We start from the raw sequence: 72,089 nt of genomic DNA, 5'->3' as shown, positions 1-72,089 counted from the left end.
CTGTTCAGGTTGCCTAGCAGCCACGATACTAACCGCGAGACACGTTACATACAGCTTTGTTTGACAGAAATGAAGGAGAAAATTGTTTTGTTGGTCAATCATTTTTGTCATGACATCACTTTGATTAGTTGAGTATCTGAGGCTGAAACCACAGGACTGTAAAACATGATTCAAGGGCTTCATTTCTGTACTGAACAGTCATTTAAGATTAGCTAGTAAATAATAATTAGTTAATGTTGTTCATGAGACTAAAGTCATCTCACTATGGTAATGTAAATATAATATGGCCAATATTATAGTATTGTCAGATTATTATGATATATATATATATATATATATATATATATATATATATATATATATATATATATACACACAAATTTATATAATCTATATATATATATATATATATAATCTATAATCTATATCACTGACTTTCAGCTTGTTGTGTTTGTGGATATATGACTGACTTTAATTATCCATAAAATCATCAGATTCTCTGTAAGATTAAGGTCGACTATATATATATTTAGAAGTAGAGGCTTTAAAACCAAGTTAACGCTGAAAGTACAAACTTCACTAGTGTCACATAACTTTGCCGACATGTGGCCAACAGCAATGTTTTAATGTTCTTCATTATTAAACATTCGCACATAAATAAGTGACGTCATATTCAGTACTTACTTTTGACAGTTCACTCTTCGGCCGCTCCCTTCTGCCGTATTTTGCGGCAAAATTATCCACACCCACCGCCGCGCTATGAATTGTGGGATATATGGGACCACGAAGCGTGCACCGGACCACGCTTGATATTTGGGGAAATCAACGGCGCATTTGGAGTATGCATTTGAAGTACACTTCGAATTGGGACAGCCGTCGTCGCGTGGCGGTGACGTAACCGCACTTAAAATGCGTACTTCAAGCGTGCAGACCCTGAAATGAGACACAGTGTATGCAGTCCTTCTCTCTGCCCCCCACAGTCACAGAGACAGCCCTGTTCTCTCTTGCCTGCAGATGTCATTACTGAGGCATTTAGACAGAAAACCCATTGACACTGATATGTACAGACAATTACAGATATATACTTTATTAATTCGACACTAGGGAAATTTACTTGTTACAACAGCACAAGGGTCAGAAAAAAAAGTGGAGTAGAAATTTATTAGAAAACAATAAAATAGAAAAACATGGAAAGATAAGGTAAAAGAAAAAATATATATACATACTGTATATATATAATTTTTAAAAAAGTCAAAGAGAAATTGCCTCTGTGGGCCAGCCTCATCTGCCGAGTGTAGATTGTATGTTATAGAGGAGAACTGTACAAACTGATCACTTTACTTTTGTCTTCTCTTTTCTCTGTAGAATTTTGCAGATGTCTAGCTTTTTATTGCTAAACTATTGTCACTGAGCTGGAATGAATGACACAGAGCTCCTTCAAAACTGGCACAGCTATATAAAATGGTGCCATTTGCATTTGATGTGCTTGTCAGAGCGACACGTCAGAAACACTGACGTTTGAAAAGAATGTAGACTCAAAATATCACCACACTTTCCCAACAAATGTTGTTACTGCTAAGGCAGGTGCATCACTGATTGACACTACTACTTATTTCTTTTTCTTGTCTCCAAGAAAATTAGTAAACATGAAACATGTTTGTAAGGTATCTGCTCCTATTTACATCTTGTCAGAGTATATGTTTGTCAAGGCTAAAAAGAATTATAGCTATCATAAGTGTGTTCATGGGAAATATATATGTTTCTTTTCTAGACATTTGCAGTCTTCTGTATACAGAATATCTGTACTTTTTCAGTGTGGACACTAAGCCACCAATCAGGCAAGAAGCACATACTAAAAACTAAAGTTCTTTGCCAGAGACTAAAGGCTGCCCATATATATTTAAACTATGGTGCTTTATGTGTCCTCTCTACGATGCTGAGAATGTTTGATATGTTGCTTTTTCTGTTATGATTAACTATGTTTCATATTTATGTCATTGTTTGTAAGTAGTCCGCAGGTGCGCATTTGCTGTCAAAATAAAAAACGAGCACCAGATAAGAAGTTGCAACGCACGTTTGCGTACATAAGATTTCCTGGAGGAGGACAGACATTTGTTTAGAACTCTTAAAGATGTCGAAAGAATTAAGCTCCTTTAAGCAATTACTTTGGTGTTCCTCCACCTCCAAAGAAATGTCAGGAGTCCGAACCACAAAAGAAACGCACATTCTCGGAAAAGTGGTTGCAGGAGGTGAGCTGGCTTCAAACAAATGATGAACGCACAGAGATGTGGTGCAGAATATGCCGTGAAAATCCCACTCTAGCTGACAAAAACAGTGCCTTTTATATGTATACAAACACGCGTTGCAACTTCTTATCTGGTGCGCGTCTTTGATTTTGACAGCGAATGTGCACCTGCGGACCACTTATGTGCACCCCTGACCATAGACCTGCAACAGCCCTTTAAATAATAAATTTTTTTATGACTTTTTTTTTTCAGGCAGAAAAACTAGAGAGACACAGGTTCCATGTGTCATGACATTGTGCTTGGGATTTTTGCACACATTTAATGATGATTGCATTTCTCACAAAATTTAGTCAGCTCCCTGTTTATCTACTAAATCTTTTACACCAACACTGATTTTTGTGGTCTCTTCACTGAAGTTCCTGTATGTCACCTTACCTATGTTACAAAACCAACCCATTTTCCCCCTAAACTTGAAGTGCTTTTGTTACCTCCACCTAACCACAAAGTGGACTCTTTATGTGAACCTTTGGTGTCACAGTTGTAGGATTTCTACACCCAACATGCACATGCTTCCTGATACAGCAAAGAACAATCATACAAGCATTTGAGAGGTTTAAAAGGCTTCTGCTGGAATTAATAATGGAAATGGCATGTGATTATTGTTAAAATAAGTTCTCAGGTAGTTTTAAAGTAAATTAAAATAATTTTAAAAAGAGGAAAAAAATGGAACGTTAAAGAAAAGTTCAAATAATGCAGTTTTTGAAGTGAATGGGACTTTTTGAATTCCATTTGAATTTCTTTCTGTGGCACACCTCAGCGGATCACCTGGTCAAAATAAAAGACTTCTGTAGGGTGCTGGTTCAGCTCACTTGGAAGAACAGGCAACCATATGCCACATGGCTGAGAGTGGTTGTCCCAGGTTCAAGTCTGATCTGCTGCCCTTTGTTGCATGTCTTCCTCTGCCTTCCTGTCAGTCTTCACTGTCCCTGTTCATTGAAGGCCAAAAAAGAAGACTTTCTATGATTATAGAACTGATTAACTTCTATCTATGAATCTAACAGATAAACAGTATACTGAAATTTAATTAATGGTAACAATGGATTTTGTAAAGCAACAAAACAAAATTAAAAAAAATCATCTTCACGGGATATCTTTGTTGATTTTTATGCTCACTGTGTCAGTGTTTTCATGAATGCTATTTTTTAGAAGTCAACACTGACAATATCAGTTAATCAAACTTATGCAAATAAAAAATGGAAGTGCTGTCTTTGTGTCATGGTAATTTCCCAACTAAAGCTAAATAAGTCAGAAAGTTGGGGAGGGGAATTTCTTATGTGTAGGGATGCAAAAATGTTAAATAACTCTGAAGTAGTGATACATTCCTAATTATAACTCATTATTACACACCAAAACAAATGCTGGTAACATTATAAGAAATTAATGACTCGAGTCATTCAATAATTGTAAAAAAAAGTTTATGAGTCAATCATAATATGTAGATCTTTCATTTTTCAAAACTTACTCATCGTACTGTCATAAATACTAGATACCTATTAGCTAATGAATCATCAGGAATCAGAAATGATGATGGCTGTGAAAAAAATGCAGTATGTCGATTCAGTAATTACAAGTGCAAAAATTAAAAAGTTCTGATATTATAACTGTAACAAGCAAAACATCCCTAATTTAAATTTATCATTCGGTCTTTAAGTTCTTCTCATTCTGGAGAGCAGTGAGCTGTCAGTTTAGTTTTATCCACATCATCTTAAGGAGCTTAAACAGGACTGCTGTTTACTGTCTTTTGTTGTGGATGGAAACAATGCAATACAGTGAAGAATCAGCTTGTTCCATTATCCAACTTGTACTGTGAGAACTGAACAAGAGTGGTGCAAACAGGGTCAGTTTGCCTTCAAAATAAACGCTTCACCTTTTGAAAAGTTTTGATGTGCGCGGTCAAATTTAGATAAGAAAAGCTAAACGAAATACATAAGAAAAAACTATTTAAAAAAATCCATAACCATCAGCCTACATACTCAATAAAATTCCTAACTGTTATAGAGACTTGTTTCTGCCACTTTTACAGTATTATGTTAATAATACACTATAATACGCTAGTGTAATACTAGTGTAGTGTAATAGTGTATAGTGACACTAGTGACATATTGTCACTATATTTTACTCTATTTTACTCTAAATATTTATTCTAGGTATTTTCTACTGTTTACCAATTGTTCAGTAGCATGCTGCATATACCAAGACCTACGAAACTGTTTCACTCGCATTGTGTCAAATGGTTGCAATAACAATAAAGTCTGAGTCAGAATCACATTATCAACTTATTTACTGGACACTATTTAAAAACAATTACACACTTATAAACAATATTACTAACCAAATGTCATAATTTATTGTATCAAGTTGATCAATTATTTGATAAAAGGTTATCTATTACATTTGGTTATCATTAGAGGTTCTTGTTAACTGTGATTATTCTAAATTGTAGACAAAATGTATTTATTTAATATGGAAACATATCCATGTACACATGGATTTTTTTTTGCATTGATTGTTGGTAGTGGTAAAAAGAAAGCAAAGCAATATAACAAAAAAGGATCAGTTTACCTTTGAATCTTTTCTTTAAAAAAAAAATCATTTTTAGAAAAAGGAAATATAAATTAAATATAAATTGCATTTTTTTTAATTACAATTACAATTACTTTATTATTGCTATCTTTTTTTATTTTGGTCTTCTTTATCTTTACCACATCTAACACATGTTAATATACACTGAATGAACACTCAATTTTTATTATAAAAGTTGGATATTGGAACAACTTGTGCTCTGCTGTCTGTTTTGAATTGTTTCACACATCTTTCTCTAAAGCAGGGGTGGGCACACTTTTTGGCTCAGGGGCCACACTGACTTTTAAAATTTAAAAAGCGTTCCAGGCCAGCACCAGATGCATACATATCAAATAAAAACATTAACAAGGCATTATAGTGTTAATGCTTACATTCACTTTTTGTGGGAACAGTGTTGTTGATCACCCTTTTTTGTCAGTGCATCGAAATCTGGTGTTTTCAACACTCAACTTGGATCTGTGGGATGCTTTGTTGTTGTTCATCACACTAAAAGTCTGTTCACATACATACGTAGAGCCAAACAACACCAGCATCCTCTGTGACATCTTCTGGATGTTTGGGAATTTGGCTGCGCTTAATGATGCATAAAATAGAATTCCTCATGCAGGTCATCCAGTGATTTCCTGTATTTTTTCACATGTTGAGGTGCCTCCTTCAGCATAGCCAGTGTGGGGAAATGAGCGAACGACTTATTTCACATTTGCTTTTAGAATTAAACCAGCTTGGTTTTAAAGGCCCAGACGTTTGTGTACATTTCATGCACAAACTGGTCTTTACCTTGCAGCTTCACGTTCAGCTCATTCATGTGTGCCAGTGTGTCCACAGCAAAAGCTAAATTTGTGTCAGCTCAGGAAAAACACCATCTTTCTCAAGTAGTTCCAAAAATGAGTCTCCTTTCTTAGCTCCCACACTCGTTGACATGCTTTCCCCAAACTTAACCAGCGGACATTAGAGTGGTAAAGCAAGTCCTGGTGATCAGCGTCAATTTCTTCAAAAAACTTAATAAACTGATGATGCTGAAGCCCCCTTGCTTTAATAAAGTTAATGCATTTCACAACTGGCTTCACTACGTGATCAAGCTGCAGCTTGCAGTCCTTCCTGGTGGATTATGCAATGTAAAAAAATTACCTCCTGCTCAGGGTTATCCTCTTTTACCCTCTCCTGGATTCTTTTGAACGACCCGACTTCCATCTGTGGTGACGTTGGCAAGTATACTCCATGGTAGCTTGTGCCTCTTGATGACCTCCGACACGCAATCAAAATTAAAAGCTGAGCGGTGTCCTTTATGCAGTGTTGCGGAGTAACGGAATACATGTACCACCGTTACGTATTTAAAATACAAAATATGAGTAACTGTATTCCGTTACAGTTACCATTTAAAAGGGTGGTATTTAGAATACAGTTACTTTGCTGAAATAAAGGGATTACACGGCGGTATTTTCCTGTTTCATATTGTCGCAGGTCAGGACAGTTTGGATTTTGTTTGTCCTGTTGTTCCAGGTTGCAGCGTTACGGTTGCCATGGTTACAGGGTGACGTGCTCTCTCTGTGTTTTTCCTGGGTGAGAGAGGCCTTTTTGTTGTTGTTGTGCTAAGCTAATAGGCAGAATGCTACAGGTATAGCTCTAAAGAATGTAGCATCATAGGCAGTGTAATCCGTGCTGCAGGGAGAATGGACTGCCATACCCGTTATGTGTCTGTGAACGCGAGGAGGCAGAAAAAGGACAGTGGAAAAGTACGAGTTGTCATCGAGCAAAAACGGGAGCTGGAAGAATGTAAATATAATAATAACCACTGCAGCCAAAAAGAGTGCCTGACAAGCCCAGTTGTAAGTAAGCTATTAAGACTCAACTGTACACCGTGTTTGTGTTTTCCTCCGGAACAATACGTTCCTGTTGGAGCAGCCTTTCAACGCCTCTCTTTGTCTCTCGCAAGCAAAGTTGACCCACACAACAAAGTAAAGCTATTTTTCGGCTACGAGCCCGACACAGAACCCGACGTATTAGCCAGAGGTCCCTTTAATATGGTTCGGAACCGCGGACCTTCAGTAATAGTAATAAATCACACAGCAATAGTACATTCATGTAGTTGTAAACAGCATGATAATATATTAAGTAATCCAGAGTTTTAAGAATACGTTACTCTCATTGAGTAACGTAACGGAATACGCTACAAAATAAATTTTGGGGCATGTATTCTGTAATCTGTAGTGGAATACATTTTAAAAGTAACCTTCCCAACACTGCCTTTATGTCATTACTTTCATCCAGTGCCAAGGAATATAATGTAAATGACTTTTTTGTTTAGCTTGCTAGCTAAGTCTTCGTCGATTAGCTCTACAAGGCGAGTTACTGTCCTGCCTGGTAATCTAATTTTTTCAAATTTGTTCTTGCTCTCGTGACACAAGATACCTGCTGTCTCTACCATGCACTCTGTGTAGTGATGTGTCGGTCACGAACAAAACGGCTCTTAGAACTTTGACGTGAACGACGCAAGCCGGCTCCGTATCGCGAGCCGTGGGGTTTTTTTTTCTTTCTCTCACCCTCTCTCTTGCACTTTTTTCCGCTTCACTCCGCATGCGAGTCTTGTGCTTTGCGCTGGGAAGAGGGGGGAGTGGCGGTAGTTACACTTGCAGTAGCACAGGAACAGAGCTGAGGGAGAGACAGAGAAAGAGAGCCAGGGACAACAACGTCACATTAGAAAAGTATAGTAATCATCCACAACTATTTTCAGTTGTGGATGATAAAGGTTTCAGAAAGTTTATTCATGCAGGTCCATATGACAGAGAATATGCATGTTCTTTTTGTTTTCATATTTTAATTTATATTTAATTGTGTTGTGGTTTGCAGTGTTTTGTGTTGTTTCACTTTAAATTTGTTTAAAAGGAAAAAGCTGAAAATTTAAATAGTTAAAAGTTGAAATGTGAATAGTTGGTTTTTGTATTATATGATTTATTTATTACATTTTATGTGGAGTGAATAAATAAAAGTATAGTAGTAACAGGCAGAGATGGGCAGTAACGCGTTACTTTTTTCAAGTAACTTGACCAACACTGGTAACAGGTAAAGGAAAACTTTTTTTTAAATTATTTGAATATATATGAGTGCTTGTGTATAAATACACAAACAATACACATATGCTTTCAATTGTGTAATTTAAGTGATCTAGGTAGCTCTGTTTTGGAAGTTCAGTTCATGCTAGAAATGTGTTTTGGAGTTTGTACATGCTTTGTCTCTAGGGGCCACCGCATATATATTTATATATAAACATATATAAATAAAACCACTTTTTTTTACATTAGTAATTCCTTTTGTGCATAATTTTATATTATTGTTAATAATAAATTAATTAAAGCAACAAAACAACCTGAAGAGCCGGTTCGGAGCCGAAAGAGACGGCTCTTTTTAGTGAGCCGAACTGAAAGAGACGGTTCTCTAAAAAGAGCCGGAAATCCCATCACTAACTCTTTGAGAAACTACCCTTTAGACAATGGCTTGCTGGCCTTTGAATGCCAGTAAATAACTTGCCTTTGTGCTTGATTCTTGGATGGTAGTTTGTTGAATAAATGTGTTTTGCTGAGCCTGCAAATTAGCTGCTAATTTCTGAGCGATAGTTGTCCATTCTTGCGTCGACTGGTTATTAGCATAATTAGGATGCTTGGTGGAAAAGTGACGGCGGTTTCTTGGCAAATAAGACATATAGCCTTTGACCAAACTTCTGTGAAAAAGTATTTGGTATTTGGTCTTAACACACCCCCGTTCTCTGCTAGCCATCGGGGCGGGGGGGCTGGGAAGAGATGCTGGCTGTCCGATTGGCCTCCCTGCTGCTGCGGAGCCTGGGGCGGTCTGCTTGCCTCCACCCCGGAGGGAAGGGTAATATCTCTTGGGTCTGGGTGCCGTTTCCATCTCTGGGGGTGAGGATACCTGGACCCGGGGTATAGAGTATGTTTGGGGAGTGTGATTGTGTGTACATGTCCATTTACGTTTATTCCTACGTTGGGCGAGTGCTGAGTGTTTGTATATGTGTGCATGAGGGTGGGAATGCATGTCTGTGTCTGTGTGTGCCTGTTTGTCTGTGTCTATATGTCAGGTCGGGTCTTAGACTCCACCTCTCTGGGAACTCCAAGGCCCTCCAAAGTGTGGAGGCCTATCTCCCCTCACCACACTCCCTGCCGGTGACTGATGCCCTCAGGGGTCGGTGCATTGTTGGTTCTTGGTGTCCGGGGCTGGGCGCTCGGGTATGTACCGGCTCACTCCCGGTGGCTACTTGGCGGGGCCTGGCGCCTGCTGCTCGGTCAGGCCTCTTCCGGGGCGCGGGGGGCCCTCGGGCCTCCGGTCTCTGTGCCTGCGGCTCGGTTCACTCTGGCACAGCTGGCTGCCGGCGGAGCCGGCGGGCACGCCGGTGCAGCCCCCTCTAGCTCCTGCCCGGTGGCTACTGGGTGACCCCTCGTCTGGGGATCCTCAGCCCTTCCCATGAAGGTGGCACGGATGCCCCTCCGGTGGTCCTCCTTGGGCTCTTGCACTCTGGGGCCTCTGGATGTCTGGGGCCTGGATCTCCTCCATGCCTGCTTCATGCCCTGGGGGACAGGGCTATGGCTCTCTACATCCTCTAGCAGACCATTACATGGGGAAACCATTTGAATACAAGCGCGCCGATCCACACAGGTGTGCACACGGGTGTTCACTGTTCGTAGACTTAAATCACACCTTTCTTGGCTGCTACTTCAAAGCACATTGTGCGCTGTCTGTCCTGCGTGCTGCACAACAACATTCAATATTTATTATTTACTGCTGTTTACACTTAGCTAGATTAATGCGATGGTGTTGTGTATAGTATGTTGCTTTGTTTTGTTTTTTTTGCTTGTTTTCTATTCTTTTTCTCTCAACAGGTGATCCCGGAGATATTTTTTCTTCCCCCCTTTCTCACTGTCCCTCTCCCCTTCTGTTTTTCTTTTCCTTCCTCTTTCTTTCTCCCTTTCCTATCCCTCACTCATGTCTGTCCCGTCTGTAACAACTGAAAATAAAATAAATAATAAAAACAAAGGTCGATCAAATGGACCAATACGGCAATGCCATGATGATCCATTTGGCAAAATAAATCCATTGGGTATCCTTGTTGGTCTTCAGACAACAATTCTGATGGCTAAAGAACCAAATGGGACAGGCGAAAAGAAAAGAAAAAAAAAAAAAAAGAAAAAGTATTTGGTAAATGGCCTGAATTTGTATAGCGCTTTACTGTCCATTCCTTGTTAAACACTCTGCACTCACTGTTGGCTTTTCTTTTCTTTGGCCCACTCATTGTTGCAGATAGGTTCAGAGCAGTAGCAGAGTTAACAACAGAGAGTAGCCCGGGCTGGTACAGTTTTCACAGCGCAAATGTGTACTTGAGACATGGATGACACACACCTATCTTCAGCGGGCCGGAATAAAAAGCCCAACGGAGGTGGCCTGCAGGCTGTAGTTTGCCCACCCCTGCTCTAAAGCAAGAATAACCCAACTAAGGTTTTAACATTGTTTAGGCTGGACTGACCTTGGAAGAATGAACTAACACACATTAATATGCATTTGGATTAGCACAAGTGGATGAGTAAAAATAGGAAATACCCCCTAAACTGGCATTTCTCATTGTACAGCTTAAACAATTGCCAATGAGTAATAAATCCTACATGAAGATTTTTTTCCTTATCCTTTGAAGTGAAATGAACAAAAATAAATAAATATCTCTTATATATACGTTGTTAAAAAAAATAAAATTATTGACTATGAATTTTGTGTCAGTTGTCAGTAAATAAATTGTTTTGTGGCACACTGGCTAGAATGTGAGAACATTATAGAGAACCTTGGGTTTTATGTAATCATCAGTACAAGCATATACACAGATACACATCAGGAGCTTCAGAATGGGGAAAAGCGTGCTTTAAGTTACTTTGACCTTTGGTATGATTTAGGTGGCGTACTGACTGGTTGGAGTATTTCTGAAACTGAGCAATACAAATCATGTATTTTTCCAACGTAGCACATTTCCTAACTCAGTCAAACCAGTCTTAAGTATCACCCACTTTAATCTGATGGATGTGCTCTAACTTAGAGCTGTTAGCTTAATGTTACTGCAGTTTGTACTTGAATGAGGGGGGAAATTCCTTCATGTGTTCAATCCTGGAGTAACAACTACCGGGACAGAAAACGGAATCACTTGCCACATGGAAATAAATCACTGAGGGGCTTTTTAAAGGTTGGACTTCTTAGAGCTTCACTCTATATTAGCTGATATGCCAGTAGCATCTGACGTCACAGGACATTAAAAGGCAGACGGGATCCAGAAGTTAGCAAACAGAATCCAAACACTGGTGACCAGCACGAACTCACCTTCTCTCATTTATTGACAGGATTGTTTTTGTCAGATTATATGGGCGAAAATCGTCACTTCATAAGATCAGCAGCAATATAACTGTAAGTACCAGTTACTGTTTGACTCTCGAAACAAACTTTTCATATTTGATAGTCCTGAAATGCACGGTGTGATGTAAAGACTAGATGCTAAAAGTAAAAAAAAGACAGAGTTGGCAGAAGTACAGACATATTCTGTACTTAAGTCGAAGGACAAATATTACTGTTACAAATACTGAAATTTTAATTTCAGTTTTAATTCATCGACCTTACGGATAAAGTGGAAGTCTTTTGTCTTCTGTGTTTAAAACATTAGATCTATATAAGACTGACCACTGAATAACCTTTGTAGGCTATTGAAGGTTATTAAAAAATATACAATATTTGTGCAGCAGACACACGTTCATGTATGCTTACTTCTCTAGGATGTGTCCCATTTCTTTACTCAGCTCAGATTTTCTCAATGTGCGCTTACACTATGTCCAAAGCATTTAGAAATCCAGAGCATTTTTGTGGCTCCAAACATGTTGCTTTGTTTACAACTAAGTGAGCTAAATGCCACTGTGGTGAGGAACACAGTTTTTCCTTCGCTTCAGGCTAAAGCAGTTGACCTACAAATAGCTGACAGGATTCAGGTTGGGGAATTCCCACAACGGTAACACTCACACCTGTCCACCTGCATACCTATGCATTTATGTAATGGTTATTCTCTCTCCCACACACATGCACTAAGACAAACAAATGCAAAATACATGTTAATCACGTGGGTAAACTGTGTCTCTGACAAGTAATGTGATTGGAGAAGCAGGTTTCCCCACCAATGATCCAGACTCACTGCAGACAACGTGGAAAGGCTTGGCATGACAGTAATCAGTAGCCCTGTGATTCCATTCATCTGAGGGTAGAACAGAAAGAGGCTGATAAATTGTGACAGCAGTCTAAACGATCCACCTTCTTTCCTCCCAGCCCCCTCCATCTCTGATCTATTTCCATAACTTTCTTTTCATCAAATATAAAAAAGAAAAATTTCTTAAATATACATAAAAATAACAACAGATTTTAAAAAGCATTTTACTGAACATGAAATCCTTAAAGAAAACCGCTAAAATGCTTGTTTGACAGATTAACACTTGTCTGCTTCTCCCACTGAGTCAAAATTTTGAGGTGTTTACATCTACAAAAACTTCACATCCACTTATGTGAATTAAAATGTCACTCATCTCTGTAATGCCTCTCTGTATCCTGCCCTAAAATGACAGAACATCACATTGACTTTTCTCTAGTGCTTTTCCCATCAGAGCGGTGAAGGTTCAATTAGCTGCATCATAATGTGCTTATGGATCAGCAGGGACAAGGACACTTGAGTCTCTGTCACACGATACACAACTTTCTAGCTGGCCTGTCCCAAAATATTCATAAATCAGTCCAAACTTTTGCAAAAAAAAGTAACAAACTCAAAGTGCTCAAAGTGAATAGAATTTTTTTGTGTATCTATCAGTTTTTGTTTGTTTGTCTACTGTAGATACAGTCTGTAAGTCTAAAATAGAAACTGATTTTAAATATGATTAAATTGATTGAGAAATGAAATTACTGCTAAACCTAATGGTAAACACTTTGAAATAGCTAGCTACAAATATAGAAATGACGGAAAAATTAAATTTTTAATTGCACCGATTTACAGTGAAAAGAAAGACATAGGTGTGGAGAAGCAGTTCCAGTACATAGCTAACTGTAAACACCAAATTGTTTGCTAAACATACTGGTTATCAGTTAAACTTAAGCTATGGCTATCCCTACAGCTAAGTAAGTAAGCTGTAGGGATAGCCATGCTAAAACAAAGAAGTTAAAGAGAGAGAAAGCCTCTTCTAGGGCTCTCTTGTTTACCCATCACATGCCATCTCATCAACTTATTGCATCATTGGGTTTAAGGACCAGTTACACCTCCATTTGCTGTCCCCCTTAGGGCACTTTTCAGGCTCTCTAAATGTTAGCCCTTTGCTCCTGTTTCAGTCAGTTCCTTGGCTATATTTTCTCATCCATCTTTTTGTGAACTGTCTAGTCTGGACAATGACTGAACCCCCAAACAACCTGTAAGTCAGCAAAACATGGAAATGCTTCCAACTATCAACAAACAGTCAACTCAGCTACTGCTCTCTTAAGTCATCACATGCAAAGGAATGAAAGGAATTCGTTGCTTATGTTATTTTTGTGAACAGTAAAAGAAATACAAGGAATAACAAGCAATTTAGCTTTTTTCATCATGGGTCTCTGTGTCCTGCTTTTGACTCCACAATCTTTGGGATTACAGCCTGTGATTACGACACCCTTAACTTCATACCGGCCCTCTGTTATTTATTTATTTATTTTAAATAGATTAGCTGTAGTTAAAAAAATGTAAAATGTAAACGCAAAATGTAAAAAGTGATAGTACATAGTAATAAATTGTAAAGCAGTTTAAAAAAATAAAACCCATTCATGTCATAATAGGTCACAAATTATGGAAATTATTAAAACAAATATATTTTTAATGAAATGTTAAAGTGGAATGAAAAAGATAAAGTCTACTCTTTAAGAGTATTTTAATTATAGGTTGATTTAAAGAGAAAAACTGCATTTTCTATTACTTACCATGAAGTAGGCTCATTGTTCAGTACTACACTGCACTTAAGCTAGTTTCAAGGTATAGGAACCAAAGGTCAAATTAAGTCTTTAGTTTTTTCAAGTATTCGAGGTTTAGGAAAAGAAAAGTAAAGATTTAAAATGTTGTTCCTTTGATATGAAGGTATTGTATTCTGCCTAGTTAGAATAACTAACGTGGAGGCCAGTGATGTAATAACATGTTTTTCTATATGTTTACCCAGAGAAATTGAAAAGTTTAGTTTGGGCTGCAAAAACTGAGACTGTCGCCATTAAGTCATCAAAGATGTAGATGAGAAGGAGTTTTGAAAGGTAGAGCGCAGAGCATCAGAAAAGTTTCCAGCACTCAGAGTGAGAGGTGTGCTCTCTGCTGGGACACGAGTAGAGTCCCCTTGCAGTCAAAAAGCTGATGGGGAATTCCCTCTTTGAGGTGCATGGGGAAATCACACACACACACACACACATATATGCGTACATGCATGTGCTCACTTAAGTATTATTTTGTCACATTTTCACATTAGTATTTCCCCGATGCTGTCACTATATGGGCAGTTATAGCACATGAATAAGTGAGAAACTAATGGCTGTTATAGTCATGTGGTCCCTGTAAGGCAATGAGCTGTGTGAGTGTGTGTGTGCGATCTGGGTGGAAGAAGACGTTAGTTTGTGGTGAGTGTTTCCTGTTAGTGACAAGTTAATAGGACCACCGATGTCTCGGAAGAGGTGGGGAGAGCCCCCCCTGGTCCCCCCAGTGTATCTCTTGATACTAAACTTGTCTCGGCTTCCTCCCGTTAGTTCAGCATGTGGAATCATTACCTGCAGCAGTTTATCTCTTATCAAGAATACACCCTGCAGAGTTATGTTTTCTGTCAAGCTGTGGCTTTATCTCCACGTACATCGCTGCAAACCCACACAAATGTATCTTTAAATTATTTTTTTAAATGCTCAAAGTTTCCAAACACAACTAATACATTTATTTAAGCTGCTCTGAACATTTGCATGCAAAAGGTTTTATTATTTAAAATTTATGTTGTTAAAAATGTAAAGGTGTTAAAATGCTTTTGGATGCAAACATTTGGCTTTCATGAGAAGCTGCAATAAGTGGTTTAGTTGATCTAATATCTAATTATGGATATTAGATCAACCAAACGGAATTTTGTTTTTGATATTAGAAGAAACTTAAGGAAAAGATTTAATTGAGAAGTTAAAATTGTTGTTTTTCTAATTTGATTAATGTTGTTTTTTTTGTTTTTGTTTTTTTTTTTTTAAACACGTTTCACTTTTGGGAAATTCTCGAGTTTATCTTCTCTGGTAAGATTAATTAACATAAATGGTAATAATAGAAATAAACTCAAGGAAATGGATTTACTCTCTGGTGACAGTAAATGACACAAACAACCATCCCAAACTTTCCCATGGGCAATCCCTTCATCTTCTTAACTGTATCACGCCTCGGTGCTAACAGGCAAAGCAAAAGTACCTTTCTTGGACGAAAACCCCCACTGCCTTCAGAGTATGATGCGCCCAAACAATATCTGATTTCTCTGGTAAAGAAATAACATTACTTTGCTTTCTTTCAGCTGTTTTCTCTACAGTTCTATAATTATAAATCACTTGTTTTGTTGACATAAGGAGAAACAATGCAGTTTTTTTATTTCCGTTTTCTACCTACAGAGATAGATGGAAATTTTTTATTTTTGCTTGTTTCCCCCTTTTGCTGCTCAGCTGCTCAAAGGAAAGAATGTTAATATTATTATATTTATGTTTTTATACATTCCTTGTATGTACACAATGTAATGTGATTTACTGATATAGACTAGATTAGACTATTATTCAAAATCTATGGCTAACCGACCTTGGACCAGGGATGTGCTTTTGTCTAACATTGACTGCCTTCTTAGCGGGGATGGGATTAGGCCTGGCAGCAATCAATCCAGATATGGGTACAGGCATGGACCTGGTGTCAACTGGGCCTGACCCAGGTGCAGGGACTAACACAAAGCCACCTGGGGTGCTGGGCAGGGTCAAGAATGCTGGGCTGGATGTAAATGATGACACTGAAAGGCTTGAGCTTAGCAATGAGGAGACTGGTATTCCAGGTGGTTATGAACATGACAGCTTGGCAGCACAGGGGACGAGAATGTTGGAAATGAATGGTGACCTTGAAAGTCATGGTTTTCTCTTTGAAGAAGGTGGTGAATTCAAGGAAACAGCCTTAGGCATGCAGTTGGAAGGAGCAGCAGCAGGTGGATGGCTTGCAAGCTGCACAATGAACCACCCAGCTGTGACGGAGAGTGGACTAATATTGGCGCCCAAGACCAGGCATGGCATCCTTCAGGACCACACCTTCAGTTGGGGGATCTCGTAGTGGGCTAAGTCCTCGTAACAATGGGCCCATATTCAGGGATGAGATTGGCTACAATTTCAAAGAGTTTCATGAAAAAAAAAATGCCACCATTAAATGCCTCCTTGTCCAAAGAGCCTGTTGTGATCAAAGTGTAATGTCAAAAAGTGAGGACAAGGGGGCATTGGTATAGCTCACCTGGTTGAGCTGTACCAAAGGTGCTGAAGAAGTTTGGGTTGGTGCATACCACAAACCCTTTTTAGCTTTTTCTTCTCACTCTTTCCTTCCTTTCCTTTCCTTTTTAGTCTCCTAACTTTATTATTAAGGCTAAACAATCTTTACATATACACACAAGAATTTTGAGATGCTTGGACCCAAAGAGGTAGACAGAAATAACCAAAAGATAAAAAATACAAGTCTTAGTTCAGACTGAAAGCAGTCCAAAGGACTTATGTTTAGAACTGGTAAAGCTTACGTTTACCAGAACTAAAATTCACAAGAATACTACAAAAATACTACAAAAATTAAAGGAATGAACGGGAATCTGAAAATACAATAAACACAAATAAAATAAGAGCAATAGCTGGGAAGACGTAACCAGAAACTTAGCTGATTTAAAACTCCAGAACACAAGACTTCTGCTAAAAGTAGACTGTTTTCCATCCATCCTATTCACCCCATTGTGGGAAAAAATCTAGTTAAATGATACGGGATTTTATTAAAACTGACACAGCAAGAGGATCCTTTCACTGAAATTTGTGTCATTTAACAGAACAACTAAATTCAAGATAGCAGCTTGGCTGGATGGGTGCCTTCCCTTCCACACAGGCTATTTTACTCTCCCACAGAGTGAATTGATTCTCCCATGTGTTTGGACACCGCTCAAGCTCAGCGACTGACACTGAGCAACTGCCAAACAAGACAAAAATTCTTTGATCACCAAATGATTGTGGAAGAATATTCAATTAGCCAGCGGGTACATTTAAAAAATATTAACCTGCTTCTGTTACTGTTGCCTTTCTATGTTCAACTTCACACAGAAATTCTTTGCATCCACAACATCTTCAAGGACTTTAATGTTTACTTTCCCATCTTTGAATTTCTTCTCTTGGTAGCAATCATAACAACCGCTTGATGACTAATGCAAGAAAAGCAGAGAACGAGACTTACATCGAGACAGGGAAGGAGAGAAAGACGCTAAGAAAGAAAAGCAAGAGTAGGGAAAAAATGAGTGAGGGAGACAGAGAGAAAGAGCGAGGTGCTAGGCCCTCATCATCGATCGCCCACACATATATTCCATCCACTTCTCCATCACTCCATTACCTCCATGTAAATGACAGCTCTCTGTGTCCCGCTGAGGGGAGAAAAGGCCTATTAACACCACAGCACATGAAGCCCAAGCACTGTTTTCAGCCCACGCAGAGTACTCCTTCACCCTCACACTCCCACACATATATACACACACTCATACGTGCACATACAGTACACAGCTGGGCCAGGGAAAGGAGGGCGGATGCAAAGAAGAGGTGGGCAAGGGATGGTCATTCAGTAGAGTTTCTAATCTGCTGCACAAAAGCAGAGGCAAAAGATGAAATCGCTTATTATGCCTTGATTGTTGGTGGGTGTGGGCTCCGACAGCCGGCAACGTGCCTCGTGGGTAAATCAAGCATTACGAATCAACCTGCCCTGCTTTGTTACTCACTTTCTATCCTTCATGTCTAATTTCTCATCGCAGACGGAGAAAATTTATACCACGGTGACAGACGGACGGGTGTATCTGTGTTATTATTTGACATTATGGAGCACGCTGGAGGACGTTCCCTCAATTGAGACATCACATTGGCCACAATTTCTGTCAAAAGCAGGAAAAACAACAAAGCGTGTTTGACAAGACAGACAAATGCTCCCCTTGTTCATCAGAAAGACATACACATTAGCGCTGGACCGTGACTGCTGTCCCTTCACATGGAAACGCACCCAGATATCCCATCAGCTTCCCTTCCGTATTATTATGGAGCCAGTGGAAACACGGACTAATATTTGAAAGGGGAATGGAAAAGACAACGGCACATTACGGACATTCATCCCCTTCTCTCGCTGCCCAGTGAGGTGTGTTTGCATTCCCACTATCCCACCACTGAAGCAAATTTGGAATTTCTGATCGCGGCGTCAAAATAACCATGTGTTTTCTCACTTTCTCATGGCCGCTGGATATCACCGACCACCGTGTGGCTGTCGCTCACAAAGGGCACCTTTTCCATCCCGGCGTTAACAAAGCATCCTTGACAAGACTGTGGAGTTGTTTGGAGGTCATGTTCATAGCATTTGGAAAACGCACTCATGGAAATATGGAAGTTCAAAACAAAAGGAAAACCCAACAGTCAAACACACAAAAACACACACACACAAAAAAAAACAGTGGCACTGGTTTAATGTGCCCAGTAAATAACGGAGTTACAATCAGTCACTCAGAAAAGTGTGTAATTATGCTAATTTACATTCAACGCAGTTGGTGATATGTGTGCATAAAGTGGGGTCAGGTTAGCCATCACATCAGGTAGTTTAAGAACCAAAAAGAATTACAACTGTATAATTGCAAAATTATTTATTTTCAGTCTATTTATTACGTAAGTGCACAAGATATTATGTACATATGCTCTAAGAATGTTGTTTACATTAGTATTTCACAGCTACGCAGTTTTGATTAAAAAAAAATCAATGCTGAAAATTTTGTCCAGTGTAATGAAACAAGATATTCTAGCTCCCATCAGGAATGCCCACATCGTCTTTAATTGCTGGTTCAAAGATATGTACAGTAATTACAGATCTTTGTGTGGACAAAGTATTGCAGTTTTCTATAAAGCAAACGCCTTTAAAGCTTCTTGTGACCACTGATCCAAAGCATGTTCACTCACTCACACACACAGCGAGCTAAAAAATGAAAAACGCTCGACACAGTCTGTGCTGCTACATTGTGCCTGCTGTGGCTCAGCGCTCTGGAAGATGACTGAGCTTGTACAGGAGCTATGTCTGAAATGTCTTTCTAATCAGTTTATCTGCAAAGATGTACAATGAATTTGCAATTTCTCTGTTTTTCTAACAATATTCATGGTGCAAAGCAGATAAAGCAAGGTTCTTTTTTTAAATTCATCGTTCTGTCTTCACAAATCAAAGACTGTGTATTGGATAAATATGGAAAAACGAGATTTTAACATAAGGAAGGAGGCGTTTTAACCTAAATCTCTGTTAGCCCAAAGTAGTCCTATGCTCTAAAACTTGCATCTTTAACATCTGCTCTTAAATTTGTGCACAAATCGACACGCCCAGTTCTATAAGCTCTCATGACGTAGCTCTTCCCAGACTATAGTGTTGCCTCTGATTAAAATTGTTGCCTGTGTTATCTCCAAATCCATAGTCACGTAAAAATAAATATGTACGTGTTGCTTTCAGTTCAGTTACATTTATTTATTTATTTTGTGATGTGATTTCAATTAGCAAACAAAAACAAATATTGCATTACATTTAGTTTAAAATCTGAACGCCATGCTTCAAAAAAAAGGGCTATGGATCCGTAACCAAATGCATACGACATGCATGCGACATGTGTGCACCGATTTCATATGATACCCTAAGAGGTCTCACAAGGATATGCATGTCAGGGTTTTTGGGTTTTTTTTTGGTTTTGGTTCTGTTGGCTTGTATTACCAATTTTATTCCCTTGTCTTTCAATCTCCATTTGTCCTTCCTCCATCACGCTCACTCACAATCTGCAGCCGAGATTTTCTTGCTTGAATAAATTACACATGCAGGTGTTATCTTTTGAGAGGAATATGCGCGAGAAATGAACTCGCAGAAAAAGTACCATGGACACACAGTAATTCATCTTTGTTAATTGACATATGACTCCAGTGTGTGAGTGTGAGTGTGTTTGTGTTTGTGTGTAAACCATGCAAAAGTATAAGACAGGAAAGGTGGACTAATAAGGAAAGTGAGAAAAATGTTTGAAGACATATGCGTGGAGGTGAATAACTGGCAAGGTAGCAACACATAAAAACCAGTATATACGAACACACAAACAACAATGGGGGGAGGAGAGTGACATTCTAGTTAAGCCTGCCTTCATGGATCACTCTCACTTCTCGCATAAAGAGGGATGACTCTATTGGGTGCCCGAGAAGAAGAGCAAGGTGAAAAACGAAGGACGGGCTGCTGCTGTTTTAGGGGGGGGGGGGAGTGGAGAAGTTTGAAGAGAGCAGCACAGTGAGTGGAGAGGGTTCGTGGAGCATGAGAGGGAGGGAGAGAGAGTGAGAGTGACAGTGAGAGAGAGCGAGAAAGCGAGAGAGAGAGAGGGGAAGGGGGAGAAAGACAAGAAGAGAGGCTCAGTGAGACAGACAGATGGAGGAGAAGCATGTAGCAGCAGAGAGGAGGAGGAGGAGGAGGAGAAACAAAGCGTGTTGACTGAGGAAGTGTGCGTGCCATGCGGACCATGTGCTCAGGTAGGTCCTGTCTATACCTACTACTTCCAACGGAGGTCCTCCATTCTCACGTTTCTCACAAAAAACTCTTTTTTTCCCTCTCTGCTTCTGTCTCTTTCTACAAAAATCAGTAATGACACAAGGTAGGATGGCTTTCTTCTTGCTATTCAGAGGCACAGGGCTCAAAAGAATTTTGTGTGTTTTCACTTCTTTTTCTGCCTTTATGAATCCCATGCAGTGCCGCTTTTCTTCTTCTTTTTTTTTTTTTAATGTGATGATGCCATTGTCAGTGCAAGTTTTTCCTTTGGTTCAGTGTTGCATGCTGTGATTTGCAAAAAGAATTGCTCGTGTTGGACTGATACCACTGATGCAGTGCAAATTGGGAGATTTTATTCAGATCTGGCTGTATCATAGTGTGTGTGTGCGAGTGCATGTGTGTGTGTGTGTGTGTGTGTGTGTGTGTGTGTGTGTGTGTGTGTGTGTGTGTGTGTGTGTGTGTGTGTGTGTCCATGTGTGTGAGCAGTGTGATGGTCTACAATACTGGTAGGATATTGGCAGGAGTGAGGAATGTGTGAGACTTCTCCCCAGATCTCTTTGTTCCTTCTCTTTCTCTCTCATTTTCTTTCTCCTTTTTTCCCTCTGGGGTTGCACACACACACACACACACACACACAAAACACACTCTCACACAAACCAACTCTTGCAGAAAACCAGTTGAAACTTCCCACCGGCAGGAGAGAAATGCCTGGAATGTGATTATCACGTATTTGTGTTTATTTTATCACTGCGGGTCGCTTGCAAAGCAAAAGAGGAAACCAGATCAGGCGCATGCCCAGCACTGTGTGTGTGCGTGCGTGTGTTTATGTGTGTAAAATACATGCGTGTGCTCAGTGGTGGTGATGGTGGTAGGTGGGTGGGTGTAGAGGGGATAGAGTGGGAGGGTAAAGAGTGAGCTATTTGGCAGTGCACGTGAGTGTGTGGGTGGTGTGTGGGTGTCAGGGTGAGTGGGTGCAGAGCTCTCTTTGAGTGAGAGCACATGTGACTCGAAGTGTGTGTGGGTGTTGAGTGTGTGTGTGTAGAAAGATGAAAAGTGGTGCGTGCGCGGGCGCGTGTGTGTGCAAAAGGTGAGGTGATTGTGTGTTTCCGAGTCACCTTCGCAGAAAGAGGTGGAGGAAAGAAAAGGGGAAAGAAAAAAAAAACTTTCCTTTCTTTATGTTGTATGCTCATTTACACACATGCACACACACACACACACAGTTCAGGCGCCTGTCAAACCCAATGCATTCCAGAGCGCTCGAACACACAGAGTCTGAATGGTGGGATGAATGCGGGGAAATTCAGCTGAAACGTGAGGACAAAAGCCAGGGGGACATTTAAGAGGGTTTAACTCGGCAGAACCCTGGGAATCAGGGAGGAAACACACACACACGCACGCACACACTGTAAGCATGCACACTTACATTATTGCATGCCTATGCACACTGAAATGTGAATAACTGAGCTCTAAAATGTGTATACATCCTGACACACACACACACATACACATATGTACAGCTGCGGCTCCAACAAACTGTTAGAGTCTGGAACTGAGGGGAATTCCCAGGGAGGAGACGGTGAAAACACACCTCTGCCTTCATATACACAATGAACCTGGGAGCCAAAATACCAGTGCTGAAACACACTGGTGGAGGTACTGGAGCTGCGGCATGCCAGTCACTTCAATGGTAACGCTGTATTGAATTCTTTTAAAAAACCGCCGATAGCTCAAAGGGAATTCTGTGAGTGACAAATTCTTCAAGTATGACAAAGCAACACCGCTTCTTTGAAGGCTTCATGTGTAAAACATCAACCCGGGACTAAACTGTTGAATGGGCTCATAAAACACCAATTGGCCGAGTCTTGAGAATGGATTAGCGTTATAGCAATCGAGATAAGGCATTTTAACTCTGACGTGCCACTTTGTGAAGGACAATTGCGACGGAAAGAATGCAGAGATTTCCGCCAAAATGCCAACACTTTATGACATTTCCAACAATTATATCAATTAGAAGTTTTAGGGGTGTTTTTTTTTTTGCAGTTTCTTGAGTCTCCAGAGACAGTGCGGTTTCAACTTGTTCTGTTGACATCACGAAGTAAAGATTATCAAAGTCTGCGACACATAAACATGCCTTGCGAAAGTGTTTATCTGCGACTTCAAAGTCGGCTCGGTATCTCCCAAGTTGAGATTTCATCAGGTGTTTGCTGTTCAGGTTTAGGCAGACAGAAAAAAGGGGACTGGAGTTCAATGAACAGTACTCTGATGTACTGGTGCACTATAGACGTTATATGACGTGTGTCGGGGAGGAGGAAAGGGAAGGGCGAGGTGACGGGGTCGCATTTGTACAGAACTGGAATCAATATTGCTCACTCCGAGTCAGATCAGTATACACGCAGAATCGAAAGCCCGGGTCCTCTTGCTGAGAAACAAGAAGGGGGAAAGTGTGGGATTATCCCCAGTCGCTGCAGTCTTTGCACAACCTGCAATAGCAGTTTGAGGTCACTGCAAAATGCACCTTTATTTAACTGTTTACCATTAATTTACTGAATCTGTTCTGTGAGCAAAACCAAATTCAAATTCCTCAGATTTCATGCTTATCTAGCCTAACTGTGACTGCCAAACATTCCCTAGTAAATCGGATTGTGAAATGATCAAATTTAAAAGCGTCAAGTCAATTTTTACCCGCCTTCTTAGTTTGCTAAATAATCGTTTCAGTCAGTTAATCACAAGTCTTAACAGTGCAGAGCTCATCAAAAGCTCCGTCAGGTATGAAAAAGCTGCCTCTTTGCCTCCGTCAATCGGTGAAATCCAAGATGAAGTCCTCCTCAGCCGTGTGAGGTGACCTGCCAAGCGCCATAGGGTTAAATTAATTTGGTCACACGGCTTACAGAAAGCCTGCAAACACAGAAATATTTCTGGGAAGTTTACATTGAAGAAATACCCATCCCAAATACCAGAAACTGAGGTCATAACTGCACTCATAACCAGATAAGAGAAAGAGTGGGCACAGTAATTTATTCAGGGAATTTTCACAATATGAACCCCTCGTCATCATACCGGCGGTGATATTGTCATTGTGGTTCAGAGACCTCATAGCTCCTCAAAAACCATGCGCCGGTGGACTGAAGAGAAACAAGCAGCAAAAACATTTGTTAATTTCCCAGATCGCTGTCACAAAAAAAACAAAACAAAACAAAAGAAATCACTCTCACTCTCAAAGTGAGAGTGATGAGACAGCCTGCAAGAGCAAAACGGGGGGAGGGAGCAGGTGAGCAAGAACACATCATATCACATATTTCATAGGAAATTTATACAAATGCAGACGCATACATTAAACAGTGCAGGTACAATCCCACTGCAGGTGTATTTCCCCAGTGAAAGATACAGAGAGACAGCTCTCAGTCAACTTGTTATCTCTGAAATGTTTTCACGCTCTGACTGAGCGCTTGTGGGGAGCTGAGCTGCTAAATGAAACAGTCGCAGAACTGCAGAACTGTAAGAATCCTTCAGCTCATTGGTAAAACTGTTAAATGTGACTACTTGCTGTTCAGCCTGTCTTTTTTTTTTTTTTTTTCCTTTGGAGTAGTTAAGAGTTTTAAAAATTGAACAGGAGAGAGTTGATATTTAAAGGTTTTTTCTTTTTAAAAAGATGATGCTAAGCTGTGACATTTCTTCAAGTCATCATTAAATGTCTGTGCAGAGCTATTCGGACCTGGCACAATAACACAGGGGTTCCCACAAAAACATTAGCATTGCATGTATGCTTGTGCAGAGGAGTGAAATCTGTTTTAAGTGAAATTCACCTTGTGCGCTCAGCTTGCAAAGGACCTTTTTCTCCCTAGATGACCTCCCACCTGACTCTGGAAATCCACTGCACACAGCAGGAGGAAAAATGTACTATCTACTCCTAAAGGAAATGTTTAGACCTCCTAATTTATTACTGGAAAGCTGAGGTTTGTTTAGCATATTTTGCAGCATCTCGTCTCCTGATTTAGTTGCAGGGAAAACCGGAGGAATGTCCTCATCGCTTTGGAGCTTTTGATTTTTAAAAGAAATTCTTTACTATCTGCAGCTGAGTGGCGTTACTGTTTGTTGGAGTTTGAAATTAGGTGCTGAAATCACATAGAAATGTAGAAATTTTCTCTGCCTTCCCCTCTTCGTTTTTCACTTCTGTTCTCTGTGTGCAGGTGTTTTTCTCTCTCTTAGGTGTGTCACTGACAGTGGCATCACTATCCTGATATTAGTCTCCGCGGTCGAGCAGGGGACAGTCCCCGGAGCTCAAGGGGAGGGCGACGGGAGGAGGGGGGGATTTCTCGCGGGCTGAGGTCGATGCGGGGACCGAGCTGTGGCCGACTGATGTGACTGATTGTTGTTTTTTTTTAGGGGGGTAGCCAGCCTCCAGTTCGAGGCAACAAGAACCAGTCAGTGGCATTTCCGAGCGATCCGCTGTAAAGGCCAGCAGGCAGGCGGGCAGGCACACAGATAAAACAGAGAGAGAAAGAGAGAGAGAGAAGGGACTCTCACGTCAGATGAGTAATAGAGCGGTGTATTACCACGGCACAAAATGCGAGAGACGTGATAAATCGATCCTCCTCCTTTCCTGCCGCATATATCTGCGGTTGTCTCCGCTTGTTCCACCAGCACTTTTTCTTTCTTTCTTTCTTTTTATTGCGCTCAGCCCTCGGTGATGTGTTGTTTCAGCTTCTGCTTCTCGCGTGCTCTCGTACGCGCAACGGATAGATCCCGGAGCGCTGCGCTCGAGGAAGGTGTTTGCAAACTGGGCTCTTTTTTTTTTCTTCTTCTTTTTTAGCTTCAGCTGATCTGCAACACAGACGAATACACACAGGTACCGCAGTTTGATGATAAGAATTTACAATTTCAGTTATCATTATTGTTATTATTGTTATTATTATTATTAGTTGTAGTAGTAGTAGTATTAATATTAGTATTATTATTATCAGTGCCAAAAAACAGTAGTGAATAAGAAAGTGAAGAGGGCTATTTTATTCATAGACTTAAATATTTAAAAATGTGTGCTTTGACTTTGTCAGTGTGGTGTAGAAGTTCTATTAGGGCTGGCACTGTTTACATGCGGCGAGACTTGAACATGGCATTGCAACAGTGTGTGGTCTTCTCTGGCAAGGCCTCTTGTGCGAGCGCTATTACTTCACGCCCGCGTTTACGTGTTTGTGCGCGCGCGTGTGAGAGAGGGAGAAAGAAAAGAAAAGAGGAGGGGGGCGTGAGTTGAGGGCTGGAGGAAATTCTTGTGTGTTGGAATGCGTTTACCCCGGGGGAGACCCGTGACTTCGGGATAGACGAGGGGCGCAGAGAGAGAGAGAGAGAGCGAGAGATGCATGTTGCGTGAGGAGAGAGAATGAGCGGTCTATTGTGAGTGCACTGGCTTTCTAAGAAATCTCTGAACGGTGTGTTTGATGTGTTTGTTAATGCGAATATCACAGTAATCGGGCGTGAAGGGACTTGAGTTTTTTAAAAGTGAATTAGATTGTCTGTTCGAATTATTCACATTTTTCTCTTTGATTTTATTGTTCTTTCTTTAGAGGACTATAATTGAAACCATGCTCCATTAGTTTTAGAAAGAGTGTTGCTGTATCCAACAGGGGGCACTTGTGACACGTGCAGTTGGATCTCTGTGGTTATTAATGTATTAACTCTGGCCGTTAATGTCAATTCCAAATTTTGTATTTTCTTTAAAAGCTTAATATTGTTTTGCACGTTTAGTGTCGTTTTTCTTTTTCCAGACTTGATAATAAGCACATTAAACAGAATTTCAGAGGAGTTTGCAGAATTAGAAGCTTTTTAAAAACAAACAAACAAACTTTTGATCAAAACTTGCTCCTCAGTCTACTCGGAGTCCATCAGATTTATGACTTCGTGGGAGCTTTGCAGTAGTCTAAGTGATTTTCATTTTGCCATGAGGAGCGCAGTCATGCGCAACAGGTTGTCCCTGCCTCCTGATCCTCCATCAGCTGTATCTGTCGTTTAGTCAGTACAGAAAGTAGAGAACCAAAGTGCATAGACTGCCTCTGCAACCCTGCTCATATCAAACATAACATGCCACAAATGTGACTTCACCCTTAAGGGACAATAAGCATTAGTGACAGTATTGGAGGAGACTGAGCTTTATCTGATTATACACAGTCGGAGTGTATAATCTGAAAGCTGATAGCATATGCCATGTACTGTACTTGAAACTTTGACAGAAGTTGGTGCATCGATTTACTTTTTTAATGGACAGACTGAGGTTAGGATCCCGGTTGGTATTGGACACAAATCAGTGTTTCTGGAACAGTGCTGGGGACTAGAGGGAGATGGACTGCTAAAAGCTCGCCCACACACAAATGTGAGATATTCTAATGAGCAATCTGGCCCTTTCTGAATATTATTCACAGTACAAGCATCCTACGATGTGTGACATTGTGCGAGTCTATCAATTTCGTGCAAATATCTTCTTTTTTTTCCCTTCCTCAAAAATTTTCTGTTTGATAAAGGTGTCAGTGATAAGAATATTTGAAAAGGCTCCGTATGATGTGAGTGACATGCTCCTCTGCCACCCGTTTTTCACAGCTCGAGCTCTTCACGATGCACATCTGTGGAAAAGGCGGCTGCAATCCATGGCTCCTGTCCTGCTGGTAAGAATCACACATTTTCTGTGATTTTTCACTGATGCAGAAATAGCTTGAATTCATTTCTCAGATGGAAAAGTCGAACCTGAGCGGCAGCAAACCAGGTTCCATTTGAAGTTTTTGTTAATGCACCTTGCACTGCACGCATCGTTGTGAGCTTTAGAACAAAATGTTGCATCAGTCTTTTCTCTTGAAATCTTAACTTTCCCAATCCATCTACTATATCTGAGGAGACCTCATCACTCTCACAATCCAAATCCTCCCCTGTAGCTGCAATTTATAAATAACTACAACCTACTGAGCTCAGCTGTGTTAAAAGCTCTTTACGTACAGTAGGCAACAGTAGATGTCAACATTTTTTTTTAAATGTAGTGCATTTGATATAAAACTGGCAAAAGATTCAAACACACACATGCAGCATGCACGGCCCACACACTCCCACGTGTTTCCCCTGCCTTTGCTCTCTTCTGATGTGAGGCACATGACATCATTAAAGAAGTGATCGAAAAATCACTGTAGGTACTGCATGTGGGTTTTGTGTGTGTGCATGTTTTTGTTTCTGTGTGGGTGATGGGGAATGAAAGCCAAAGCTCCAGAGCCGTGGGCCCATGGTGGCTGTGTGTGTGTGTGTGTTTGTGTGCGTGTGTGCCCAGCCGGAGGCTCTGGTCCTGGGCTGCACTGCCTCCCACGCTGGGGTACGGCTGGGGCTGAGTGGGAGGGAAGAGTGGGAGGTAAGAGTGGGCTGGGGCTGTGAGTCAGCCTGCTGCTGAGCCCCTAGACAAGAGAGCGCTGAGGGAAGAAGCACACGGGCAAGAGTCCTCTCCCTGCCAGCGTTTTGAAGAAACTGTTAAGTTTATTACGAGGAGTCTACAAGTCCCGGGAGAAGTAACTGCTGGGATTACACATAGGACAGAAGGCAGTGGTGGGAGAAGGCTCTGAAGGTATTGAGAAGATGGAGTAAATTACAATTTCAGTGGGGCTGACGGCTCCTCAAAACATGGTCAGGAGCTACAGGAGAAGGCAGGGGACACATGTTGCATGCATCTTTGTTGGTTCTTTATTTTACTGATGTGAATTTCTAATGTTAAACTTAGATCAAAGAGTGGCTCTGCAGACCACTTCTGTATTTTTAGACCTTTTAGACCTTCGTGTATTTCCACAGAACAGCTCTGAATACCACAGTCTCAGCCTGCTTATGCATTTTCTTGCACTTCTGAGACAGATGGCGGTATCAGGCCCAGCCCCATCTGCTGGAACCACTTGCTCTTTCTCACTCTGTCTGCTGAGAAAACAAAGCTCCATGCTGCATGTCCATTTAATCTTCTGTGAATGACACACTCCCATTCCACACTATGCTTATGCATAGTGTGGAATGACACACTCCCATTCCACACTATGCATATGCATAGTCCATTAGTCAGAAGCAACAGGGAGCGTTTGTCTCCGGTGCTTTTTGCCAGGTTAATAAACTTTCTAGTGTGAAGCTCACAGGAGTGTAGCCTGCATTGCAGATCACACGTTATTTACTCACTGCAGGATCATTCATGAATGCTCTCCGTTCATCCTGCAAGTAGAGCTGCTGTTTAAAGGAAAATGCGAGGTTTGATGTGTAAATCTTCTTTACGTGTACAGGAGCATGATTAGCCTGTAAATACTGTGGTAAAAAAAAATAGCTTAGACGAAATTCTTCATGCTTTTTTAGGGGTTAAGTAGCCTAATACAGGTAGCTGAAAACTGCAGTCATCCTCAATATCTCTAAGAATGAGAATAAATATTGTATCTGATGGAATAAATTCTTGTATAGGGTGGGAAATATTTCTAGATGTAGAGTAGTGTTTGGTATTCATGCTTCATCAGATACATTTTTTTTTTTTAAGTTTTAAAATCATGCTTTTATGTCAATGAACTAATGACTCACCTTTAAGGGGACTTGTTAGTTGTCTCTGAATTTTTCATTTTCTGTCATCTTTTTCCCTTCACCTTAAAACCCAGTCACAGCAGATGGCTGAGTGTCCCTCAGCCTAGCTGCATCTCACCCTGTCAAAAGGCAGTTCTTCTGCCCCACTGTTGCCAAATGCTTGCACATAGGGGATATTGTAGAGTCTTTACGGTACAGTGTGAAACACCTTGAGATGACTGTTGTTTTGCTATAAAAACAAAACTGAAATGAATAAAAAGAAATAGGTTTGTCATCCTACTATTCTGTAAACTGTCTTTCTAAATGTGAAACTTGCATCTCAATATTATGTTTATTAAGAAAAGCTGTAGCAAGTGTCATTGCTAGCTTCACATACCGACATACGTACTTGACATCAGTAAGTGATAAGATTAAAATCAAATTAACTCTCCTTCTCCACCTTAATCAGGAAACACACCTGAAATTGTTGTAGTTCCATTTTAGGAGATTTCATGACACCACTCTCAGGGCCACAATGTCCCAGTGAACTCAGCAGCGGTGTTTCTGGGCTGGGCCGGTTGTTCTGATAATAGAAGGTGGTTCTCCAGGAAGCCAAGAGGGAGTCCACCAGTCTGGGGTGTAGGACCAGTAAGTGGGCCAGCTATGGGATCAGCCCAGGGGTGTGGAGCAGCAGTCGATGAGGCGGTGGGAAGTGCTGGAGGGATGTGGACGGGTGAAAAAGGAAGGCAGGCGAGGAATGGGAGGGAAGGACACGGAAGTGAGAGCAGGAAACGCTGGTAGGAGCAGTGGGAGTGGGAGGTGGAATGTTTCACAAGAGCTTTATCTGCACTGTAGCGTCAAGATGTGGGCATCCGCTGTTGGTGTCACTGTTCAGACAGCCACCCGCCAAGCGAGGGAGCTCATGTGTGACATAGTCTTCCTCTGACACGCACACATGCGCACATTCTCCACAGTGTGACCCCTCACCGCCTTGGCAGAGCTCACTGCTCTTATATCCTGGGAGTGGGCCAGCCTGCAGCACCATCCCAGCCTTTGTATAGCCCACGCTGTGCAGTTGTGGAATAGAGAGAGAAAGTCTTGCAGTGTAAGTGAGGGAGTCAGTGCTATGCATTAGTGGGTTCTGTTAAAGGGACCACAATACTGGCGGGCATACATTCATGCATATGTAAGTAATGCATTTCTGCACTAATCAGATCATGCTGGCACGTTATGCATTTTACTACAAGAGCATGAAAACTGCAGTCAGTGCAACTGTTATTACTGCATTCAATCAAAGCAGAAATACTCAGCCTTCATTAATCAGAGGGCACGATTGTTTGTTTTCATATGAATTGACCTATTAACCACAATAATTTATACAAGAATAGGGACAAGCCTATAAGACAGGTAAATATTATTTAATTCTGTGCAATGGGCACAACTAAATTTTAGCTCGATGTACTTCCAAATGTTGTATTTGAAAGAGTGTGTATAATATAATAATATAAAAATAAAAATAAGCAAAAATTATGTTTTTAATACTATGTTGCTAACACTATCGTTATGGCAGCTATTACTTTATATAGCTCAACCTAATAGTTATTCATTGTGTCACAATAGAAGCATGCGTGTATGATGCAATTACAGAGGCTTGCAGTAGTAATGGAAATTTCAAGTATTGTCAAAATGTTTCACCTGAGCTCAGAGGTGCTCGTGTGACACTAGAGCTGCTGTGAGATCCCTGCATGTCACTAACGCCCAGGGTTATCACAGGGTAATAAGTGCGCACGCACACACACACACAGACAGACAGACACATGCACACTTACACAAACAGACACGCGCGTCACTGCAGGGCAGTGGAGAGCAATGCAGAACAAGCACCGTGATGAGAGATAAGATGTAGAGTCATGCCTCTCCAACGTGACCGTGACATCACAGTTGTATCTGCGCCGTCTCCCCATGCTAGAAACTGACAGGCCTAATATAGTCAGTGTCAGTGCAGAACACACACACAGCTACACTAGGCTGGTGGGGGAGGGAGTCTGATTGCCATATTTCCATCTCCTGTCCTTGGTTGGTTGCAATCGTGCGTTTCTTCAGAGGTGTGTCTTTGTGTGCCGGGTTAGTGAATGAGATGACGTCACTGTTACGTCTGTTCTTGTCTATCAATGGCTGGGAGTTTCTGTCTTGGCACAGACAGGTGCATCTGTGACATAGTGTTTAAGTGTGTGTGTGTGTGTGTCTGTGTGTGTGAGAGAGAGTTTGTGCTTTTATAATTCAAACTTTCTCTGGCTATGTGGAATGTCACTTGAGAAAGAACTTTCAGTGCTCACAAGAATTTGGGGCATTGGAGACATTCTCTAAATGTTCTGACACGTCTGTGGAAATATCTAGCTGCACGTTCTATTTGTCTCGCTGACCTTTTCCCTACTTCTCTGAAACACAGTTTCTAGCTGTTTTGTTTGGGGTTTTTTGTTTTTATTTGCTGCTCACTTTTTCTTTTTAAGCGTTTTTTTTTTTTTTTTTTTTTTTTAATGGACAGCCAATCTGTTTATTGACTTCAACCCAGCTGAAAGAAAATCTTCCACAAGTGAACTTTTTTTTTAACTGTCATGTCTTAAAACTACTCTGAGCAGCACCGTGGAAACTTACTGTAGGTCTTCTCACTGCTGGTCTTTGTGTCTCCCCCACCCAACCTCTATCACTGCTATCTCTCTGACCCTGTTTACTTGGGTAGGATGAATAAAACGCCACCGACGCTAAGACAAGGTGGATAAGAAAGTATTTAAAACCATTGAAAACACAAACACACAGTTTGATTTTCTTGAACTAGGCAAAATTCTGTATGTTGCTTGTGCCATTATTCTCTGACTACTCTGTTTCACATCTGACTGCAGAAGAACAGCGTTACTTTTTTCATGTAAACCATTAAGCACCGGTATAGTTACTTGTAAAGACACAGCCCCATTTTACCATTTCAATATTTTCTCTTGCACTCTCTCCACATTCTCGTCTCTCTCCTGCTGTTTGAATTCCTTCGCTCTATCTCTCCAGCTCTTCTTTATCTCTGTCTGACTGTGTGTCACCACTAACTCTGGTCAGCCATTTAACTGCTTCTCAAGTCAACCCAGCAGAATTCCCAGGCTGCTCAGCCGCCTGAGTTCACACCTTTTTGTCCACAGGAATCTTAGGAATCCCCAGTTTCCTTTCCACTGAAATCTCCATTGTGTGTGTGTGTCTGTGTGTGTCTGTGTGTGTGTGTGTGTGTGCGTGTGTGTGGGTGTGTGGGTGTGGGTGTGGGTGGGGGTGCGTGGGGGGGTACGTGTGTGTCTGTAACTACATGAAGGAAAGACCCCCGCCTGTGCCGTGCATGTGTGTTGAAACACATCTCCGCCCTTGTATCCACCCAGAGAAAGCGAGCAGGCGGTGCTCACTTTGTGCCCACAATAGACTGAGTCACATTCTAAAATGGCAAACCTCTTAGTTACTGAGCAACTTTGCTCTTTAGGAGAAACCCTTTAATGTCAAACTGAGACTCACATCATGTGAATTTCATCAGCACACACGCTAATTAATTTGCTGTCTTTCACACGTGAATCAACCGCAAAACAGAACAGTTTTCTTCATATTTTCTGATTAGATCATTTAGAAGACAATATGTTCAGTCTCGTGTTTATCTGACTCCTTTTTGGTTTTGTGTTATTATAAATTGTTTTTAGGATCAATGATTGCAGATTCATCATTTGCTAAAGACAGACCGTTGCACTCTTTTCATTTTAACTATAAATTTAATTATAAATTAAGGGAAAAAAAGAAATCGATGACTCATTGTCGCTGGCTTGCAGAGCATCTGAATAACAAGATCAGGAATAATCTGTCAGATCGCTGCTTTTGGCAGGTAACAGTGCACATCATATCAAATGGTCGACCCGAAATAGCTCCACACAGGAATACACGAGAGAAAATTAACAAAGCTATTTCAAACAGAATGAAACAAAAACAAACCAGGCAAGCGCACAGCATTTAAATCCCCCCGGTGACTCGACCCGCGCACATTCATGCCGCAGTTTGTCGGCAGGTCTGGAGTCATTTAGCCGCTCTCACCCTGAGTCATCCCTGGCTTGAGTGCAGCCTGATGCCGAGGCTCAGCGGCACCCGTTGAACACGGCGAAGCACATACAGATACCCATTCACACACGGAGAGAGCTGTTATTCAGCCTTCACCCACTCACTCTCTCTGCGCGACAAGCAGAGCTATATGTGATGATGTCTTTGATGTTAGCTCATGAGGTCCAAAGACACTGGATGGAAATGTAGTTTGTAAACACTAGAAATATAAATTTAGGCTAAAAACAAAAAATCTTATATGATATTTCTCATGAAGGCTTTACTTATAAGCCCTTTAAAACTTCCTTTTTATTTGACCGAATCTCAGTGTTTTAATGGACATTGTTCTAAAAAAAATATACAACCAAATCTTTTAAACACTAATGCTGACTTGCGTCAACAGTGCCTGGGCAGGTAGCATGAAATTATACAGTGTACATGTGTGTACAAGAGAACGCACCGAAACAACAAGACATACACAAACAATCCCTCATACTAGGTTAAATTGTGTCCCAAACAGGAGAGCCAACTGATGCTGTCGCAGCTCACAGGAAGCTGGGATCCCACTCACGTCATCACTGAGGTGAGAAACTTTCCTAAGCTTCTTTTATAACGTGATAGAGCTTTACCTCCTCAGGACAGTCAGGTCAGGTAATCAGCGGCGTTCTTGTACATACAAAAAAACAATAGGTTGCAAGTTGCCCTGAGATTGCACTTAAGGGCTTTAATGCCAAAATGTGTGTGTATAGGTTAAATATTACTTAACCCTACTTGTTATGTGACTCACAGAGGTTATTTAAATAGTTATGAATGAGGTCTGACAAAGGCATTTATCCGGCTCCATTAAAACGTGTGTGCGTGTTTCTGTACCACAATATGTGTAACGGGAGCGTAGCATGGGTGCAGCATGGCCTTTGGTGAGTCACATGGCCTCCTGTGTGAGTAACAAACCAACTATGTGATTCCTTCAGTTCGAGACTCCCATTCAGCCCACTCTTACCCCATACACACGAGCAGGGAGGAGGAGGATGGAAGCTGAGGGTGGGGCAGGGTGGTGATGGTTCATAGGTGTGGTTGGCAGAAGTTGGGGTAAAATAGCAGGATGTAGGTGAGAAAGCAAGCTCCAAGGAGGGAGGTCGAAACCAAGGGGGGGTTTACTGAGGTCGAGGGCAGCTTCAGGTCAAAAGTTTCAGATCAGGGGGACAAAAGGTGCCAAAGACAACTGTAAATTAATATATCACAGTCTCCCCAGGAACTGTCATCATCCATTCCTGCCCCCTGTTTTCTTTTTCTTTCTTTTTTTAACCTGTGAACTTGGGTACTTTCTTCTTAGTAGCTGTGGTCAACATGTGGTTACTCGCTTGTTTATGAGTCCGTCCGGTTCTGTAAACTCTGGTACTTTCTCTTTGCGGTCTCAATCAGCAGCCCATCTGTTAGTTCCATCTTCAAATGTGGCGCAGTTGAGATACGATGCGCATATATAGCATTTGTTTATGTGGGTGTATGTCCTTATGGGTGTTGTTTTTGTTTGTGTCGCCTTATTTCATATTCATTTCAGGGTGGCTACGGCTCGGGAGGTAGCGCGGGAAGTTCGATCACCTGAATGGCCTCCAGTGTGAAAGTTAGACAGAGAGCACTTTGGCATTGTAAAAAGCGCTTGTATGAATGACTGACTGATACATGTAGTATAAAGTGCTCGAGTAACAAAGCACTATATGAGAAGCAGTCCTTTTTTTCCTTTTTTTTAAAATAGAAGTCTCAACTCTCTAGCGGGGGAGTTTCCTGCTTTTGAAGACCCCACCACACACACACATACACAGAGAGAGAGAGCGAGGGAGAGAGACAGAGAGGCTACCCTTAAGTTTTTTTCCTCCTCCCTCTCCCCCTCCTTCTTCCCTCCTCTCTTTTTTCTGAATGGATGTCCTCTCCCTAACCTCAATTGAGAGCTGTAACAGGACACTGCTTTAGGCTCAGCCCCCTCTAAACGCTATGTATAAGAGAGGGAGAAGCAGCAGTCCTGTGAGTGTGTGTGAGCGAGTATGTCCGACAGTGTCAGTCAAGGGGTTGAGAGAGAGAAGGGGAGGGTGAAGGGTAAGAGAAAAGGAAGGAGGTGAGAGAGACAGAGAGAGAGAGATAGACTGCTGTGAAACATGTGATAGTGCAACTTTGGCGGGGCTTAGAGGGAGTTTAACGGCTGTAGTGTCTCCAGAGCTCTGGGAAAGCACCTTTAGCCCAGAGGGAGCCTCACAAGCTGTCTGTGTGTGTGTGTGTGTCTTTTTGTGCGTATGTGAAAGTGTGTGCTTCTGTTTGTGAGTGAGAGAGCCGGTTTTTCAGTGCTGCTGCTGTCACTTTAAGCCTGTTACTGATTACACTCAGAAGAATGCAACGGGAGGAGGCTAAAAAGACAGGGAAACAGATGAGGAGACATGTAAGGATGAAATCTCTCAGAAGCTGAGCTATGGCGAGCTTTATGTCACTTGCCCTCACGGTCCTGGGCAGTGACGTGGGTGAGACACCGTTACCCAACATTGTCTCTCTCTCCCTCTCTCTCTCTTTCACTCTCTGTTGGACCAAGCAAAGTCAAAGTGAAAGGGAACCCGGAATCCCTCTTTGAAGCAGAGACAGAGCGAGAGGACGCCCAGAAACACTGGGAAAAACTTAAAGAAAAGACACCAGAGAAGAAGAAATTCGAGTGGAGTTTGAGGGAAGGGGTGTGCGTATGTGGGGGGGGGGGGGGTTCCCTCATTCCAAACTCAGCGCTGGGAGGAAACACTACTCTCACCCAGACGGGTAAGTGAAAAAAGAAAGAAAAAAGAAAAGAAAGGGAAAAGATTCCCAGAAAGTAGAGGAGCTGCTGCTGCTGCTGCTGCTGTTGATGGATATCATATGTTACAAGTTAAGGTTGAGAAACTGCTCCCAGATCCTTAATAGGTGGAGAGGAAGAGCAGTCTGTAGGCTGTCGGCAAACTCTCACACAGCCTGAAGTAGTGAAGTTGTGCTCTGATTTTTCTTTCTGTTCAATTTTGTTTTGTTTTGAAGCTGGTGATTGGTCACCTTCAGCTTGTCTCGAAGTGCTCTGAGTTTGAATGGTCACTAGCGTGAGCGTCCCCAGCGCTGCGATCGCGTTACAGAGGAGCTGATTCACTGTCACACAGCCGATTTGTTTGACTCTGCTCTGAGGCTGACTTACAGTCGCGCAGCCAGGATTAGATGGGAAGCACGATGTCTGGTGTATGCTATCATCAGTGCTGCGGTAATATACCAGACATAGTCTGTTGAAGGCAACGCTGATATGAAGTCTTGTGATTAAAATAGGTCTTTGTGGTCAATAGGCCATTTTTAAATACAGAAGCACCACTTCCTCTCTGTTTCAGTCACGCTGTGTGTGTGTGTGCCACCCCCTCTTCAACTGACACAGATAGCACAGTCCTTTTGCTCTGCAGCAGAAGGCATGAATGAACTGAGCGTCTGGGGTGGGGTGTAGGTGGAAACGGTGGGGTTGGTGGTGGAGCGGGAGGTGGGGTGTGGATAAAATATACAGCATGGACAGCGAGCATGTGGCTTCTTTATGAATGGACATGGCAGGCAGCTGACATGATTGGCTGCAAAGGAGTGACGTCTGATGACTGCAGAGCCGGCACTCTGGAGTCATTCTCCCCTACACTGTCGCCGCTGTCCCTCCTGGTTACCACCTCTTAAAGCGATTGCCGCCGCATGTGTGTATATGTATTGGTCTGTGCAAGACACAGAGAGAGTGTTTTAAGGAGTCGTGTGAATCAGTGCTAGTGGTTGTGGGTGACATGTGTTTGCCTAAGCGGGCTTAGTCACAATCTGAACAGAGGGGTGTGTGTCTTAAAGCAGTGGGCTTTTTTTCTTCTTTTCTTCATGTTTTTTTTTTTTTTTAAAGAGTTGTGGCTCTCTGCCCAGCTGTTGTTCTTCAAATTGTCTCCCACTCTCTCTGACTAACATGATGCTCCTTCCAGCTATCATTACTCTTACTTGTCATGTAATAAGAGGGAAAGTTTCCAGCATTAACACGTAATAATGCTCCCTCATGACTCACTTTCGGGGACGAAGGTTTATTTTGTGACCGTCTACACTTTTAGATTTCCGCTTAAAGAATTTCAACAAAAAAGGAAGTCATGCTATTAATCTGTCGATCTCATCAAGATGATGAGATAATGTAAGAGGCCGTTCTCAGGAAACAAACAGGAAAATAATTTATCAGGGTGACCTCTGTGTGTGTGTGTGTGTGTGTGTGTGTGTGTGTGTGTGTGTGTGGACCATAACCACGTTACCATGCCGGTGCCTGCCAACAGCCAACCCTACAGACGGACATGCACACCCTTTGTTTTACTGCGACACAATAATGGCCACTCCTTGAGCTTACTGCAGTTCCTACACTCCTCCTGTCCCCACTTTAGTTTATGGTTTATCGGGGGATGTGATAGGGAGACGGAGAGAAAGAGAGTGAGGAGTGGTGATAAGGAATTGTCACGTTGGTGCGCGAGGATCTGTCGGCACTTATCGGGGCAGCGTTTCCGGCGCGAGTGCGCGATAGAAAAGAGATTGGCGGCGAGATGCATCGCAGGTATCTTGATGAGGAAGATTAAATTCCCAAGTCCAGATTAGCATGGAATCTGCCCTTTTGTCTTATCACCCTGCCTACACGGCGAACCCTGCTCTGTGCTACTTGGCAATAAGCAGCTAACCATCTCAGGCCAACCACCTTTCTGCAGCTTCTATAGGCAAACGTAATGACTTGGTTTTTGGATAATAAGAAAAGGAGAGCACATTTCTTCTTGTCACGTATACAAATCCAGGGCATGTTGTAGCAGTTTCTTATGTTTTATGGTTATTATTATGATTATTTAGACGTTGATTAAGATAATTTTCCAGATGTCAAAGCAACATTGAGATTTGGTTACAAAAAAGGTGAGAAATCTACATCTGCATCATACATTTATTTGCTGACTGTATTACTGGCATGAGTAGACATTTTAGGGGCTATTGGATTACAACCATTAACAACCAAATAAAAGTGGCTTGAAAAAACAGCAAGGTGAGCTCTCCACAAACCTTTCATTTTTTAGTCAAACTGAACCTAATTTCAACCTTGGCAGTGATGCAGCATTATAAAGCCCAGTCAATCTAACTAAACTGAACTATTCAACAGAATGGTTAAACGTTCAATTTTTAAATAGATTTACATCTTTTTAAAAGGCCATGACTGGCTGAGCAGATTTAACCCATAAAAAATGAATATATTGACACGTGTTACTTTTTTCGTTCGATGACATAACTACATTTGACATAATGTAGAGATGCAGAGCTAATACCAATTAGTTTATTTTTATATTACTTTTATTTGGTTATTAATTAGTGGAAATAAAATATATACAAATAAAGGTTTATGGTCAAAGATAAACATGCAGGAATTTTTTTAATACCAAATATTTATTCTTTGTGAGTTTTAAATGGAAGAATTCTGTTTTTAATGTACTGAAAAGGACCTCAAGCAAGCAGGTTAGGTTCATTAGAAAGGTGTCATCCTGACAAACTGCTGTGGAATGGTCACATATCTACATGGTAGTGATAAAAGCAGCTTTTCTGTTTATTCCACCACACTCAATTTGACAACAAAAGGATATAACGGCTACACTTAATGTCATGAACAATGTGCTCGTGACGTTGAGTGGAGGGGGCAAACGTGGACCGCATAATGACAGGTGGCAGATGGCTGGAGGAACTTGGGACTTAAGTCACCTGTGGCAGGCTTTACTTTGAACTGCATTCATAGCGGCTGGCGTCGGGAAGTGAGGCGTTGTGACATACCGTAGTTATTCCAACACTGACAGGAGTTATGTAACTGAAACTGGGTTAAGCGGCGCAAGAACAATCTTAACTATGACTTGACTCATTTCTCCTTTTTCTTTTCCCTACTTTCCTTTTTGCACGACTTGTCTTTGTTTATACATCAACAGCTCACTTACACAAGTCTGTCATTCACAGGCAGATTGTAGCGTTAAGAGCTTAGCTAGATAACTTAGATGTCGCAGGGCTCAAAGCACTGTGTGTGCATGCACAACAGAAAAAGCCCGTTAGAGATTTTGTGTGTTTGCATACGTCTTGTGTGCATTTCTTGTGTGTGTGTGTGTGTGTTCAAGAACGTTCCAACGTGTACTAACCACACACACCTGGCCTGGTTCCTCCTTTGCACATATATGGGCAAAGCTTCCCCTACCTGGGCCTCACTGAATTCCAATAAGTTGCGATGTGAGTGTGCGTGCGTGCGTGCGTGCGTGAGAAAGAGGCTGTAGAGACGGATGCACGTCATGGAAAACCAGGATCAATGGGCAAGGCCCGCAGAGCTGCGTTTTTAAGGTGTTCCTTTTGTTTTCCAAAGGTAATCAGTTAGCACAATGACTCAGCTTGGCTGATTATTCAAAGTGGCTTCAGTAGGACGACGTCAAGAAGGAACTGTGGTCATGTTGCTAGTAGACAAGCTGCATACAACACTCAAGAGAGCAGAATGAAATCCCTGCGTATCAGCAGGATTATTAAAGTAAGAGTGAAACTCTTGATTAAAAGAAGACACACAGTGGGCTCAACAGTTTTCCCAACAACAACATCCAGACTTTCTGATTATTTGCTAAAAATCAAACTTTCCACAACTGACTTATCTACTTTCAGTCTCTTTGGGCTATTTGTCAAGACGTGCGTTAGTATTCAGGGTGGAGGTAGTGAAGGTATCAGTAGCCGGGTTGTGCCGCTTGCAGACAGAGCTTACATTATTACATTATAGCCTCTGCTTTGCCTTATGTTGGCACTAATGAAGCAGATTTATGGCTATGTTTGCCAGGGTTCAGCGCTGGTCCTGTTTAAACCCTGTGACCCGACAAAGCAAAGTACCCTCACACTGATTTTGGACAATGGGACACCTTTCATCCATTCCATTCCTTCTTTATACTTTTTTCCTTTTCCCTTCCTTTCCTTTCGGCTCCCTTCTTTCTGTGCTCCCTGCACATTTGCCAAACCTTCATAAAGCAGCTCGAGGATGTAGTTAGCTTTCCTTGGTCATCTCGCCAGGTCTTTCCCATCAGTCCAGCCCCCTCGAAGAGCTTGCAGACATCCCTCTCTGTAGGCTGGGGGGCTGAGCCTGGGTTTGGGGTACAAGCTGTATATTTGAGGCTGGGGCTCCCTCTGGAGAGGTTCTTTGGCTGTTCAGTCTAAAGGTCTGGATTCAGTGTGTAACTCGACCGACAGCCACCTAGCAGCACTCAAAGGAACCATTTGGGATAGCTTTACAAGTAAAGGCCTGTTTTATCTTTACAATTTATAATAAGGATAGAAAGTGAGAGGGAGGGAAAGGAAAGGGTGGCAGGGAAAGTGACTTTAGCAGCAGGAGAATATTCTGGAACAGGGAATGACTTTGGATGGCGAACAGAGGTAGCAGCAAAGACAGAGCTTCCATAACCTCTGCCGCCGCCGAATATGAGTTACTGGCTTCCTCTCTTTGGTTGGAAGCTCTCACTCCCCCATCATAACCAATTAGACTGTCAGGCTGGGGTATATTGAAATCTGGGGAGCTGAGAACTAATATCTGATTGGCAGCAGGCCTCATGGAACGGCTGCTTAATTGGTGGCAAGCAGTTGGTGAGCACTGCATTTTAGGCTCGTCTCATCTTGTAGTCTAAGCATCTCTTTGTGTGAGTGAAAGCAAAGTGATTGGTGCAATGTTCACTTTGTGAATCCAGCGAAATTGGCGAGGCTGTATGGGAACAAGCTAAGTATGAACGTCTTCATACTCACCAGGTTGTCAGCAGTCTGTTTGGGGCAGAGTTACACTTAAGTTCGAATGATGGATTTTCACCTATTTTGGCATACGCAGATGGAATAATAACAGATGGAGTAGAGGGCTGAAATCCATGTAGGAGACTTTTGAAAAACAAAAACTTAACAAAAACTCATTTCTGAAATCGTGTGCATTTCCTGTGCAACTAAAAGCAACCTAGAACCCTTAATGCTCAATGGTTTGCGGGTGACCTGGTGGACGTTAAAAGATTAAGTGGACTGTTTTTGTTTGTTTTTTTGCTTTTTTGAAATTTTAATCTAAACTCTTGAATTTTAGTCTGTGCAAAAGTTCCTGCAAGAAGACAGTGTCCACCAATTCTCTTCTAGCACTGACAGCTGATAGCCTTCAGTGAGAAAAAGTAAAATATGTGCTTGCGCTTCAAAAGTCCAATTTTCTCTACCATCAATTTTTCTATCCAAATCTTAGTATTCAAAAATAAACTGATACAGTTCCAGGCTGTTTTTGTTGGAAGAGCAACTGTAGATAATAAGCCCAGAGCTGGAACAGTAGGGGACTTTAAAGATGGAGTGCTGGACGTATTGCACACGCACACACGCGCAGAAAGAGCAAGAGAGAGAGAGCGAGGGCGGGAATGCATCCACACCCAGCTCACACATCCTACACACCCACCCACACACACATGCCCACACATACTTGAGCAACAGCACGAGCGCATGCACACTACCAGTGAACCAGTGTCGCTCACTGTAGAACTGCAACTCTCGTGCTTGCACAAAATACACACACATACTTGTACAGTGGTCACCCCCTACTTTGAGGCTAAAGCAGGGTAATGATTCAGTTCCTTTGTGTGTGTGTGTGTGTGTGTGTGTACTACATGGTGTATATGTGAACACATTTGCCACTTTGTGAATGTGTTTCGAGCATGTGTGTGTGTCTGTGTGTGAATGTGGATGTGGTAAAGGCCCAGTCATCTTCAAGGCAGCTAAGACGAAAGCCACATCAACTGCCATATACCACACTCTAGGAATAGAATAGGCCAGCGCAGGCAGGAATGGAATGGCACGCCTGGCCTCGCCCCTCCTCGAACCACCTCACCCATCCCCAGGCCTCCTAGCGCTCTCCCCCTCTTCCTCTAGTCCAAGTCGCCCTTGTCGCTTGGGTTGCTTGCGTTTCCCCACTCTTTCTTGCAGTTTTGTAGCGCTCCGCATCACTGCTCATTTCACTCCTCTCTAGAGGAAGAACTACAGACGCATGCTCGCTTTCCTGGATTTCCTGGCTAGTATTAGGCATCAGATTGTCCAGCTGCTTTTATTTCAGTCCAGCTCCTCAAACGCCGTAGCATCTGAGCATGCACAAGACGTGTGTTTAAAAACCGAGAGCTGGTGTCGCTTCGATGAAAACCCCGGTTAATCTGGCTTATCTGAGATGGTGTTTCACTTCCTCTGTTGTCTCTGTGTGCCTTCACCCTCTGTCCTCCTAAGCATGTCCATATCGCACCAACTCAATGTGTTGCTTTCGATTGAAAAATTGAAAAAGCTGATTGGCTTATGTACATTTGACCTCTCTGCCTAGCGGCAGTGGCAGCATCACCAAAGTGTGGAAAAAAGGGGAAGCGATAACACATAGACCTTATCACTTTGCCTCTTAGCCCAGTGAACTTACTGAGCCTGACCAGTCTGGACCTGTTGACACTGCACTAGCACAACTTTAACACACACCTGTCCTTATTTTATGCTAAACGACATCTTTTGTTATATTTGTTGTTGTTTTTTACATCTTAAAATTAGCATCTGAAGTCTAAAGTATCACTTTCCTTTTTTTTCCAGGTTTGCTGATTTTGCATGGATTGTCCCAGATAAATGGCCACGAGCCATTCCCACAAGAGGTAAGAAATACAGTCAAAAATCTGCATCAAACACTGTCTTCGCCACTGTCCCCTCCTCTCTCAGCTTCTTTGCCACTATTGTCAAAAGAACAGAGCCCTAGGCCACTTCCCCTTCTCCCTACCTCAAATCCCTCAGTGCAGGGAGCCCAAACAGTATTAGCGCTTTAAACCTTAGGCTCACAGGTAAGTTCAGTTGGGGACCTGTCAGAGAAATTTCTCTTATACGGTAAGATGAGACAAATGATATGACATAGTTGGCATGGTGAAAAAAACATGAGGTGCTGAAACAAGGAAAAGTAAGAAGGGGGGAAATGTAAAGACGCATATGACAGAAAGAGCATTTACAGTGACAGAACGCTGGAATGCGAGGAAGGAGGAGGAAAGAGGGGCAGAGCAGAGAGAGGGGGAGAGAGAAGCCAGCACATTTCCCTTAATAAAAGGAAAGTGGAGTCAAGTGACCATCAGCTGGTCAGAGAATGTTTGATCAATATAGTCATGAGGCCTCAGGTATGCAGAGCGATAATAAAGGGAGAAAGATCGGCCCCGCTGTCTCCTTCCAGGTTATCCATCTCCTCCAATCACATGTATCTAGGTTGCAGTTTTATGAAGACTGAGTTAGCGCTCTCTTTATGCGTAGGGCTCAGCGTTGAGTCGGCATGGCGGTGGTCTCTGTCTGTCATGCCTCAGGGCTAATGGGAAAGAATGGCAGGAATCTGCAACTGATAATGCCATGCTTGGAGATGTTCGTCAGCAGATTATCTCCTATATCCTTCCCCTCCCTCGGGCTCCTCATTTTCTCCCGCTTGATCTCGTCTCTGCAGTTTGCTGCCCCCCGTGCTCTTTCCTTTGCCTCTACATATTTGCATCTTGCACTCACACCTTCTCCTTCTTTCTTAATTTCCTTTTGTTGTTTTACATAATTGGTCTGTCCCTGAGATCTGTATGTGTTCATAATGGACCTATTTTCTGTTTCTCTTCACTCTTTCTTCAGATGGGGTCCAGAGTCTCCCCACCCAGGCACGACCAAACCGTCCAGCCTTCGCAGTTCACGCCTCTCTAGCTGCTGTCAGTTGCTCAGTAGGCAGTGTAGATCCTGTGTAGCAATCAGCAGCTACATCTGGCTACTGGGTCTCTGACAGTTCTGCCTACTTCCCAGTCAAGCTTGCTCGTTCCTCTTCCTATTGGCTAAGTGACACATTCCAGTCCCCGCATTGGCTGCGATGTCAGGGGGGCTCCATCCTGTGACCCCACAGACAGGATGTTCTCTGTGTCACAACTCCACAAGGGCCCCTTGTCAAGGCTTTTTTGTGTTGTTTTTTTTTTTCTTCACTCCTTCCTCCTCTGTCATTCTTCTTTAAATTCTCACTCATTTTGCCTTCTCTCCTTGGCCTCTGCGAGATTCTCTTAATATGAAATGTCCTTGGTTGTAAATATTAAAGTTCCGTGAAAGAAATTTAAAGGAGCGTATTTTTCCAAAGGAAAAGCGGCAACGTGTATTTGAAAAGCCCTCGGAGAGACCTTTGCTTTCGTCCTGAACCTGGCATACAATGTAGATTTCTGTGTGGTTCAATTCTACAGCTACATTGTCTGCTGGGTTTCTGGCAAGCAATATAAGCAGCTCTTATATAATCCCTCGGGCGCTCGAAAAGGTAAGCATTCATCTGTTCTGTCAATGTGGCTCAAATGCCTGACCCTGACAATTCAATAAAGAGAAAATATTTCACATTAATACTGCTGAGTGACTGTCATTCGTCAAGCTGAAAATCACATTTGAAGAAAGAAAGAAATCTCCAAATCTACTAAATCTAAATTGATTCAGTGTTGCTTTTGTGTCCCAGGAGTTAACCCCAAGCAAGAGATGCCAGGAATATTCTAGTAACTCAGCACAAAGCTGGGCTGTTGTCTGTCAGGAGCTTGTCAGGCTGCTGTCAGACCGGCTCCTTATTAGTGGGGCAGCACTGTCTCCCTTGCAGCCAACACACACACACAGTACAAAAAAAGCACACACCCGCACACACACCTGGGATTATACCAAAACTTCACACAGTGCTTTCAGAAGACATCCCTACCTGTGAAAGTCTGCAAACCCCAAAAGCAACTTCTACATCCCAAAGTATGTTTTTACTTCACAAACGATTTTAATTTGAAAAAAACAAAACCAGAAGAAATGCAGTCAAACTGTAATTTGACAAATTCTGCTGGCAACTTCTCCTTTCCACACACACTAACCAGACTGATACCTACATGAATAAAGCAGCATGTTACGGCACCGAGCCTTGCAAGAAACTGAAAAAAAAGGGACGGGAGGGGGGCACGATTCTACTTTTAATGCGTGTGTTCAGCAGGGATTCGGCAGCAGCGTCTTTGTCCTGTTGCAGCCCTCCAGCAACGCTCCGGCAATACAGTTGAAAATATAATAAGTCTCCACAGCTAAGAAAAGACACCGAGGCAAAGCTCCCTCGCAACAGCGGGTCTTTTGAATAACAGTGTTATTTCTTTTATAATCAAATCAAAGACAAATATAGAGTGAAGGTTTTGTGCCTTACCTTTTCCACAGCTCCAAGGTTCATGTAGAGCTGATATGAGTGAGGCTGAAATGATTCGCTTCATTAAGCAACCGAGGGAAAAAAGTTCAGTCATTTATCAATTTTGTTTGTTTTTTTGCTAATCGAATATGACTCTGGGCTTTGGTGAGGGATATTCTACATGAGCTGCACTGACAGTGACCATGAGCGTATGTGCCTCCTTCCTCTCCGTGTATGTTTTCAGCTGTCATTCGAACAAATCAATAATTAATAAATTCTACAGACAAAATTATTTGTTGAGTGTAAAATTACCTACACTAGATCCTCCTATCGCTGCAAGTTTAAAAAAAAAAAGAGGTAGCTGAGTGATGCTGTTTCATTTATACCAAACTAACACATGAGCTGCAATACATAATACAGGATAAGAACCTCTCCAGCTGAGTCTGGCATATTTCACTAATCAAAACCCTGTCCCCGTGCAACAGGACACAAAGATTTATTTGCTGCTTGTAAATAACGCTCCCACCATCTATGATTTTACATGAAAGCAGCGCTCGCATCTTTTGGGGAAACAACAATCAGCAAATTCTGCGCTCAAAAGACTGTTTGAAAGGTATTGTACTGATCTGACTGTACATGCTGTACAATAGATTTTTCAGTGTACACACAGGCGGGCATGTCAGCATTGTGTTAAAAGGGAAAACGTGAAGGAACTCTTTATGTAAAAGCCTTTCAGTGGTAATGGTTTAAAGAAGTGAATCGGTGCCATTCATGTGTCAGCTTGAACAGATTTGCATAAAGTCTGTGCAAGTAAACAAAGGAGTTGAGAAAATGGTGATTATATATTCGTGTGGAAAATTACATTTTTCAGACAGGGATTGTTATGAAATAGAAGCCGAGCTGACAGTTGATGAAACAAGCGTGCTAATGCAAAAGATATGACCTCATAAATGTGGCCTTATAGGACAGAAAAAACGTAACACCTGGAACCCCTTCGGGTGTAATTATAATGGATTTGCATTTACATCCCCCACACTGAATCACTCGTCTCATTTCCATCATCAATACAGGTCTTGTCAGTCTCTCGCTACTCAAGCCCTCAAGTTCAACTTTACCAACTCTGTTTTTGTGACAGCGAGCTGAGCGACTCCATCGGGACCCACTATGAGAATCCCAACAATGCAAGTGGTTGCTAATGGCCTGTAATGGGAGGGGTGCGTGGGCGGTTTATTGTTGCTTTGATAAGCTGTCGATGACGTGCGTGGTGTGAGAACAGTCAGAATGCAAAACAACAGAATGCTGAGAAAAAAATGACTGATGATGATGGCGATAAGGGGAGGGGGAAAAAATCTGTGGGAAAATGAAAGAGAGATGAGGCCATCTGTCGTCCTCCATCGCACATTTAAACACTTTCAAGGAGGACAGGGTAAAAGGTGAAGGTGCTGTTATCTGAAGGTGGCATCAGTGATGTAATCGTCCCATGTCCCAGAGCTAAACTCCCTCTCTTGTTTGCGTCACTGCTGACCTCTACAGTAGGGCTTTCCCCATCAGTAAGCCTCCAGAGGGGGATTTACATGACATGGTTTACAGTGGTCACAAGATGTTTATGGTTTCATAAGATACAGTTAACTGGCTTTTCTCTTGAACAACAGTCATTAAATTGTTTAAATCAATATGTTTAGATGCAAAATCATCTTTTTATCGTGGGTTCAATACCTGACAATATAAAACCTCTTGAGGTTACTCAAGTTGTTGTGATTTGCCGCCATATAAATAAAACTGAATTGAATTGAACTGATATGAACTGAAGTGAAAAAACACTTCACACACAAAAACACACCAAAGTAAGAGAGTATGTGTATTCTTAGTGTTTTGAAGGGTACGCCCCTAATAGAGTGCTGTAGGCCAACTCACAAGTTAGCATTGCCCTGAGATCCCTCAACAAAAACCTGATGTGATATTTCAAAAATGCTTTTTTCACTAAGTCTGCAAAAAATAAGTCTACAGCATACATGTTAATCTTTAGAAACTGATGTATTTTTGAATTCTGAAGTGTAAATGCAACTGCCAAAGCTAAATTAATGTTGTGCCATAAACAAACAACACCATGGTCATAGTTTTTTAGCGTCACCACCACAAAACTTTGGACCATGGTTTTTAGCAAATGCCTTGTCTGAGACATGGAAAAACTACAAAATTTAGAAGTGAAGTATTTATCGATATTTTTATACGCTGTAGAAAAGAAAGCAAACATGCTTAAAACTTGTGCTAATCACAGACCTTATTGCAGACATCTAATGAACACCCATTCAAAAAAAGAAACACTGAGACAAGTGAACTGGTGGTGCAAAATGCTACATCATTTCTGGGTTTTAGGACTCATTGCTGCAGCATTCTAGATAAAACAACAGTCAATAAGAAGAGTCTCGATTGGTTGGTTTGTACCAGGAAAGTCAGTCAGTTATGGACAAACGTTATCACTTACAAATGTCCCTGCAGCCAATAGATAGTAATAACATATGTTATGAAGAACAGTTCATTTTAGGGTTTCAAAGGAGCTTCTTATTACAAAAATGTACTCCTTAATGTTTATTGTGTAACAGTTATGGGATCTTCACTAACAAAAAGTTTATATCTACCACCTGACTTTCCTGTACTGTTGTTTTGTTGAATGGACACCATGTCACAGTGGCACAGTTTGGTTCTTTGTTATGTACAATGAATGAAACACCTGTTGACATTGTGCATGTGAGTTTCACTTCAATTAAAAAAAAACAGTCCCCTAAAGAGAGTTGAAGTGAAAATAAAACTTCTGGATTCTGTTCCAGAAGTGAGAAAACTTCATTCAAAATGCCACTGACAGGATTAACAATGCAAATGGAACAGAGCCTTTCTGAGCACTACGTCACGAAAATCACTGTATGTGTTTGAAAAAAGTTCTTATATTGTTTAGTAACCAAGCATCATTTTCTATAAGCCACAGACATTCACAGAGTCGATTTTGAGGTTTGACAAAGAAGAGTCTGTAGTTAATTCAGACTAACTGGGAAAACAGGGGTCTGAACACTCTTAGCAGAGATTATCCAGTTATGAGTTTAAAGAATATAAATGAATTCAAGCTGAAGTTCTTAAAGGAGGTCTTGTTCTTTTCTTTTTTCTACTCACAAAGATATTGTTTTATTTAAGATGACAAAGGTTTCATTACCTTAGAGAGAAAGCCTTTTAGTGGATGTGAATATGTACAGTACATGATTTATTTATTTTTCCAGAAAGACTGATGACAGAAATTCAGAAGCTCGTGGAATAGAGCTTACCCAGGAATTGGCAGCTAGTAGCTGGAAATGGGTTTCACATTCAAAAGTTTATTTTGTTATTTATGATCAAGGTGAATGGCTATGATCCAGGAAACTGGAAAGATAAGAGGAAGCAGAAGAAGAACTAAAGCAAATTGTTCTATAAGTGGATTTTTGTCAGATAGAGGTGACAGTTTGAGATATAAACTCATAACCTCATGCACATCCCTGGAAAAGCGCTGTCCCTGCACTGAACTTTAGAGACGGAGGTAATTCTAGAAACACTTCTCGTATATTTAGGAGGTCAATTTCCTTCGAACATGCATTCCAGCAAAGTCATTTCCAGTGCCGCAGAGTCTTATTCGGGCTCTCTTTATTTTATTGTAATGTAATTATAAGCAAGGTTAAAAGATTAAAAAACCTAAATTTCCTTTCCTGTTTTACTGTCTATAATAAATCAACACTCCACTTGAACTGTGTCACAGTGGCTGGCAGAGGTAGGACCCAAACGCAGGACGCGCAAAAATGAGGATTAAACTGAAAGCTGGTTTAATAAAGCTAAAATGAAATGCAAAATAACATGAATGACAAAACTAGGAAAGTCAAACCTTTGACACAGTGAGGAACACAGACTGCAAGGGAGGAGGACTAAACCACGGGGGCGAAGGCAACAGGGAACAGAGGGAAACTGAGGAGATAAATACACACAAGGGGTAATGAGAGAACGGTCCACAGGTGGAAACACAGATGACACTAATCTAGGCAAATGAGATAAAGGAAGCAAAAGTGAATATGTTACACACGAGGCAGGAAACTATCAAAGTAAAACAGGAAGTAAGATAACTGCGGAGACAAAGACTAAAACACACAGGCTTTGCACTAGGGAGAAACAGACATGGGGACAAGACAGACTGGGGAGACAAAGAAATGAAACCGAGAGAACAGAGAAACTAGGAATAAAGAACACAAACAAATGACTGAGACTCAATCACAAAAGTCATGGTAACCTAGAAAATAGCATTCAGCAACCAGACATTATTATCTCCTCCTTTCAAGTCCAGACAAAAACTCAAAACCACGACAGAGCTGAATTTTTGTAAATGTTACAGTATCAGGAGGCACTTCAGTTCACCACCTGTCAGTAGAACAGAGTTACTTCTTAGTATGTCTGGTAGAGGGTCTGTAAAATTGCTTATTATCCAATTATCCAATTGGTTTTATAAAGATATTCAATAAAAATACAGAAAAACATGTAGAAAAATTAACACTTTGCATTCCATTTGAGCATCTATAGGACACAGAGCTTCTGGACTTTTACTCAAGCTTTCCTGACTTAAGTAAAATATTAAATGACAGCCTTAATGAAGAATGAAGAAATGAATGCCTTAATGAAGAAACACGCAAAATGACCACATAATCAAAGTAAGTGGCTATGTCCTCATTGCCAGTTAAAGTTGCTAGTTAATCAGATTCAGATTCAGAAGAACCTAAACTGGCTCCTTAACATATAGCTGCAGTGGTCATACACTGAGCTCTCACAGAGGTCCTCACCCAGTATTCAAGGGTCTGTCCAATAATTAGTAAATAATTAATTGGAGCAGTTCATCTTTGTTTTTTCCTAAAACAAGCAACACATTTTTCAACAAAGCACACATATTTCTAAAATTATTCATAAAACATGCGTCTGTGAAAGAGGTTATTATAAAAGAATTTGCAAACACAGAAAAGGCATGTGAACAAGGACAGAATCTCATTATCCTTCACAGCTATTCAAGAAAAAAATTCTCTGCTTGTTTCAGTCGACGGTCAATTAACAACAAAAGGGAAAAATACACCAAAATACACGGGAAACATAAACTAGTTATAAATGATGGACTGCCACTTCTGAAAAAGTGAAGCTAGGTATCAGGACATTTGATCTGTGACCCAATTAAACACCTTTCATGATCTCGATCATTAGATTCAGTCATATGGAAGACGCGTGTATTCATTTTGTAATTTATGGTTCCCATCGGAACCAAAAAGATGATGAAACAGAGTATGCTTTTCACCATCATTTGTGCAAATGAATTGTATATGAATAACATGAATTTCAAATAACATGTGCTTTCTGAGAGGGTTATAGTAATTGGCAGCCTCGGAGTCATATGGATGGTTTCAGTAAAGGTAACAGTTTATGTGATATAATCCTGAACACCAAAAAAAACAAATGTGACAAGAAAATAGCTTGATGTACAGACAAAAATGGAGGCTTAAAGTCAAATATGAAAATAACTCATGGTCTGCCACATCTGCATCTAAATACCTATCTTACATACACTTAGACAACCACTACAACAGGTCAGTGTCTTTGATTGTGTTTCCTAATGACGCACACTGAATCATGACATTTACGTAAAACCTTAACCAAACCTGTGACTAACCATCACTTGCAATATGATAGTCCAGGTCATGGGCTGACGAGACCAGTAATTACAGCAGCGTAACGTAGGCTTTACATAATGTGCCATTCGCTACTTTGGTTTGACCACAGCTCACCAGAATTTCAAAAGGTGGGTGAGTAAGGCAAACAACTACATGTTCCCCGCTCTGTTATCAAATATCAAACTTGGTGAGTCAGGCTGATGAGAATCCTACCACTGAGTCTGGCGTGAAAGCATCTCAGCAGACTTAACCCAGACACAGGACACAGAACAGCCGCATCTTCACACACAAAAAATCTGCACACAAAATCATACAAGTAGCTGTTGTATTGCTGCTGTCTTGTTATCCCTAATAGAAGATCTTATGTTTGCACTTCTTTATATTAAAGACCATCAAGAAGCTTGATGAATGATATTTTCTTCTGTTCTGACTGCATATTTTTGAAAGGGCATAAAGCTGGAAAGTTGTGTGAAGAATCCTCCACTCTGATTTGTGTGCCAACGTGAATGCTAGAGAAAAAAATCTGGAAATCCTGTCTTTATGACATTATTACTACTTTGCAGTGTGTATAAAAATATCCACATCACTTGCAGTTTTACAAAGCAATTATAAAATAGAAATATACTGTAGTCAGTCAGCAACATATAGGATTTCAGGGCTGTCATCTCTCCTGTACATTATGGGATCCTCCAGAAATAAAGTGTGGCATGAATAAGGCACGGCGGGTCCAGGGATCAGTGTTCTGAGCCATTTTATTTAATATTTGCATCACACCACACACCATAATCCAACACACACCTGAGTCCCCATGTTTTAACCTGGCGGGCGTGATTGCGGATGCCGTGTAGGTGCGTCTGCCCTCCCTGCACGCCACCGCAGACCACGCCCCACCACTTAAAGTAAAAAAAATTACTCAATGAATACACTACATTAATTATTTCAGATTGTTCTGCTAGTACTGCACGATGAGGGTATCTTCGAAACTAAGCCTAAATGTGCTTTTGATCCATGAGGAAGACAAATGGGGCTGATTTTTGTACTCTTAGCATATCATAGTTTGCACAGTAAAACTCCAACTTTTGATTGTGACTCTTGGAATGGTTGAAAATTTAATTTAGTTGCAGTTTTGAAACAGGTGTCACAGTCTTCACCAGACTGTGTGGGAGTGAGAAGGAGGACCCAAATGCAGAACACAAGACAAGAAGGAACTACGTTTAAACAAAAAGTGAGTCGTTTGAATTGTACATTATCTTCAAAATATAACGAAAGAGATCAAAACCAACTGAAAGCGCTGGGTCACAGACCCAGCCCCTGACAACAGCTTTCATTTCATGTCCAAATCTCTCTATTTAAGATGCTATGAGGGCTCAACAATGCTTCTAAAATAAGGTGACTTAAAAAGCATCAAATTTAAACCCACTTCTATGTACTTTCATGAGCTGTACCTGTAATTTATTGCTTCACTTTTTTCTTAAAATAGTTTAAAATGGTACATTTTCATTTTCTCTGTTTAAAGATTTGGTGTTGTATTGTGAATAAAATATGGATTTCTAAGATTTGCATATTGTTGCATTCTGATTTTATTTACATTTTGCACTGTGTTCCAGCTTTTTCAGAATTGGGGTTGTATATCATATTTCATAGAAAACGCCACACTTTTGAAGAGAAAAAGCCTCGACTGAACCAAAGACAGAAAATCTGGAAACTTTATAGGACTTTATATTGTACAGTTTTCCTCTTCCAGGGCAACTGTGTATATAGAAATGTGGAATGAGTGTGTTTTGTATATAAAACAACAGAATATAGAATTTTTCTTCACTTGAAATTAAAATTGCTCCAGGGAAAAAGTTACTTACTCTGGTTCTGGTTCTACTGTACCTCTGATTCACACGTCGTGCCTCAAACCAACCAATCATCATTTCTCATGACTCATGTGTCAACCTAATCCCTTAAAGACAACTCAGTTGGAGTTACTGCAGGGAAGGGCATAACTTCATAGAATTCCTGTTTAGCCTTTTCAAAGTAAAAGCCTCCTAGAGCATCACACATGTAGTCATGTCATTTTACTATCTTGTCTGTGGTTCAGACCTCTGTGCCCTCATAGCTGGTTACTACTATACAAAGAGCCATTGGAAAAAGAGAAAATATGCAGTGAGTGGCAGTTTTCTGGCTAAAAATCCCTTGTTGATGGCAGCGGTCAGAGAAGAATGGCCAGACTCCTTCAAGCTGATAGGAAGGCAACAGGCAACAGTAACTCAAATTATTTTTTACAAGTAAGGTACTCAGAAGGCCATCTCTGAATGCACAACACACTGAACTTTGAAGCAGATGGGCTACAGTAGCTAGATACCACAGGTAAAGGCTAATGCCACTACAGGGCAAGAATAGGAAACGGAGGCTAAGTCAGTCATGTGTTTAGTTATTGCATTAGCTGTGGTTCACTGAAGTCTTCTTAAAGATTGGAGTCCCTTCATCAGTCTTCATCATGCAGGTGACTCAACGGCAAACACAGTAGCCTCAGTAGGTGACCTTTAGGTGTTTGTGGGTGTGACAAGTCACAGGTGGAGAGTCAGTGAATAACATTCTGTCAGAAGCCTTTATATCTCTCGCATCAAATCCCTAAGGAAATGTGTGGTAGCATTCTGGTTAGTTTTCATCTTGCAGGAAACCCTGACCTTGCAAATCATGCGGCACACTCCCTGTCATGTCAGACAGATGGACAGGCAGGCAGCTGACCTCACACCATCACAGTATGTGACGTTATGGGCTAGTGTCAGGGGGAGACCTGACAGCAAGGGGACAGCATTGTCAAATAAGGGTGTGAATTCTCCAACGATCAATCTTTTGGCTAAAGGTCTGCCTTTCACAGCACGAGAGACAAGTAAAGATCAGGCAGCTGAGAATATGCAAACACTAAAGGGGGAGTGAGTAGAGCAGAGCAGCTGAAATGGTACGATAGAAATGTCTAGAAAGTGTCTTTCTCTCTCATTGTATGTATGTGTGTGCATGCTGACATGCAGAAGTTGTTGTTCAGGTAACGACATTGTAAGTATGGACAGCCACTATGATTGACACATAGTAACAGATTTTAGTGCTGAGAGGGTTCAAGGTGCTGTTGTTTACTATCCTTTTTTTAACTCCTTAATTGCGTTCCAGTTAATACTTTACAAGCTTTTACACTGCATACTTTTAGTCATCCTAGCAGTTTGCAGGCCTAGACTTATCACTGGAGGTGTCGGGAGAATCTTTCTGAAGGGTTAAATATCAAAAATAAGAAATGTTAATAATCAAAAGAGAGAACTCAGACTGTTGACCCTTCCCTACTTTTAATTGAAAAATACAGCTTTCAGTCAGTGCCCACCTGATCTAATGTGATCTATGTGAAATAGAAACAAACAAGGCAAAAATCTGTTTCTACACAGACATAGACTGTCCTGTCTTGTTTTGTTTTCATTACAGTCCACGTGACTTTAAATCTTAGAAAACACAAACACTGCAGTTGTCTTTACTCGCGAGGACAAGGGACAGAGCGCTCGTACACGTAAGAGATACTCACGGACTTGTGGTCTGTCACCGTCCTGCTTTCTTTATTTATACAAGAGAAATGAAAACATTCGTTCAGTGACATAAGCATGTGCATATGTGATTGTGTGTGTGTGTGTGTGTGTGTGTGTGTGTGTAAGGTCAGAACTGCTTGTTCAACTTCTTACTATCGCTTGTGGGAAGATTCAGATACAAATATCAGAACACGTTTCATAAAGAACAATCAGTTCTAAGCAAGGAAAAGATCATCATGCAGCATTCTATCACAAATAAACTTATATCATTAAAAGCTTATGCTGACTAAACAAATACAATTTTCTATTGACAAATGGCAACAAAAACAGCTAAACACACACATATCAGGAGTCAAAGAAAGAAAAATCACTAGATCATAGGTAGGTGGGATTTGAACAACTGCAGATCATTGTGTGAAAGTTTCCGCCACCTTGCCAACCTGTAAATCCTGATTTTTTTTTTATTCGTTAAAGCTGGAAAAACCCTGTTTGAGTGCATGGACACAAACAAATAACAAGAGAAACCAAGTGGAAATGTGAATCAAAAACAAACATGAATCAACAGATTCAATTTCATGAATAATTCAAGAACTGCTTTGAGACTTTGTTGCAATGCCATATGTACAACAAACAGTCTCAAATAATATACTTATGAATCATTATGACTGCTGCCTTCACTGAATAGCATTTAGCTGTTTCTTATAACTGAAGAAAGTTGTCTGTTTTAGCAGTTTTGGATGCTGTCTTAAGCTCAGTATATATCTTGGTCATTTAGCTTTCTGGTCCAGACTAAATATTTCAACATGTGTTCGGTGTATTGGCATTACTTTGTGCCTGTCATAAATTAAAGAAACACAGGGTTTGGCTCTTTGGCTTCAGTACCTCTCTTCAAAGTGGAGTGGCAGCCCATGGAAGCGTCTTTGTTAGTGAGAAGGATAAAAAACTGACAATTATTTAGACTTGGGTTGCGATGAAACTCAAATTATTAAGAATAAATCAGTCCCATGGTATTAGTCATTCTGGATGACTTGAAGTAAATGCACTTGCAAAACAAAATTAAACTATGCACAAACTCTGCCATTTTTACCTTTTGCAGAACCTTCCAATTAACAAGGGTGGACCATTTGTTGGTCACGTTAAGGCCCAAAGGCTCATATTTTGACTCACCTACTTTAGACACACCAGCAGAAGAATGTTTGAAAATACATGGGAAATATCTTCATATCTCTGGAATGGAGTTGACCAAAATTGTGATTTTCCTGTTCCCCAGAGGATGAATCTCACTGCCTTTTTTGATCCACTGGTAACAAATAAAACATCTGTTGGAAAAAAGATGAATTACCACTTATCTTGAATTCACACTCAGCTCATGGTGATACTAATTATATTCTTAAGCTAAGAATTTGGTGAAAGATCTCAAATAACAAATAATAAATATCAGGTACAAATGACTGATTCACTAATGTAAACTCTGATGTCCAAGCACAACACATCCCCAAATAAGTGATTAATAATTATTAGCATAAGTCTGTACATTGTGTTTTTTTATTATCATTACTATTATTATGGGCAACACGGTAGTTAGTACTGTTGCCTCACAGCAAGAAGGTCCTGAATTCAATTCCACCATTAGGCTGGGGTCTTTCTGTGTAAAGTTTGCATATTTTCCCCGTATCTGGCTTCGTCTTACAGTCCAAAGACATGCAGTTAGTGGGTATAGGTTAATTGGAAACTCTAAATTGCCCATAGGTGGCAGAAAGGTTCAGGAAATCTATCACTGTCATCATACAGAAGTGAGCTTCACTGACTCATCACATCCTGCAGTTAGAAAGCCTTGCAATGAAGGGATTTCAAAAAAACTTGCAACTGATGGAGCGGTTGCTGCAGCCACACTCCATTGTAAAAAGACCAACCTGAAGCAGATTCTTATTCAATGCATGATTCACACACTAGTCATGGTCCATGATGCATAAAACACATCAGACATATTCATTTACTCTCAAAAGTCTGTTGCCAGTCTCCGTAAATGCAATAGCAGAAATTTGCACACTGGAGAGTTATTGTAATTTTGTGTTTTCTGATTGTTTTTTATTCTAATTTCATTTTGACTTTTAGATTTCAATTCATTTTAATTTTGGTTAGTTTTGGTAGATTTTGGTTTATGTTTAGTTTTAGTTTCGTTTTCTAAGTTTCAGTGTTAGTGTTACTCTTTTGCAAAATTTGGGAAAAATCAGTACAGGTATTAAAAAACTGAACTTTTGGAAAGCAACAACTCAGAGTCTCAATAAACATGTCAATCAGTGTTTCAAGTCAAACTAATAAATACTAAAACTAAAAATATTGCCTCTATTTTTTATTTAATTTTTAACATTTATCTTAGTTTTACAAGTTCACAAAATCTTTTCAGTTAGCTTTCGGTTGTTTTGGGGTTTTTTTTAGAAGTGTTGTTTTTATTTTGATTTTAACTAAAATGTTTTTTAGAATCTAGTTTTAGTTTTTACTTTAGTTTTATTTACCTATAATAATCCTACTGGGGATGACACTGCAGGAAAACAGGAAAAGTCAGTCAAAGCAAACTGTTTCATACAGAATTTGTGGTAATGGAATATTTACTTTTTCTTTTTTAAATATGACAACATTTTGTGCTGCTGCTTTGCAGCACAGCTGGACAAGTAGACTAAATGGAAGAGGGATTTCTCCCTGACACATTAAAATAGCATAATTTACTGTTTGCATAGTTATGTTTGAGTGGATCATCGTGTCTGCATGAAGAAAAATATCCATGCTCCCTTGTTTATGTGTCGTTTTCTGTTTCCTGTGTGAGTCTCTTGTCCTCTATGTATGATTTTTAGTTATGTCTGTGCCTTGTTCCCCTTATCTGTTTCCATGTTACACGAAACGCGTAATAATTTCTCTGAATGCCGAACGATTCCGTTTTTTACGGGACGGTTGGCAACTCTACTAACTAACCTTATGAATAAAATAAAGTTCACTATCAGTAACATCATAGCACCCACCCAGCTGTATAGAAACTCCATCATGCTAGCTAGTACGCAGTACGAGTTATTTTAACTGACGGTAAAAAGTCAGCACAACGAAAATAAACTCCACCTAAACTTGGTTTATATCTGACCCAGATAGACTGCAGGTCATAACTTCTTACCTGAAGTTCAGTTCACCTGATACTCAGACCGGCGGCAGCCTCGGGTCTCTCCTCCTCCTGCCTCCCATTTCCCTCATCTATCTGCTGACCTCTGTTGAAGCTGCGCCAAGGCCACCACCAAACATCTGAGTTATTTTTACACATCGACCAGCATCTGGCCAATCCACCACCTTTTATTGTTTATACCGTTACAAAATAAAAAAATAATAATAATAATAATCGGCCCATAAAAACGAAAAATCACCATCGGCCCACCGGGCAACTGCCCGATGGCCACTCCAGCTATGCCTTTGTCATCATGTTCATTTGTGTTAGCTGTGTTCCCCTTGTGTTCTCACTTCCCTCATAACCCTTCTGTGTATTTAAGTTCTCTGTCTTCCTTTATTCACTGTCTGGTCATCTATTGTTTAATGCCATGTTTCCAGGTTTGTTCATGTCCATGTCAGGGTTTTTCATGTTCTATTTTAGTTTCCCCAGTTTAGCTTAATGTTTAGTTTTGCATCAGTTTGCCTTGCCCTTTGTTTGTGCATTTTCATCAGCTTTATTAAACTGCTCGCCTTTTGTTAAGTCAAGTTACGTTCCAGGTTCCATTGTGTCTGCATTTGGGTCCACTATTCACACCCCACACAATCTGATTCAGAAAATATGAGAATGAGGATACTCCACATATTGATTTTATTTCTTAAAATAACATTCTTTAAAAAAATATTCTTGTATTTATGCTTGTATTTTAAGCTAAGCAAAAAAAAAATAGTTTCACCCAGGAACATGAATGAATATCTGGCATTTATACAGTTTTGAAATGATGGCTTTTTCCTCTCCACCAGTATATGAAACTTAGTAAAGCTATAGCCATTTCAAATGGATGGTGGGATTTAATACAATGGTTTAGGTTTGAGTTCTATCCTGAGACATGGATTCCAAAATACAACAGACCCCAATTACATTTTCTTCTATGAATCCTAAAAGTCTTTTTGGCCGCAGCTGTCACTCTCATGTTCCTCCTTAGAACTAGTTTCATTTTGAAAAGGTGAAGAATAGTACTGCAGAGCCATTTTGCACCAACGATACTGTGGATGCGTATCGCCATTCCCTGTAGGATCTTTTGAGAAGCGGAGTTGATGTCAAAGCAAGAGACTGATGAGTCTGTGGACTTCTTCCTGCTGAGAGCGAAAGCTTTTGTGCGTGGGAGACTTGCTTTCTTGTCTCTTAGAGCCCCCATTCCTCATCCCCATCCCTCTTTGCCCCTTTCCTTCACTCTCCCTTTTCTCTCCTGACATACCGGCTTAGAAATGAGGAGTAAGTCCCTCTGTTTCAAGAGGTTTGGAATTTGTCTCCTAGCAACAACCCGTACAATACAACATGGTTTTGTGTGAGACAGAGACACAGTGTGAGAGTAATGTGTGTGTGTATGTGTTTGTAAGAAGTGTGAGAGAGTTTGGGAACCAGTTGAGCTGTGTGTGTGTGTGTGTGCACTAATCAGCTGAGCACACTTTTTCCACTGTCATACATGTTTGGAGGCTTTTTCTGTCATGTGGAAACTCGTTCCACTCCACGCGTCGTCTTGCTCTTTCAGCACAAACACACACACAGATACATTCTTCATTCACAGCGGACAGCACTTCCTCCCTGGGTTGACGTTACATAAGGACTAAGAAGCTGAATGGAAACTGGTGATAAGCTAGCGTTTTATCACGAGGACGGGGGCAGTGACCATGAGAGTCTGGGTGGGACAGACTGTCCATGGGTGTATAAATGGGGGAAGACATCCTATAAACAACTACCTCTTTCCCCTTCACCACCACCGCCACCCACATGGCCACCATGATGTCATCAACATTGGCTTTGAACTGAAATATAGGTCACAACCTGGAAAACCTCAGCTGAGTGACACCAAAGTTCGAACTCGATTGGAACAAACGTAGACTGACACAATTAAGCAAGCTTTCAGCCTTTCTCTGTGCCAGACCTTCACTTCCTCCTTCTGAGTGACTTACAGCACTTGGATGTAGCTGAAACTGAAGGCTTTTTTTACTGGAACAGAAGGAGTTAAATTGCTATAGCGGGAACTGTGAAATCTGAGAAGTGATGGGAGAGGGAAGGGGAGATTTCTGGGGAGCAAAGAAAAAGAGGAAGACCCAGAGCGCTACCCTTTGCCCTCCTCTTCTCTGACAGCTCTTTGCCGCTCTCCCTGTTGATACAGTCTTTCTTCTCCTTTCTGTTGTCTGTGTTAAATCTATTTTGAGTGGCAGCCACCTCCTTCGAACTTGTAAGCAATGAGTCAGTCATTTCCGTGCACAAAATATTACGCGTGTGTGTTCTCAATTTTTTTCCTTTTTTTAAAATTTTTTACTGGGGACAATTTTTACAGTTACACCGCTCCAGACGAGGTTCTTTCCCTCCTGTTGGTAAAGCCCAGCAGTAAGCATTTCCCACTTCCTGTACAGCGCTGAATCAGCCTTGAAGAATGTACAACGACTGACTCACACTTCCTCCTGGATATGACAGAGCTTCCTCTCCTCGGCCAACTGATTTAGCCTTTCTGTCATCCCTCCCTCCACCCGTCTTCCTTTCACTCCCCCACAACCCCCGCCATCCCATACCACCAACCTCCTTCCTCTAACACTTGAAGGTTTGAGAGGTGACCCGGAGTGGAATAAGTGACTCCGGGCTTGCATGTTTGCTCAAAGGCAGGCATTGCACCGACTGACTGAAGCAGGGCACTGAGGAGGAATAAGTCACTCGTCTCAGTCATCAAGCATCTGAGTCATTTGAATTTAATTTGGTCCTTCTATATTTAGATGCTTCAGCCTGGCCTTATGATCATTCAGGAGCAGAACAGATGGGCCTCTGTTGCATCGTCCAGGCGAACAACAGGTCCACCATTAGGGTCTCCTGGGCAAGTCAACTGCAGTTCAACTCTTATTAAAACAATTAACTGCTGGAGTGTGGAGGATTATTATCAACAGGATAAGGGGAATTCAATTTCATGTCACTGTCTCAACTGAACAGTTTAGGTTTTATTTTCTAAGATTGTGAGACTGTCATTGCCTAGAATTTTATTTTGTTATTTACACCATTTAAATATATGATCCACTAGACCAGTAGTTTTGACTTTTTTGTAGCAAATCACATCAAAGGAAAGAGCATTTCATGCCATACCTGGGTTTTTATCTGCACAGAGTAGCTTCATTGTCAGTGTTTTTTCAAGGGGTTACCAAGCCCAAGCATGACAACTGGAATATGTTTTTAAGCTAGCATCCCCACTCATCTAGCATAAAATGTGGCACTTTGGCCAACATGGTCTTGCTGGCTCTGGTTTAGATCCAGTGCTCTTTCGAAATAGGCAAAGTTTCTTTTAGAAAAGACATTTGGTTTTCTAGTTCCTCCTTAGCTTGTGGCACCATGTTAGTCAGCTTCTCCCGACAGATGACGCCCTCAGACTGAGGACTGTTGATGTGTCTAATAAAGGCGAAGCCAAAAGACAAGTACCTTTCGCAACACATTTGCTCTTTTCGTTTGGTCGCTAGTGATGGGTAGTTGTGGTCGAAAAGTGGTCCATTTCCGCTGTTTTTAGCCTCCTTACTGTTATAAATTATATTTTTGATTACCAGCAGCAAGTGCATTCATAGACTGGGCTTACCTTTGACTACATTTTTTAAAGAATTTATTTATTTACTTGTTTTAGAAGAAAGGAGTTCGTACAAAGTATTGATATAGTTGGTTGAAAGTTCATACAGAATGTTTTTGAATTTTTAGGGACACTTTTAGTTGTCTCAAGGGACACCATTGAGCCTCAGCACACTGTCTGAAAACCACACCCAGCAAACATGGTTGAAACATTAGACTGCTATTGCCACAATCAGACGCACATATGCTACAATGGCAAAAAAGTGCACCACGCATGGCACATGCATACATACATAGATATAGGAACAGTTGGTAGTGCTCCTGTCAGAGTCCTTTCAAATTACTGCAATTGGGAAAACACAGATAAAAGTCATATATTCAATTCTCACTCTGAAGAAAGCTTTTCATTCATTTCATAGTCTTCTTTTCCACAAATGTTTTGCTTATGCCATTTATTTCTAATTGAAAAAATTATCATATTTCTTGTACACAAACTTCCCCTTGCTAGAAAGTCAAGGATGGATATCAAATATGATGACCAAGCTATGTTCAACAGGAATATCCAGGCTATTCGACATCATGTGACAGCACTAGACACTGAAAACAGATGGGTCAGCATTTCTTCGGTGTTGATACTTTTTAAGAGTAAATACTTTTCAGGTCTTTTCAATACAACAAGCAAAATCCCATTGAGAAAGCAGCAGAACTTACAAAGGTGGATTTATCAAAACCTCTTCAAGTAAAACCAAAAGAAATCTTCTTAGGATGATACCACTTTGCATGAAATGACCTTTAAGTTAAAAGAGGCTTTATGAAAAGGGGTTTGACAAGAGCTCTCATTTGCCATCATTAGAATTTAAAGTGTATATCCTTGACTTCAGGATATTAGAAATGAATCCTCCCTTCAGTTTCATTTTAACACATTAAGGTCAGAGCCAGCAATTTCTGTCAGAACATTAGCAATGTTTTGCGAAAGCACCACCCAACAGTGCCACTCACAGGGTAACACGATAGCTGGCATCCAAAGTTTTAAAAAATTCTCATTGAGAAAATTAGCATTTGGCAAATAGAATAGTTTAATTTTAAACTTCATGCTCATTTTGCAGCTAGCACTAAAAAAAATCACATTATTAGAGCTTCAGTAATTCTTTTTTAACCTCTTAAGCCCCAAGCCTACCTGATCTCCTGCTTTTTGCCCCCGTATCAGGGGGTGTTGGGGCTTAAGAGGTTAAATAGTCAGTTAAAAAAAGGTTCCTTGAGTTTATTATTTATTTATAAATATACTTATTTATTCTTTGTTTTTATTTTCTAACTGAACATTCATTTATAGCTGAAGAAAGTAAAGCCAAAGTCAAAGCGAAGTACGTCATACAGAAATAGAAAAAAGCGTGATTTGCAGTATTTGCAAAGGAAATGATGTGTATTCATGTAAAGTGTGTTGATTTCTATTTCCTGTCTCAAGTTTACTTTACTTGACTCACTATAAATACTAGCTAAAAAGAGTCCGGATCACAGTTGGTGCGGCGTCCAGGAATCATTTCAACATTAACACGCCCGGCCAATACGTCACTGTTCTATGATTTGTTTGACGTTCAAAGAAAAAAGCGATTTGTATTGTGTGCCTGTAGTTTGATATTTAGCTGCCACAAACTGATTCTTGGGCAGGACCACTTGGCGTTACATTTTAATGTGCTGGCTACCCTTTCACAAGTCCTACAGTCTAAAATAGACACCATGACACCGTGTTGACGTGGCACTTGGAATGGACTGCTCATTGTGGCAAGCAGAGGGGAGCTTGTTGTTGGTGGGTAAAGTTTGCCTTCTATCATGTGGTTAACACTGTGAAACATCCCATTCTTTATCTCAGGACATCAAACGCTCATTTGGCCAAAAATGCTGACGTCTTCCAGTTGTACACAAGGCATCCGTAGGTGTTGGTTATGGCACTTGTCAGACAGGTCTTACTCAAAACTTGTCATATATGGATGCATGTTCCAGACTTCCTCACATCAGATTTAAATGTAGTTTCTATTTTCAAGCAGGACAATTAGCTGGCAGTATTCAGTAATCACATAACCAGTGTGTCAAGGCAGCGCAGGCATAAAATACTTTGCGTGTAACTCTGCTACCTTGGCTTCTCACAAAATTACCCATAATATCCTGAGAGGAGATGAGATTTTTCTAAATCTAACCAAGTAGTTTTGTTGCTTAATTCTAGCTAAACAGCAACTGGAAATGAACACACACACAAAAAAAAATTCCAAAATTAACACGATTTCATGAGAGGTGAACTGCAAATGTTTTATGCAATCACCACCTCTGTGTTCCTCCTAATACAGACTTTTGGCTTTATAGTTAATTCTTTCATATTGAAATTATTTTAAATTTAATTACTTTGAAGGTTAATCGTGGGTATGAAAAGGTGATGGGGAGTAATAGGATCCTAACCAAGCATGAAATGTTCCACTTTATGTTTCTGTCCTTAAAGTATGGCTGCAACCAAATATTAAGATTTGTAGCTTAGCACAAGTACTAAAAACAAAGAGAAAACAGTTGATAAGTTTACTTTACTTGTGTCAATTAGTACATAATTAAAGTTCTTTCCATCTATTTTCTTCAGTTCATGGTCTTTGGGGCGCTGGAGCCTATGCTAGCAGTCACTAGGTAAGTTGGTTCCATAGACAAAAGCTATGCTAACTACATGTTTCTATAGACTTCATCTAAATCTCAACAAGAAAGCAAATAAATGTATTTCCTTGAGGAAATTTTTATTACAAACAACTAACTTGTAGATTTTCAACATGAAATGATGGATTTATCTGGTTTTAGGCTTAGTATCGAATGGGACTCAATCAAATATTAGCCAGCTAATAAGCCAAGCTAAGTAGTGGGATCAGTTTGCTACATCTTAAGAGAAGGCAGTGATTCCATGATCCCAACTTACTGTAATGCATCACAACCATGTCAGAGCATTGGTCCAAATATACGGTGGAAAGAATTGTGGACACAATATTATTGGTCTATTGATATAAATGGTTCCCAGCACACTGGTGCAGTGGTTAGCATTGCATCAAAGTGAGAAAATCCACCAGCTGGCTAGTGTCTTTATGTATGGAGTTTGCATGTCTGTCCAGGTACTCTGGCTTCCAATGATCCAAAGACATGAATGTTAGTTTGCTAAATTGGCCATAGGTGTAAATGTGAGTGTGAATATTTGCCTGTCCCTCTATATTAGCCCAGCAATAGATCAGTCTCCCTGCCTTTCGCCCTATGATACTCCAGCTGGAGAGTCCCAGTTTAAGAACTACTGCTGTAATACAGTGAAAAAGTACTCTTAAAGTTCTCTTAAAGTAACAATAAGTCCTTTACTCACTGCATATACAAAGAGCATGTACAGTCAGACCCTCCCAGCTCTCTTTGTGACCTTTTACCTCCTTTCTCTGAAAGTAGGCCATTCCCGGACTACTCAAGTGTGAAAAAGTGTCTTTTTTTCTGACACAGTGGAAAGTTTACCTTGTGACCAAGGTGTGCTGCTGTGCTGATTATGCAAACATCCCACAGCCAGTAGGAGCCTGTACTCAAACCCATATGCATGCATGGATGCATTCACCTGACTCACACGTGACGTCATGTACGACAGGTGCCTCTGTAGATACAGCAGGACCTGAGGCAGCGAAGGTCTATGTGTGTATGCATGCGCTCTTTGAGTTGTTTGTGGTGTTTACACATAACAGTGCAATCGTTTGAGTGCGTGTCACGCGTCAGGGCAACTGGGAAAGTGAGGATTAATAGGAGCTGGTGATGTCACACAGTCATAACCAAGGAAAATGTTGTGCAATACCTGCGTCATTCTGCACCAGGACAACAGCAGGTCATAGCTGGGAGCCGGCTGGCCAACTTCTAAACAACATCTGTCATGTGGAGCCTGCAGGCGGCACAGAGGCATCGCTGTAGTGCTTCTGGTTAGTCAAGGGCCAGTGACTTATACTGCATTAGTAGGTGGAAAGCACCGTACTATTTGGCAAAGCCAGATAATCTGATGACTTTTGGAGGCACTTCAGATGACCAAACATTGTGGTCTGTTTTTACAGGAAGTAACTCAATCCCAACTTCAGCTGTTTCTCCTGTTTCTGGTTGTTACACACAAGCATTTGGACTATTTCACATACACACGTATTTGTCATACTTTAAAAAAAAACACAATGACTTCTCTCTAAATTAAAAATAAAAGTCGTTCTGTTCGAAGCAGTGCTAGAATTTTGACAAGACAGAAGAACTGGATTAAGTTATGTCAACATAGCAGATAAAGAGGAGTCTCTTATTCCCATCCGTTGGAACTGTGGAGTTTCCCTTGCTGCCCAGGTAGCGGAGCACCTGTCTACAAGAGCGTTGCTTTATGATTTAAACAAACAGAACACTGATGCTTTTCTTCCTGCTGTTAACAAAATATTTTTTATACATTTTATTATTGCATCTGCTTTACAATCAAGTCATCATTACTCATCGCCGTTATCACTCATATTCAGGCTGCTGATCTTTCCCTCGGTTTATTTTGTTTAATGTTCCAGATATTCTTGGCAACAAAATGCGATAAAAAATGACTAAAAGCCACCGCTGTGGGATGATTTAACCACTGTTTCGAATTAGCAATGTGAACCCTTAAATAGCTGTTCAAGTGACCTCTCTGCTGATTGATGATTGTCAGAAGAGTCACGGTGACTCAGGCATAACAGCAGAAGGAATTTCAAGATTTCTGGAAAACTGGCCAGGTGCCAGTTGGGTTGCCATCTGTATTTTGCAGAGATCGCTCCTGTTTTAAATTTTGTCACAGCGGACATGGCTTGTTAGCTGGAGGTGCAATCACCTTGTAAACAGGGAAGCCACAAGCAAGAGTTGTTTTCATGTGGACACTGGAGACAAGCTGACAGCATTTGTGGACACTGCCACCATGTGGCTCCTTCCATTCTACTGAGGTTCATCACAGCAAAGGATCAAACTCAAATATCGGCAACATATAGTGCAAATAATAAGTAAATAGTAGCAATATTAGCAGGTGAAAAAAACACAGGTTTCAATTCAGATAAGTAGCATTGAGTGCTGGTATTCAATTCAAACACTAACTGTGCACAAACAAATGATTTTTATTATAGATCCAGTTATATTCGCCACAGCTGAGATTAAATGGAGAGTGCATATTCTTGTAATTCCTTTTGACATAGTTGAAATATCAGTTCATTCACATTTATTTATGGACAGGCAGTACTGACACAGAGTCAAACTGCTGTGAAAACAGATCAGGTTTTTCATGTCATGCATCAAACCCACGACAATTTACTGGCATTAATATTAAGGCTAATTGATTAATTACTATTCAAGAATGCCAGTTTTAGTTATGTAATTGCTCTCCATTTCAATCCTAAAATCAACCTATTAATGAATTAATATTGAGATTAGCCTGTGCAGCTAACACAGTTTAATGAGAAAATCACCTCCAACCAGCAGTGTTACTGAATGAGCAGATAAATATTTTCCCCCTGCACATTTTAACAGTATGAATCAGACCCGAGGTCAACGCCCACTGATTCATGTTATAATGGTTAATAATTTACAACAGGAAAAAGCATGCCACAAAAATGTGCCGTGTACTTTCGCAGTAGCTTGATGAGTGACAGCAGTAATATATTGTCTGCCACATCGCTGGATGACAAATCTAAGAACTATCTTTGCAGTTCCTGGTGATGAGCTTCTGGAAGTGAAAACACATGACTGCTTTCATAACAAATATATCAAGATGGTCAAATTGTGCTTATACCTCTGCACAGCGTAAAAGTGCTGGAAGTTAATAAAAAGTACAACTGCAAGTACCTTTTTAAAAAAGTGTGATACATTCTGCAGAATACAGTGCGGCAGGAAATAGTACTGAAAAACAGAAATGCACTAGCAGTCATCTTATCCATCCATCCATCCATCTGTCCTTGAGCAATCTCAGAAATCCATAAATATAGATGTAGCTCACAAATTGTTTGTGTATCTCAGTGAAGGTTTTAGCTAACAAATGGCTAAGACATAGCTAGAGGCGTCCAACATTATCAAAGCGAAACCCAGGAGGTTAGAGGTAGTGACTCTGAACTCAAACCGAGAACCAAAGAAGACCTGTAAAAAAAATACCAGTTAAGGGAACCAAGGTGAAACTAAAGACCAAAATGGCCTAAAATATATGTAATCCCTGCAGTTTTTTAAATAATTCAATTCAATTCAATTCAATTTTATTTTATTTATATAGCGCCAAATCACAACAAATGTCGCCTCAAGGCGCTTCATAGATACAGAGAAAAGCCCAACAATCATATGACCCCCTATGAGCAAGCACTTTGGCGACAGTGGGAAGGAAAAACTCCCTTTTAACAGGAAGAAACCTCCGGCAGAACCAGGCTCAGGGAGGGGCGGCCATCTGCTGCGACCGGTTGGGGTGAGAGAAGGAAGACAGGATAAAAGACATGCTGTGGAAGAGAGACAGAGATTAATAACAGATACGATTCAATACAGAGAGGTCTGTTAACACATAGTGAGTGAGAAAGGTGACTGGAAAGGAAAAACTCAATGCATCATGGGTATCCCCCGGCAGCCTACATCTATTGCAGCATAACTAAGGGAGGATTCAGGGTCACCTGGTCCAGCCCTAACTATATGCTTTAGCAAAAAGGAAAGTTTTAAGCCTAATCTTGAAAGTAGAGATAGTGTCTGTCTCCTGAATCCAAACTGGAAGCTGGTTCCACAGAAGAGGGGCCTGAAAACTGAAGGCTCTCCCTCCCATTCTACTTTTAAATACTCTAGGAACAACAAGTAGGCCTGCAGAGCGGGAGCGAAGTGCTCTAATAGGGTGATATGGTACTACAAGGTCATTAAGATAAGATGGGGCCTGATTATTTAAGACCTTGTATGTGAGGAGCAGGATTTTGAATTCAATTCTGGATTTAACAGGAAGCCAATGAAGGGAAGCCAAAACAGGAGAAATATGCTCTCTCTTTCTAGTCCCTGTCAGTACTCTTGCTGCAGCATTTTGGATTAACTGAAGGCTTTTCAGTGAGTTTTTTGGACATCCTGATAATAATGAATTGCAGTAGTCCAGCCTGGAAGTAATAAATGCATGAACTAGTTGAACAAATAAGACTGTCATCTTATCATGGTGCTCAATGTAACATTTCCTGACCATTTCTAATTGTATGGGTTATGATTCCTCACATTCCAGTGTCCCCTACCTTCTTTCTTCCTCTTGTCTTTCTCTCCCTTTCTCTCTCGCTACTTGTTCTCCCACCGGGTATGAGTATATGGGAGGGCGTATCAGCCTGTCAGGACCCTCTGAAGGTCCTCAAAACAGACCTGGCTAAATTCTGGCAGACACACCTGCTTCTCATCCACTCATCAACCTCCTGCACATCAAAGGACAGCTCATTGCCCGCTTACTGCCAGATTGTTATAGCTATCAAAGTGGTGACTAGTTCAGGCTGAGTTGTGTTTCTGTGAAGTTTTTCCAGTTACTTACCTTCCTCACTCTCTGCAGGGAACCCTGCTGCTCACTTGCTCTCTACCACCTTCCAACTTAAGGAATAAGGAGCAAGCCAAAACCCTGAATCCTTACTGGCTATTCCCAGTGAAAGCCACAGGGTGATTGGAACAGTTATTTTAAGTACAGATTTTTAAACTATTAGGTTGTGTTGTAAAGGGTTTTTCTAAAACCTATTGATTTTAAGATCCTATTGATTGAAAATCTGCAGAACAACACAATTTTTTAAATACAAAGAAGGTGGATCTGTTGTATTCCAGCATCTGCAAAGTGGATGTTCATACCATTTGGCTAAACAAATTTCTGTTATAGGTAATGATTTCTTTGACACACTGCTGACGAATGGAAAGGTCCAGAGTTTCAGGAAAATTTGGATTAAAATATGAGTATTGTGAGACATTTCTTAGAAAGATCTATACAGCACCTGTAGGAGCCAGAATAGGAGAATAACTCATAGTAATGATCTATTACTGATCAAATTAATTAGAAATTCCACATTTAGGTGTGTGCTGTGTAAACTAAAGTTACCTTGACTTTTTTTTTCTTCTTTCAACTGCTCCACAGCAGATCGTCTGCCTCCATCCCATCCTATCTTCTTCTGTCAGACCATCTGTTATGCATGTCGTCTATCACTACATCAGTGAATTCTCCTTGTCTTCCTGTATTGCGCGCATCGGTGGCTCAGGCGGGTGGTCTACTTATTGGAAGGTCCATCCTCCAGTCTGCATGTCAGAGTGTCCTTGGGCAAAATCCTGAAGCACAAATTGCCCCTAATGCATCCATTGGAGTGTGAGCATGTGCGTAGTAGTTAGAAAGTGTATAAAGGCAAGAAATATAGCTGTATGTGTATGGGTGAATGTGACTTGTAGTGAAAAGCACTTTGAGTGCTCAGTTAAAGTACAAGAGTACACCAGTCCATTTACAACTGCTCTTGCCTGGCAGCTCTAGACTCCTTGTTCTGCACATGTCCAAACCATCTCAGACTTAGCTGTTTTTGTCTATAAAAAAACCTTTGTGGGATAACAGATTACTAGATGATAAGTATGACAATTTTTCTTCTAAACCAACAGAAACATTGTTCTGTTGGCTAAAATAGCAGGATTCTATTTGTGTTTGTTACACAGAACATCCTCTGGCTATGCAGAAGTTTTTCTTTCACCACCTGGACCTACAGTGCTGTTCTAGCATCAAAACATTTTGCAAGGTGGTGAGTCATTGTAATGAGTACTTTTACTATGCATGCACATTTAATTCACTATGTATGTGTGTGTGCACAAAATCACAAGAAGCTCATCAAGTTAACCCGATGCATCCTGTGACTCAGCTCCAAAATACTCCAGCTCTTACCAGCGGAATCTGGGGGACTTCTACCACATGGAGACCTTGTTGTTGCTTTGGCACATGTGGGAAAATGGATACTTTCTGAAAACATAATGGTGAGCTTGCTCAACGCTGAACGGTCTGCACACTTGGCAGGCAAAGCGGCTGAACTTCCTGCGTCCCCTCCAGTGATACAGGAGGAGTGTGATATGTGTGTACATCCAGTCCACCTGTTTACTGAGACAGGAATTGCAGGGTTTGTGGACCTTCATTTTTGGAGACATTTTATGTTTAATTACTACTGTGCATAATTACCCGAATTACATGTTCAGTATGCTACTGTATTAGATCCAAGAAATTAGCATGGTTATTCCACAGACACCATACATGGAGAAATGTGGCAGTTAAAGAATTCTACTACAAAATTCTGAAAAGATGGCAGTTGTCTCCACCTCCAGAAGAGCTAGTTAACAGCTAGTTCAGGTAGTAACAGGAAATGTATTAGTAGTGTTGGGGAGTAACAGAATGCATGTACCGGCGTTACATATTTAAAATACAAAATATGAGTAACTGTATTCCATCTGGGGGCAGGGATAGCTCAGTAGGTAGAGTGGTGGCCCCATGATCAGCAGGTCGGTGGTTTGAATCCAATGAATGGCTACCCTGAGGTACCCATGGGGATCAATAAAGTATACTTTCTTTATTCCGTAACAGTTTAAGATGGTATTCAGAATACACTCTTTTCCTGTTTCATATGTTAGGCTATGCCCTCTCTGTTTTTGCCGGTGGCAACCCAAACAAAACACACATTAAGAGGCTCTAATGCCTGTGTGTGTCAGTCTCACACATGAATTTGTTCCAAAGTGGCTGTGGAGTTTGGAGACGTGCTTGCAAGGTCTTTGATTATGGTTTCTCTTGGTGCTAATCCTGACTCTTTTGATCAGCTCTTGTGTTAATGCTAGCCTTGTTGACACTTGATGCTACAAATTTTCTGCAACTGCAACTGAGTCACTGTATCATGAACCAATTAGATTTTGATGTAGTGTAGTGTTTACATGCTCGTCTGGGTACGACTTTGACTATGTGATCGGGAAGTATAGTTGCTTGTAGCTACTTCCAATCTTGTTGCCAATCTACTTTAAGGACCTTTTTTAGGTATATGAAAGAGCGAGAGCGAGAAATAGAAACTGTTAGAGCAGTGGATTTACTAAGGTCAGAAGTTCAGCAAAGTCCCATTGGTGGATGGATGAAGCCTCTCTACCAAAGATCTTGAATTTCTCCAACCCTTTTACTCTGGCAGCCAATAGAATCAAACAAGAGATCAGTCAATGACATGCTCTTTTTCACTTTCACCACATCCAGAGGATGGCAAACTTCCTCTATTCGCACAGGAGCAACAATGACTAATAGCTAGCATAGTATTTTGCAGGCCATGTTTACTTTTCGTCAGTCAAGGTCCACTGAATAGCACTGGTTTTACCCTTACCAAGAC

At 40.9% G+C, this 72,089-nt stretch overlaps 1 long non-coding RNA gene and 1 pseudogene across 5 annotated transcripts; one reads left to right on the top strand and one right to left on the bottom strand.

Annotated features, from left to right (window-relative positions):
* Positions 1-4,935: 4,935 nt before the first annotated feature.
* Positions 4,936-6,959, bottom strand: LOC146500261 (general transcription factor II-I repeat domain-containing protein 2B-like; annotated as a pseudogene).
* A 12,874-nt stretch (positions 6,960-19,833) lies between these two features.
* Positions 19,834-52,065, top strand: LOC146500260 (uncharacterized). Of its 5 annotated transcripts, none has more exons than XR_014869853.1 (6): positions 19,834-20,750; positions 20,861-25,612; positions 27,352-27,416; positions 33,938-34,000; positions 43,063-43,121; positions 44,113-52,065. It is a non-coding gene; the product is annotated as an uncharacterized LOC146500260 (long non-coding RNA). The 5 variants fall into 5 exon arrangements; XR_014869855.1 differs by lacking the exon at positions 19,834-20,750 and having other exon boundaries at positions 20,757-21,210; positions 21,253-25,612; XR_014869854.1 differs by lacking the exon at positions 19,834-20,750 and having other exon boundaries at positions 20,757-21,216; positions 21,253-25,612.
* Positions 52,066-72,089: the final 20,024 nt, after the last annotated feature.

This window comes from Neolamprologus multifasciatus, chromosome 16, assembly GCF_963576455.1.
Source record: "Neolamprologus multifasciatus chromosome 16, fNeoMul1.2, whole genome shotgun sequence".
Taxonomy (NCBI): domain Eukaryota; kingdom Metazoa; phylum Chordata; class Actinopteri; order Cichliformes; family Cichlidae; genus Neolamprologus; species Neolamprologus multifasciatus.
Note: the sequence above shows the minus strand (reverse complement) of the source record. Positions and strands in the feature narration are given on the sequence as shown.